This window comes from Prunus avium, chromosome 6 (genome assembly GCF_965620075.1).
Source record: "Prunus avium chromosome 6, drPruAviu1.hap1.1, whole genome shotgun sequence".
Taxonomy (NCBI): domain Eukaryota; kingdom Viridiplantae; phylum Streptophyta; class Magnoliopsida; order Rosales; family Rosaceae; genus Prunus; species Prunus avium.
The window spans coordinates 27,458,729-27,530,532 of record NC_142289.1 but is presented as its reverse complement, the minus strand read 5'-3'; the positions used below and the strand labels follow the sequence as shown (position 1 = coordinate 27,530,532).

Below are 71,804 nucleotides of genomic sequence, written 5' to 3'. Positions count from 1 at the left end.
GAATAAGAGGGACACCAAGGTACTTTCCAAGGTTAGAGCTGTAGGGGGAGCCACTTATGGTAGCAATAGAGTTGGCCAAGTCAGAGCAGATGTTTGGGGAGACACATATCCTAGATTTATCGAAGCTAACTTTTTGGCCAGAAAGTTGACAGAAATCATCCAGACAACGTTTCATCAAGTGAGCTTGATGGATGGACGCTTCCCCAAAAAGGATAAGGTCATCCGCAAAAAAGAGGTGGGAAATCTTTGGTCCTCCTTGGCAGATTTGGACCGGTTTCCAGGACCTATCATGAGTTTTTTGCTGAATGAGCCATAACTGTTTTAATAAGCGAGAATCAAATAATAGCGCTCATAATTATAATTTGAATAAATTATTTTTAAAATTATATGAAATAGCTCTTTTGAAAGGATACGAAACTAGTAATCAGGGCACACATAATAGAATCTTAAGATATTTAGTCAAATACCCATTCTTAGCACTAAAACTATAAATAAACCCTACACTATTTAATTTCTATAAACAAACCCAAAAAATGACGTTTGGCATTATTGAATTGAATTTTTATTATTAAATTACTTTGATGCCCTATTGAGTGTTTTGGGTCTTTTTATATGTTTTGGGATTGGGTTTGTTTTGAGAAATCAATAGCAGTTTTGTAATTTAAAAGAAGTTAAAAGTCTTTTTGTTATGTTGTAAATGGGCTTTGGGTGTGTTTCTAAAGTCCATTTCATATAGGGTATTTTTATAATTTAGGCTCCTATATTGGGTATAATAGTGAATCTCCCTAGAATCTTTGGGCTAATGCAATGTTGGAATAATGTCTTTAACATACATTGCAAAAGTCGTATAAAAGAAGCTCTTGCTTCGTAAACGATGCCTTTGAACGGAAAAGTTTGTCAGTCTTGTGACCTTCACTGAGGAGATAATTTCACCTAATTCTTAACGTGGTTAATGCTCGTATTATCTTTTGTGGTTAATTCTCCAAAACATTATTATCTTTTTATTATTTATGGAGGGAGGGAACCCAAATTTGGGACATTTTTCAACATTATAAAGAAAAGTATCAACAGATTAAGTACTCTTTAAAAATGCTTCTATTACTCTTTATTAAGAGTGTAGTCGCATCCATGCTTCCTAGGGCTGTCAATGGGTCGTGTCGTGTCGGGTTCGTGTCGTGTCAAACTTTTAAACGTGTCAAGAAACCCCAACCCAAACACGACCCATTTATTAATCGTGTCAGGAAATGCAAACCCAAACCCAACCTGTTTATAAACGGGTTGACACGACACGACCTGTTTATGACCTGTTTACTAAACAGGTTGGGTTAGGTCATAAACAAGTAACCTACCTGTTTAATAACCTGTTTATTAACTTGCTTGGGTTAGGTCATAAACAGGTAACCTACCTGTTTAATGACCTGTTTAAAAACCTGGTTGCTTCAAATTTAAATTCTAACAACCATCTCAAATATTCTGCCAAATCAAACATTCCAAAATGACAATAAAATTAAAAACTTCAAAGTCAGTCTAAAATCCAAATCAAACATAAACAAAAAAATCTTTGATTATATTACAACATAAAATACAACATCACATTCCCAACTCAAATATTCAGCCACCATTGTAATACGCAGACGGATAAGCATTCGGGAGATAGCATAGAGATGGATCCATGAAATCAGGTCACGGAGCGCTCTGATTGGATCTGACCATTTGCAGCATTTCCAGAATCAATAGACCCATATTGATTAACAGAAGGCTGCATTGAAAAAGCAACTAACCTTAGAACCACATATCAGATTAAATAATTGAATGTTTCAGTATGCTTTTCAAGTTCCACTTAAATTCAGCAAATAACCATATTTTCTTTGATTCCCAGAAAATTAGCAGTTTGAAATGTATGGTACCTTCTTAGTTGGCTCAGGAATTTCCAGGATCTTGGTTTGAGAATCTAATGACAACTTCTGTAGCAAATCTGCTGCTTCTAAAGAAAGCAAACGGTGAAGGAAATACATACTTTTGTAATAGACATATACAATCAACAAACAAAAACAACACGTGAATCCTTGTTTTAATTAATAACAACAGAATAAAAAGCCTTGATGATAGAACCCCCAATCGATTGATAAGCTAATAATAAATCGAAAAGTTTAAAGCCCAGAAAACTTCGGAACAAGAAAATAAAGAAATCTAAATGAACAGGAATTGAAAGACAAAGATCTTCCAAACATAGGGAAACGAAAGAAAAAGATAGGAAAAAAATACCCATAATTATTTCCCGAGAGGAAAGCAGTCTCAGGCTTAGCTCTTCTTCTCTGGGAGGCAGAGACGGAGACTGAGAGATGCAGAGGATGGGAGGCAGAGACGGAGACTGAGAGATGGGAGGCAGAGACGGAGAGAGAGAGAAAGGAGCTGACGGCTGTTAGGGTTAGGTTTTGGAATGTGAGAGAGAGAATGTTTACATTATATATTGTGCTGTAGGTTATTAGGGTTCAAAGTAAATGGGTTTTGTAATATACAGATTACCTTATTTTCATCTCCAACATTTAAGTAAATGTCTTTGTCATTTTACTTTCATTTATTTTTATATTACTCCATTTACTTAAGTTTACAATGTAAATAAGGAAGTACCCCCCATTTGGATTCAAATAAAAATACTAGAAAATCAAATTCCCACCAAATCAAAATATGAAAAATCGGTTTTAGTGCAAAATACGATTTAGGCTAAAAAAGATGGCTCATCAAGTCAATATATACTTCATACTTAAATCTCATAAAATCAAGTTTTCTTATTTGATGTGTAAGGAACAAAAACCGCCAAAAATTATCTCGAGAAAAATGATTATTCCGAAAAACCATTTTTCATACTTAGTCAATATTGCACCTCTGCTAAAAAAGTGACATGATACAAATTTTATAAGTTATACGAAATTTCTTTTGAGATTAGGATTTAGGGATTAGAGTTTAGAGTTTTGAGTTTATGGTTTAGGGTTTAGGGTTTAGGGTTTAGGGATTAGGGTTTAGAGTTTTGGGTTTAGGGTTTAGGGATTAAAGTTTAGTGTTTAGAGTTTAGGGTTTAGGGTTTAGGGTTTAGGGTTTAGGGATTAGAGTTTAGGGATTAGGGTTTAGGGATTAGAGTTTAGGGTTTAGGATTTAGAGTTTAGAGTTTAGGGTTTAGGGTTTAGGGTTTAGAGTTAGGGTTTAGGGTTTAGGGATTAAAACGTTAAACCCTAAACCCTAGATACATAATTAACTCAAATAATAATGAATAATTACTAACAAATATAATTTAGGGATAAAAATATAATAATTAAGTGCTCATCAATTTGTAAAGATATTATAAATATCAAATGTTGTAACATATAATCACAAAGTTATCCACACCAAGATGGATAAGGAGCAAGGAGAGGGGTGGAATTGGCTAGGGTTCGAAACCCATTGGGTGTGCTGAAGGTTCAATTTCTTTAATTTTTTTCGCGGGTTGGCAGGTAGTAAACGGGTTGACACGACCCATGACACGACCCATTTAATAAACGGGTTAAAACAGGTATTTAAACGGGTTGGCGGGTTGACCCGAAACCCACCCGTTTATAAATGGGTCAGTGGTGGGTTGACCCGAAAATTACCCATTTATTAATGGGTCGTGTTCGTGTCGTGTTTTTCCCGTGCGGGTTTCGAGTCGTGTAACGGGTCGAGTCGGAAATTGACACCCCTAATGCTTCCATGGATGTCACACTTTCTTATATATATAGATGGTTATTGATCCAACCCCATTGAAACATTCAACTCTGAGCATGGTGCAATCGGTCATTTCCTCAACAATTCCCTTTTTTGCATTATTGAGGGAAAATGTAAACAAAAGTCTCCCAACAAAATTGTTGTGCACGGAATTGGAAGTGTCAGATATGAGAAGACAAGATACGACATATGCAAATAAATCAAAATAACATAGAGATTTATACTGGTTCGGCTTATAGCCTACATCTAGTTCAAAGACAACAAGGAAATTCACTAATTACAAAAGGAGAATACAGTGGAGTTAAATTTAGAACAATTTTTATTTACTGGTCAAAAAAGTAAAATACCACTACAAAAAATTCAGTTATTCAAAATCCCATAAAATGCCCTTCAATTGATTAATATGCTAAAGAGATAATTATTTATCATATAAGGGTAAAAAATATATATTATAAAATAAATTTTTTATAAAGTATTATTCACCCATCAACTACAATATTCAGTAATCACTTAAGTTATTCACTTTTTTCATATTTTCCTTACACTTCCACTCAACTGTTCTTTGCAATTAAACTATGTGCCATAAGAGAAGTTTATGTTAAGTGATATTTGGGGAGTAGGATTACAAAAATAAATAAAAATAAAATAAAAGAACCTAAGTGTAAGAGTTAATGCTCTTAACAAATTGAACTATGAACCCTTAGTAAGAAAAGCCTATTCACAAGCGCATGAGTACATGTGGAGAGGTTAGCTAGTAATTTACTAAAATTTGTTAATTATGATAAATTATTGATAAGCTTTTTGGTTACATTAAAGGGAATTCTATCATAATCCTAATTATCCTAATTCATTTTGTTACTCCTCTACCTCACCACTTGCACTAACCCAAAAAAAAAAAAAAGTTAGGGTTAACCACATAAAAGTACCTAAATTTTGGGGGTCGTTTCAAATTAGTACTCAACCTTTAAACTTTTGCACGTAGATACCTGAACTCACGAAAAACTTACAAATTAAATACTTAGTTACCCAGGCCATCAAAAGAGGCGTTAAGTGATGATGTGGCTTGTTAGGTAAAAAATGTAATAACGTAATTAAAAATTCACCCAACATAATCTCACTCTTATTTACCAATAAGAGTTTTTGTTATTAATTGAGTGCGACCCATTCAAGATGAAAATATCTCTTAATTATAATCTCTTTGAAAAGAGAACACCCTTTGATTCTAATGTGAAGAATGAAATAAATAATGGAATTTGATTTGATGTTATGGCTGCATCCAGGGAACCCTAGACTGCCTACATACCCCCTTTGGGGGATCAAGCCTTTTGTAGTTCTTTGGAGAATTTGATTGGACTTTCAAGGAATGAATGACCCCTTGAAAGAATTTGTGGTGTGAGAAATATTTTATGGAATTTGGATGAATGTGGTTGGACCAAGGATTCAATTTGATTTTGTGGTTGGAAAAGTGTTTGGGGCGAATTTGGTTAAGGTAAACCAGGGATTCTGTTTGGACTTGCGGTTGTATCTGGATTGAATTTCCAAATTGCCTATGTATCCTTGGCGGAATCAAACCGAACGTAGTTCAGAATATTTGATTGAACTTTCAAGGAATGAATGACCCCTTGACAGAGTTTGTGGTTGAGAGATTTAAATTTGATCTCATTCAAATTTGTACGAGTAGATGACCCATGAGAAAATTTGGAATGGTTTTGTACCATATTTGTTTATTGTCAATGTACAAAGAAAATTAACAGGCATTTTAATGAGCCCATTAATTTACTCACATATGGTTTTGAGGATTTAAAAATTGATCCATTAACCACATAATTTATTTGGACCACCCATCAAATATTTTGGACTTTTGAGAATTAATGGGTAATTTGTTTTGGGGCGCTTCTCTAGCAAGAACCACTAAGTGAGAACTTTATGTGAGGAATTAATCTCAGCCACCAATCTGATCTGAACGGCTAGAGAGAAAGAAACAAGCTTACAATAGAATTGGGTACGCTGCAGTTCCCCTTAGCCCCACATGCCCTGGCGCGCCTTTTCCAGTCCCGCCTTTCTTCCTTCCAATCGCGCCTTTTGATTTTTTATTGATTTCATTTTTTTCAGACTCCCTCTTGTTCATCTCAAACATATTCTCCTCTTAGTACCATCTCCTAGTTTCTTTGGTCAGAATCGATACCTTTCTCTGGAACTCCCTCTCTCTTTCCCTGCCCCCTCTGTTTCCCTCCTCCTCTCTCTCTCTCTCCATCTCTGTCTTGCTCTCTCAGTTTCTCTGCCTCAATCTCCCTCACCGTCGTCCTCTCTCTCTCTCTCTCTCTCTCTCTCTCTCTCTCCATATCACAATTCAAATATCGAGATCTATTTGAGAGTCTATATTTTCAAACTTTGATATTATGTTTTGCATTTTCTATTGCATTCCTTAATGTTTAATTTCTGTTTAGGATTTTAGGGCTTTGATTTTCTGGGTTTACACATATGGGCTCCTCCTCCCTCTCTGTGTAGGTAAGATTACTCTTTCTCCGTACTAGTTGTGTTTGCAAAAATATAAATTGGCTTCAATTGCTTAATTTTCTGGTTTAATTTGTTGGTGGGTAGGCATTATGATTCTGCTTGGGGTTGAATTTTTTAAAATTTATGTTTCTCTGAAACCCAAAAGTTCAAGAAACTGCTCTTTCTGGGTCTTACCTCTCCTGGTTACTAGCTCCAAAGGCAAGGCAACGTCATATTTGGTTTATTTGTAAAGAAAATAAAAAAATTCTATTGGGTTTCCTAGAGAAATGATTTCTAGTATGAACTGAGGAAACTTGTGATTATTATTTGATTTATTTCCTTTAATGTTATAGTTTGTGGAATCATTGAAGAGTGACAGTATTGCCTGTTGTTTGGTCTTCGAGCCGATGAAGTGAGTGAAGAAAATTTCTATTTCCCCGTTGTTTTCATTAAATGTCCACTTTCCTTTTTATTTGCTGTTAAGATTTCATGATTTCGACTTTGGGAATATTTTGTGTCGACTCTGTGGGCATATGTTTTTCCCTTTTGTTTCAAGCAGAGATGTGAAGGAATTGTATTCTCCAGATTAGGTTCTTTGTTAAGCGGTACAGAATTCCTAAAATTGAAAAGGAAAAACAGAAATAATTCATGTTACAACATAAATGGTTACCACTTTGTTGTTAATTGAAAAGTTAAATAGATGATCTTCAAGGTTGGAAGCTATTGTTTTGAGTCCAAATAGAAGGGATATCAAGAGTTGGAGATTGGAACCTTCAGGACGTTTCTCTTGCAAGTCTTTCTCCAAGCATCTGATGGATATCAGGAGTTCATACTTTAGTTTTAAATAGTGCCTAAATAAGACCATGGATCGTAGCTTGGTTCTGCATATTCTGCATTGCTAAATTTGTATGTCTTTATTGTTACTCGTCTTTCATGTTGTTATACTTATTTGGAAGTTTGATTAATATGTTGTACTTTTCTTTGCTTTTTCTTTTTTTATGCAGGCAAGTTATCCAATTTCAAACATGCCATTTAGTTCAGCTGCCTTTGATGCATGTGCTCACAAAGATTTAACAGTTGATTATGTGTTTTGAGTTCATAAACTTCACCCTCTTTTTTTTGTCTTGCTTAAATGTGTTTCTCATAAACGCATCAAAATGATTCACTAGGGCTTCAACATCACTTGATTTGCTATTCACTAAAGCTTCGCAAATATTATTTTTATTTTTTGACTGAGAAGTCTTCATTAGTTTTATGAATTTTTTTAGATAAACTCAAAGTATGTTTCCTAAACGATTCAATAGAGCTTCAACATCGCTTGATTTACTATTCACTAAAGCTGCATAATTTTCTTTTCACTCGGAAGTCTTCATTAGTATTTTTATGAATATTTTCAAATAAATTCAAAATATGTTTCCTAAATGATTCAATAGAGCTTCAACATCGCTTGTTTTACTATTCACTAAAGCTTCATAATTTATTTTTATTTTTTTTACCAAGAAGTCTTCATTAGTATTTTTATGAATTTTTCCAGATAAACTCAAAAGATGGAAAGAACAGCAACAAGAGGACAAAACTAGTCAAATAGCAAGGACAAGAAAATTAACCAAAGCAACAAGAAGCTATGTTGAAATCAACCATGTCGTCTTGAGTCTCACGATTAAAGGATAAAGAAACCGAAACCAAGGACAAAGAAACCGAAACCAACCCCAAACCCACCACTGGGATACATGGGGAATCACTTTCAATATTCTGTTTGTAAATTGATCAAGAAATCGAAACCAAGGACAAAGAAACCGAAACCAATCCCAAACCCACCACTGGGATACATGGGGAATCACTTTCAATATTCTGTTTGTAAACTGATCAACTAGTAAGGGGTAAAACCCAAACGACTACTACATTTTGTTTTCACATATGTACATTGGGAAGTGCTTTCAGGTTATTGTATGACAATATGGCATAACATCCTTTTATCCACCCTTCTCATATTGTATCACGGTTATTGTATGACAATATTGTATGTACATATTTTCTTCGGCTTCTCAAGTTAAAAAAACAAAACCTTTCTAATTAAACTGATAAACAGAATATGCATAATGAGTCCTGATTATGTTTTGCACTATTATTCCTCTGTCATGATTATGCTTTGCACTATTAGTAAACTATTGGTGTATAGTTAGCTTTATTGGTGTATAGTTAGCTTTCTATAAACTATTATTGTATAGTCTGACAAACAGAATATTCCTGTCTCTTATAACCAATATTTATATGACAATCAATACACATGGCCTTGTATCTGAGGCTTTCAACTCATCTCAATATTATTCCTTCATAAACAACATGCACCTCTGTCTTCAGACTGAATTGCTAATATATTCACATCACCGTAATCAAAACAAAACAGTGTTGCATGTGTGTTCACACGATTGGTAATACCTCTCAAGTTCAAAACTGAGGCAGTTAAACATTCAGCCATAATCATACATCTATATATTGTAGCATTGATGTAAACACATTATGATACAAAACCACATTACAATAAACACATTATGATACTCATATAGATATGTGTTTATTGTATCATAATGTGATGTAACTCTCGACAAATAGCCACAAGACACCAATTAAAGCACTCAAGCACTCATTCCATCTTTGGCTCTGATTTGACCAGAAAATTCCTAGCTTCATCATCCCTAACTTCACTGCATTGGGAACATATAGGAACAAAAATTCAAATAAATGACTGCTGAAAGAAATGGGAAAGATACAAAAACTGTAATTGACTTGAAAACAAGCACTTGAATAACCGGAAAGAGCATAAAAGATACTCATATGATACCCAAATCCATACTATTCACACTGTTATCAAGACATTCAGATACACAATCGGATACCTCTTTCTTAAAAAAAAGATACAGAATTAGATACCCAAATCCATATTACCCACTTATTTGCAAGATACATAATAGAAATTCAATATGTCTTGTCAGATCACCCATATTCAAGACTAAAAGATAATCACTTAGCATTGACCCCTATGAAATAATCACCTAAATCATTCAAAATCAAATTTTTCGTCTTTGTTTTCTATACAACCAAAAACAATTAAATACTAAAGATATCATCATCAGCAACATCAGAATCATCCATACTTTCGTCCTAATCAAATTGGGGCAGCAACGTGAATTGCTATCTTTCAAGTTTCTCGATTCAAAGTATCTTCCACAGCAAAGAGTGAGGAAGAGAAAGAGGAAGAGAGAGAAACAGTACCTCTGGATCTTTCCTTTCTTGTATGACAATATGGTCTCAACCTCAAGAGTGATGGACTTTCCAGTTAGGGTTTTCACCCAAATAAAAAAGCGTCTTTCTGGTTTCTATCTGAGAGAGAGAGAGAGAGAGAGAGAGAGAGAGAGATGTTGTAAGTAATACAAAGGACACATAATTGAAACCAGAAACATTTCTTGTGATACTCTAAACCTTTCTTCTGATACTATGTTTAGTAAGTTTAAAAAAAATTAAAAAACCAAACAGATGAGCCAGCAACATAACACAAGCAAATGATACATTTCTGTGAAAACAGATGAGCCAGCAAAAAATTAAGAAAAACAGGGATGATGATTCTGTGATACTCTAAACCTTTCTTCTGATACTCTTCTCATACTCTGTTTAGCAAGTTTAAAAAAAAAAAATTAAAATACCACATGCATGCACCCTTCCCTTTTATAAACCATAAAAGAATGGCTGATTTTTCAACTCCAAAAAACAGCCCACGTGCATGCAAAGTAACCAGCCGCATGTCCAAGGAAACAATAATGTTGGTCAAAGAACCTCACCCATCATTGCACCTTATCTCCTACCAAAAGCATCATCATTAAGACAAAAACTATTCCTCCACTAAGGAGGGATTTCCAACAATAATTACCAAATTTGCAGGGCAACCAAAGCCATCAATGCATAGCTGGAAATGTATCATCTCAGTGCACGATTAATACCTATCACTGTCATAAAGAATGACAATATCTGCAATAGCAAGATTAATACCAAGTTCGGCAGCTCTGATAGAAACAGTAGAAGCAATGGCTTAAGTACTTTTGGTGAACAAAACATGAAATAACAGAACACGAAATGCAATATTATACGCTTGAAGTCAATAACAGAACATGAAATACTTGAAAAACAGGGATGGTGATTATGTGAAAACAGATTATGTGAAAACAGAAACTGAAAAGGGATATTTGATACATTTCTGAAACATAACCAAAGCTAATTAAACTCTACATGGTGCAAAAAGAGATGCAATCAAAGCTACTAAAAGATATGATCAATCAAAAACACTCTCTTGAAAGTTCCACCTGCTTTGGTGCAAACATAGATATTAAGCCATAAAATTTATCTCGAAGGCCTTAGACAATTGTGCAAGCATATGAGCAACACCATTTCAGCACCAAATCTCACCATTTGAAGTAACTCATCTTTATTAAGAGCTGCATCAAAGAATAAAATGTCAGGGAATAAGATATCAAATTAAAATTTCAAGCTAGAACTAAAATTCCAGCACACATGCCCAACCAGTACAAAACGATGATTGAAGTGCCCACCAAAGAAAATTAAGTTTGGAGTGTTGTATTCTTAAGCTACTGATAATAACCAAATAATAACCAGGATGAGAAATTTTCACAAAATCGTAATTACTCTCTGAAAATAAAACAAAAATAAAAATTCTAAATACTAACGCACAACTAGAACCCAAATTCAATCAAAGCAAGCTACAGACATCTAGAATTCAAATCAATCCTAAACTGATACCAAAACTTTGTATCAAGCATGGAGGTTAGAGCTTTACAAAATCGCACTTTAGGAATTGTCACGCAGCCTTCACCTTCGAAGCCATTGGCCTCGAGCAATTGTCTTGTAGCTGATGAGGAGTTGAAGCTCCTGAATGTTCCGGTGAGAGAGAAGCCATAGATTGTGAGAGAGGGAGACAGAGAAGAAGCCACAGAAAGAGGGGGAGGGTTTCGATGGGATTTGATGTGAGAGAGAGAGAGAGAGAGAGAGAGAGAGAGAGAAATTTGCAAAGTTTGAGAATGAAGAGATCTGAGAGAGCGAATTAGAGATTGGAGATAGAATATGACCCCAAAAAAAAGACGCACCAAACTTAAATTTGGTGAAAAAAGGGCGGCACGCGAAAAATTTGGGGGAAAAAATTATAAAGGTTTTTTTTATCACAAAAGGTCCCTGAGGTTTGCGAAATTATCACTTTGGTCCCTAACTTTTTTTTGTGACACAAATGATCCTTAGACCATCTCCAACCATATTGGGGCTAAACTCAAATTTTCACCTACCAAAATACAACTATTCATGTATTTTTAGGACTCAAAATTTTTTTTCCTCCAACCTTGCAGACTCATAATTTGAGTCCGCAACTTTATTAAATTGTTTAAGAATGATTAACCTTTAAATTTTTTTTCTTGTTAATTTTTCTTGACATTATTTTTGTTTCAATACTCGTGATTTAATTTTCTAAACATTTTAACCTAAAAAAATTAAAATTCCAAAACATAATAGAATTTCACTTTAAAATAAAAACAAGTACAACATATTTTTATAGCTGTTGGAATATTAAAAAAAAAGAAAAAGCATAACATATTTGTTGAAAAAGTAGCCGTTGGCTATTAATAAAGGAAAAGGAAATCAGATTTTCCCACTTGTCAGCGGGCCCAGCATGCATTGCCCATCACGTGGGCTTCCAGCAAAAATAAAAAAATTAAATTAAAGTAGATTTGGGGCCCACAAATTTATCAGTCCAGGCGGAAACCAGTCTGGAATTCCAGTCCAGTTTTGAGTTTTCTCAAATTTTCACCCTCCCAAATACATGGGTTGGAGAAGATTTTTAGAGGCTAAACTCAAAATTTGAGTTTCCACCCAATGGGTTGGAGATGGTCTTAAGGTTATCCTCTATGCATTAAAATGGTCCCTGCCCGTTAGCTTCCGTTATATTATTTCTCTATAATTTAATTTCTAAAATTCATAATAAATAAATTTAAAATCATAAAAATACCCAGAAAATTCTAATGAACATCTTGTGATATTATCTTCTCTTTAAAGCTCCAAAATGCTAATTCTAAATTATAAAAATATAAATCAATAATAAAAACTCAACTTTGTATATAGATAAATCAAAACATTCTATCACATACACTCTTGTTTCTTTGATCAAGTGATTCTCATTAATTTAAATATATGAAATCATGTTTAAGAATTGTTTAAGATAAAACACAATAAATTACAAAAACATGACACGTGTTACCATCTTATAAGGCCACACACGAGAACCGCTGATAGGGGTGCTCTTTAGAAGCTACCACATGTCAATCTATTTTATTTCATATTATTTCCCTACAATTTGACTTCTAAAATTCATAATTAAAAAATTAAAAATCAGAAAAATACACTGAAACATTCTATCACATACACTTATTTCTTTGATTATGTATTACAAAAATACAAGCACAATGATAAAAACTCAACTTTGTTAATAGACAAATCAAAACATTCTATCACATACACTCTTATTTCTTTGATTCAATGAGTTCCATTAATTCAAATATGTAGAATCATGATTTTTGGTGTATTTTTCTTATTTGTATTTAATTTCTTATGAGAAATGATACAACTAACAAGCCATAACAGATGGCAACTTTGAGAAATGATACAACTAACAACAACAACAGCATATCTTTAATGTCGTTTACTATATGGATTATGTGAACATATTTTGATCGTTCGAAATAGAGTTTTGAATTATGTTTTAGGGGGTTGTGAAAAGTAGGTGGTCAAATGCCGCTCCTAACCTTGCATGAGCGGGAAAGAAAGTTAGTGCAGGAAATATTTTTTTTTCCAACCACCTTGTAAACCCTAAACCCTAACACTTTGCAAATTATTATTGACCCTAATGGGTAATAAATTTTAAAGTGTAAAAATTAGAATTAGGGGTTTAGGGGCTCATCCCTAAATGTGAATGATGCAAATGAATATACTAGTAGACTTTGTAAACCCTAAAATGTGTTTGTTTGATCACATAAATTCCGCATCAAAATTTAAATGGAAATGTGAAATTTGAAGTACGTGATCGTAGGAAATGTCGTACCGAGGCCGGCAATTTTTTTTGGGATTTGTTTGAATTATTATTGATTTTGAAATAAAATTTTAAGTGTAAACAAATAAATAATTGAAGGAGATGCGAGGTGGCGGCGTCCCATGCTGAGCCGTGGAGGTGGATAGAAGGATACAGTTTTCATGCACTGACACGTGTCTCATTTGTTATAGTTTAATAATATTTTGTTGTAAAATCGTTCGAAAATGGAAATAAAAGGGAAAAATTCCTACCTATTTGTTACCCGAATACTTCGTATGCCAAGTCCAAAAAGTTGCTTACAATTTTCCATGTATACAATTAGGGACGGATCCAGAAATTTGCTCTCCGGGAGTCAACATATATAAGCTCACAATTTTTCACATATAGAAGACCCGTATAAATGAATGAAAATGCAATAAAAGTTACATACATGTTTATAAAAAAAAAAATTATGAGCAACATATTTATTAGATTGTTATATGCATATTTCGGGAATTAACAAAAACTTGTCCAAAAGGCCATGATAATAAATAATAAAAAAAGTTAAGCGACCTGGTCCTAGACGGTGTCGTTTTGAGATGAAACTACAGCAAAGAGGAGGAAATGAAACACAGCAGACCAAAGGGAATTTGATATGAAAAAAATACAGAAGAAAAAGTGGACCAGAAGCATCAACGAAGGAAAAAAAGGGCATAAAGAATAAATAAAAAAGTGGGAGACATCATGCCTGTGCGTGTCTTCAGCTATGGGAATAAAAAAGAAGAAAAGCTTTTGATTGGACCAGCAGATAGAGCAGCCTACCCATTTACTTAGTAAGCTTGCTTTTTCTCTACAGCCGTTGCGATCAGATCGGATGGCTGAAATGGATCCTCATATAGTGTGCTCATTTAGAAGTCCTCGTTAGAGCCCAGCCTTTTGTTTTGTCAACCCATCAATCTGTTTCCAGGCCTTGACAATTCTATTAATTGGCCCATAAACAAAATATCCATATCAGAAAGGCTTTGAGAGCCAGCTGCCATTTGAAACTGATATCTATTTGGAGTAGTAGAGATCAATCCAAACTGAGTCACTCCCCTCTTTATCTGGAGTAGTTCAAATTTAAACTCAAACTAGACCAAACTATATATCTCTTCAGCTATCCATTAGCCATAATCAATTCAGAGCTTTGAGTTTGAGAAAACCAAACAGAAGTCAAAGCAAGGTAAGTCTTCCTTCTGTCAGAGTAGACCGTATAGTTCACTAACTATTGAAAGTCATCCCAGGTTTCAACTCTTTTTTGGTCTTTGGCTGGTTACTTTTATTCATTTTGGTTTCCTTTCCTCTCCTTTGCTTTTCGTCACTTTCCTTCTCTGTGAGCTTCTACGTTTTATTTTTTCCTTCTTCTTTTTGCTAGTTTCTCCTTCAGCTCCCGGGGCTTCTTCTTCGACTTTTGGGCTTTTTTGTTTTGGCTTATGCTGCTCTTGGGTTCTTCAGCAGCAGCAACAGAGGAGGAGGCTTCTTAGCCTGAAATTGGTGAGCTATTTTTCCCTTTTGCTTTTTTTGCCTGAACCATTAATCTGCAGTCCCTGTGTACGACGGAGGCCGTGTGTCGTATACCTTTGTTTTTGGTGTCGAGAGAAAAGGAAGATAAACTCTTTTCTCTTTTGTGATCTCTGTGATTTTATTTTCATCATTTCCTTGAAGGCTTGACTGTATTTTTTTTTTTTTGGGCCAAAGAAAATTTTGAATTCTCTGCTCCCTTCTGGTCTCTTGGTAACGACGGTCTGATGCTTTGGTGCAATTTTTTTCTTCATTTGATTGCAGACAGAGATCTTTTGGGAGGGCTATCATACCGCCAGTAACAGAGCGAGAACCTTTTATGGGCCTAAACTAATTTAGAAATAAATCCACAAGACCATTTTAGCTATGAGCCCAACTTCTTTAAACTTGGGCCAGAATTTAGTTTGCTGATAATGAATTTTTTATTTCAACAGTGACTTGTCCAACTTGGCATTTTTGTGCTGAAGTGGACTACACATGGATTAAAAATTAATTAAAAAAATTATTTTTTAAATTAATTAAAAAATTAAAATTAAAAATCTAAAAGAATAAAAACATAAAAATTAAAACAGTAACAACAAAAAAACCCACCCACCATTAATCCCAACCCCACCTTCACCTCTAGCCATCACCAAACCCAGCCACCGGAGTCATTACAGGCGATGTATGAAGACAGAAGTCTCCTGAACAAAGAAAACACCACGAAGTCTTCTCCTATAATTCTGCCATCACCAGATATTTCTCCATCTATCAAAGGAGATTGCTCTTGACAGAAGCAAACTCATATTCTTTCCTATATGCAGACCACTGTATTTATTCTAGAGATATTTACTTACTGTTATTAGCTTTGTACAAAGTCAACTCTTGTAATTATAAATTTGTGATGAATACAGAACAAACCTCAACGGGGTCATTCTTCAATCTAGTCTTCCTCTCAATCCTATCTCATTTTCTACAACATAAACGTGGCAATGATGGTGGTGCATAGACGAACCCACATCCACCCCCGCAAGCGCAACCCCTGCTTTCCCGACCCTCTCTCTCTCTCACACACACACATAAACAAGTCATAGCACCCACAATCTGTTGGCGTGCCATGGGTCCAGCCCATGATGGAGTAGCTGTCCAAACTCCCAAGAGTTATTAGCAAATGCATTTAACTTGGAGAAATGCAAATTGGTGGCTGGTGCATTGAAGATAAAACTGGGTAATTAATATTCCACATTAACGTATTTTTGGTGGTTGATATGCTCAAATGAATGAAGAGCATTAACGATGTGTTTACTAGTCCGTAATCAGAATTGAATTCCAATTACAAATGATTCTTGCATTTACGTCACTCAAATAAGAAGTGGGGCTCACACAAAATCAGGAATTCAACTCCTGATTTTGGAGGAATTGGACTCTTGAGTAGGACGTTATATTCTGAATGTTAGAGAACCAACCCATTGAGAATTTATTTTTCTACCCATTATATCCGCACACACTTTTCAAAATTCCAAATTAAAACGAAAAAAGAAGAATAATTCCAAAGGTTGTAACCAACAAGAATCTATTAAAAAAGACTTTTACATTTTTTTCCATTTTTTTAATTAAAAAATTGTATATAAAATAATTTATTTTTAGTCATTAAATTGGTTTCAATTCTAATTCAGGGGAATTTAGTAAACAACTTATATGGAATCAGTACAATTCCAACCCCGAATCCAAATAATTTAGTAAACAACTTCAATGGAATTTGGATTCTGACTTCTCCTCAATTCAATTCATCATCAATATTCCTCATCATCTGATTACGGATTAGTAAAGTACGAAAATTTCAAAAGGTTTCTACCATAAAGCAAGGTGCATGTACATTTCCCAATGGTATCGACGGTAGAATTGAATTACTACATTAAAGGCCAGTTTGGCATTGTTGTGATGTGAAAATAATTACTGTCAAATTTGCTGTGAGAGAAATCAGCTGTGAGAGAAAATAGTTTGGCATTTGATAAATTTTTTGTTGAAAGTGTTGTTGGTACAAGAATCAGTTTATGAGTGTTTGGTAAATTTGGTGTAAAAGTGTTGTGAGTTGTGTCTAATGACTAAAAAGGGTATACATTGAAATTATTTTTGTATTCAAGTGTTTGGTAAAAAGAAAAGCAATTTCATTTTCACTTTCACTTATATAGTTCTTGTGTTTAATATGTTTTCTAACCTTCACACCTAAAAATTATTTTAATCATAAAATAAATAAAGTATTATGTTAAAATTGTTAAATCATTGCAATATTTAAGTGCTATCAAGAATAAATAGTACATAAAATATAACCATGAACGAAAATTTCATTTCTTATGAATAATGTTAGAAATACAAGACTTTATAAACTAAAAAAAGGTGTAGTTCACTAGTAAAAGCACTTCCAGCAGTTTGTTTTGTCATGGCAAAAGGCCTTTTGGGCTACAAAAACCCACTCCACCAAGCAAATCCAGCCTGTACAGGAGGTGGGCTCCACCAAGACTGGGTAGGCTCAAAGGCAAGATCAGCCCAAACTATTGCCTAATGGTGCTGATGTCATCAAAGAAAAAAATTGGAAAACATTTAGAATTTTTTATTAATCCCATATGAATAGTAATTGCCCTTGGGTTGCCATAGCAATGTGTGGAAAAGCAAAAAAATAATTGTTAGGACAGATACTATTCATGAAAACAGTAACCGCCCTTACTTACCATTTCCCTTTGTCATGACAAATGAATGGAAGTGTTCTAAAAGCTGTTGCAGGTGGGTGAGTTGGGCTAACAATGGAGGATGGGTCAAGGTGGGGCTGGAATACGGAGAGGTGGCTAGGGTTGAGGCTGAGATGTGGATGGGGGTCGTGTTGGAGGCACAATGGGCTATGTCTTTTTTTTTTTATTTACATTTTTATTTATTTTGTTTTAAATTTATAATATTTATAAATTGTACTTTTAAATTTTTTTTTAATTATTTTAAAATGTAATTTGGTTTTTATTAGCTTTTTAAGTCCACATCAACATAAATATTGGCCTACGTTTGCCACAGTCATTTAAAAGTTTGGTACTAATTTGAACCTACTCCTAAAGTTTGGGTATTTTTTGAAGAATATTTAAATAAATAAAATAAGTTATAGTCTAAATTGCTTAATCTAATTTACAAGAAGAGATACTCGAATTTAAGTGCAATGAGGTAGCACACTGCCTTTATCAACTTGCCTAACCCGCCCCTTGAAGAAAGTTATTGATAAGTTTGGGGTGTCAATTTCCGACTCGACCCGTTACACGACTCGAAACCCGCACGGGAAAAACACGACACGAACACGACCCATTAATAAATGGGTAATTTTCGGGTCAACCCACCACTGACCCATTTATAAACGGGTGGGTTTCGGGTCAACCCGCCAACCCGTTTAAATACCTGTTTTAACCCGTTTATTAAATGGGTCGTGTCATGGGTCGTGTCAACCCGTTTACTACCTGCCAACCCGCGAAAAAAATTAAAGAAATTGAACCTTCAGCACACCCAATGGGTTTCGAACCCTAGCCAATTCCACCCCTCTCCTTGCTCCTTATCCATCTTGGTGTGGATAACTTTGTGATTATATGTTACAACATTTGATATTTATAATATCTTTACAAATTGATGAGCACTTAATTATTATATTTTTATCCCTAAATTATATTTGTTAGTAATTATTCATTATTATTTGAGTTAATTATGTATCTAGGGTTTAGGGTTTAACGTTTTAATCCCTAAACCCTAAACCCTAACTCTAAACCCTAAACCCTAAACCCTAAACTCTAAACTCTAAATCCTAAACCCTAAACTCTAATCCCTAAACCCTAATCCCTAAACTCTAATCCCTAAACCCTAAACCCTAAACCCTAAACCCTAAACTCTAAACACTAAACTTTAATCCCTAAACCCTAAACCCAAAACTCTAAACCCTAATCCCTAAACCCTAAACCCTAAACCCTAAACCATAAACTCAAAACTCTAAACTCTAATCCCTAAATCCTAATCTCAAAAGAAATTTCGTATAACTTATAAAATTTGTATCATGTCACTTTTTTAGCAGAGGTGCAATATTGACTAAGTATGAAAAATGGTTTTTCGGAATAATCATTTTTCTCGAGATAATTTTTGGCGGTTTTTGTTCCTTACACATCAAATAAGAAAACTTGATTTTATGAGATTTAAGTATGAAGTATATATTGACTTGATGAGCCATCTTTTTTAGCCTAAATCGTATTTTGCACTAAAACCGATTTTTCATATTTTGATTTGGTGGGAATTTGATTTTCTAGTATTTTTATTTGAATCCAAATGGGGGGTACTTCCTTATTTACATTGTAAACTTAAGTAAATGGAGTAATATAAAAATAAATGAAAGTAAAATGACAAAGACATTTACTTAAATGTTGGAGATGAAAATAAGGTAATCTGTATATTACAAAACCCATTTACTTTGAACCCTAATAACCTACAGCACAATATATAATGTAAACATTCTCTCTCTCACATTCCAAAACCTAACCCTAACAGCCGTCAGCTCCTTTCTCTCTCTCTCCGTCTCTGCCTCCCATCTCTCAGTCTCCGTCTCTGCCTCCCATCCTCTGCATCTCTCAGTCTCCGTCTCTGCCTCCCAGAGAAGAAGAGCTAAGCCTGAGACTGCTTTCCTCTCGGGAAATAATTATGGGTATTTTTTTCCTATCTTTTTCTTTCGTTTCCCTATGTTTGGAAGATCTTTGTCTTTCAATTCCTGTTCATTTAGATTTCTTTATTTTCTTGTTCCGAAGTTTTCTGGGCTTTAAACTTTTCGATTTATTATTAGCTTATCAATCGATTGGGGGTTCTATCATCAAGGCTTTTTATTCTGTTGTTATTAATTAAAACAAGGATTCACGTGTTGTTTTTGTTTGTTGATTGTATATGTCTATTACAAAAGTATGTATTTCCTTCACCGTTTGCTTTCTTTAGAAGCAGCAGATTTGCTACAGAAGTTGTCATTAGATTCTCAAACCAAGATCCTGGAAATTCCTGAGCCAACTAAGAAGGTACCATACATTTCAAACTGCTAATTTTCTGGGAATCAAAGAAAATATGGTTATTTGCTGAATTTAAGTGGAACTTGAAAAGCATACTGAAACATTCAATTATTTAATCTGATATGTGGTTCTAAGGTTAGTTGCTTTTTCAATGCAGCCTTCTGTTAATCAATATGGGTCTATTGATTCTGGAAATGCTGCAAATGGTCAGATCCAATCAGAGCGCTCCGTGACCTGATTTCATGGATCCATCTCTATGCTATCTCCCGAATGCTTATCCGTCTGCGTATTACAATGGTGGCTGAATATTTGAGTTGGGAATGTGATGTTGTATTTTATGTTGTAATATAATCAAAGATTTTTTTGTTTATGTTTGATTTGGATTTTAGACTGACTTTGAAGTTTTTAATTTTATTGTCATTTTGGAATGTTTGATTTGGCAGAATATTTGAGATGGTTGTTAGAATTTAAATTTGAAGCAACCAGGTTTTTAAACAGGTCATTAAACAGGTAGGTTACCTGTTTATGACCTAACCCAAGCAAGTTAATAAACAGGTTATTAAACAGGTAGGTTACTTGTTTATGACCTAACCCAACCTGTTTAGTAAACAGGTCATAAACAGGTCGTGTCGTGTCAACCCGTTTATAAACAGGTTGGGTTTGGGTTTGCATTTCCTGACACGATTAATAAATGGGTCGTGTTTGGGTTGGGGTTTCTTGACACGTTTAAAAGTTTGACACGACACGAACCCGACACGACACGACCCATTGACAGCCCTAAGTTTGAGTAACATAAAATAAAACCAGAAAATTGCACAAGTGCTATAGTCAATCAATCAAATAGAACGTGGCACTACTACTGCTTCCAAGAAGTTATCATCTTAGAAAAACTAGTGAACGAGGACCCACCATTGTTCCAAGCAGCCAAAGCCATTGCTTTCATAGCTTGACTTCGTTCTCTCAGACTTTTCTCATCCATCAACAGCGACACCTTCTTCTCCACTTCCTCTGCACTCACAAACCCTTCTTTTGACTCAACTGGTATCCCTAGCTTCATCTCCTCCACCAAAACAACACCATTCACCACCTGCTCTGCATACAAAGGCCACGCCGCCATTGGCACCCCGTAGGTCACTGCTTCAACCACTGAATTCCACCCACAATGAGTCACAAACCCACCTACACATGCATGGCGCAAAATAGCAGCCTGTGGACCCCACGACTTCACTACTAGGCCTCTGTTTTTGGTCCTCTCCAAGAAATCTTTTGGTAGCAGAATCTCCAGATCCGGCTCTACTGAGCTCGAACCCGGAGGGCTTCTCACGACCCACAAGAATCTCTGTTTGCTTCTCTCCAAACCCATGGCAATCTCGCTTAATTGTGCTTCGGAGAACGCACCTCTGCTCCCGAAGCACAAGAAGACGACGCTCTGGCTCGGCTGCTCATCCAACCACATCAAACACTTGGTTGAAGTTGACCTGTCTTCGCAGGCACTTGAAGCCCGATTTTTAGCATCGAAATTCAACGGCCCAATGTGGAATATTGGCGGAGTTTGATGATTTGGAACGCAAGAACCATCGCTTATGGCTTTGATTGCAGATGGCTCGAGTGCTTGGAAGGTGTTTGTTATAATTCCCTGTGATTTTGGAAGACGAGCAGCGAAGTTGACAAAGTACTCGTACGCAAGGCCGCCGCCGTCGAGAAGAGGCAGGGGCATTTGGGAGGCTCGGAGAGGTGGCAATCAGGGGAAGTGGAGGACGGCGTCGTTTAGGTCTTTGAAGCTCTTTGATGTTTGGCTATGGATGGTGGGTAGGTAGAGAAGGACAGCAAGAGCAGAGGCGCAGGAGGTGAAGTAGAAGTAGGTTGGGATTTGAGGGTCATATGGGAGGTGGACAGAGGAGGTGATAAAGGCTAAGACTTTGGAACTTTGTGAAATGGTTTCGAGGGCTTGGAGGACATTGGGGATGCTGAGACGCATGATTTCGATTGCGGATTCTACAGGGTTTTCGATGTGGGATTGGTGAAGATGGAGGGAGGGGAGGGTGAAGAAGGAGATTGGGAGATTGGGGTTGGTTTGGTTTTGATCAGATGAGATGAGGTTGATGTAAGAGGAGGATGTGGCGGAGGTTTCAAAAGGTGTGGAAGTTGTGAGTAGAATTGTTATGGGCAAGTTGGGTTGGTGTTGGGAGATTAGCTTTGCTAATTCTACCATGGAGATGATTTGGTGAGAACCAGGGGCTGGGTACAAAACTATGCTTTCTTTCATTTTTTTTGGTCGATGAGAGAGAGAGGGGGGGTTGGTTTATTCTATAAGGCCAAGTCTTACTAAATATAAGATGATTATTTCCTAGGATAATCGTTTTCTTGTGATCAGAAGTCAAGCTATGCTTTCTTAAACTTTCATTTTTCTGTTGAAGAGAGAGAGAGATGGTTTCTTCCCAATTCTTCCTACACAAAAAAAAAAGGTGTATGTAAATGTTGTGCGCCTAAAGAAGACCAGTAAGCATAAAGACCATTATTTCCTAAAACAATTATCTTCTTGTGACCAGAAGCTCTTGCCTTTAATTTATTTGCTTTGTTGGTTTTGCCTTCTGCCTCATCACTCAGAAAATAACCATGTGACAATTAATTGTCCAAGACCCCATACATCATTCTCTTTAGCATATTTACCGGGAGCTAATGTCAGTAGATACTTTAGGAAATGCTAGACATCATTTAAATCCTTGTATTTGGTTATGTAATCTACCTTCTTCAATTGCTGTGAAAGTTATGTATGATGTGCAGAATCTTGTCCTCATACAAGGAGTCTCTTTATAAGCATGTGTGAGATGCTTTTCCTCATAAATGATTCTAGTCTTTTTAAAATTACTCACAAACGAGCCCTAAGACAAAGAATAAAAATCATCAAACCTCAATCCCAAACCAATCTCTTAATAGTATTTTCTTTCCGTGTGTTAGAAGAGTTCAAATCTACATCTTTTGTTGCTAAAAAAAATTGATAGAAGTCAGTGGGGGTATAGCTTTGTGCAGAGGTTCGAAACCTCCTGGCATCCAATGAATATTTTTTTGTGTAAAACCCCTCCCCAATTGCTTGTACAAATATATATATATATATATATATATATATATATATATATATATATATATATATATATATAAACTTCAATTCCAAATTTGTACTAAAAATTGTTGGGACTTATCCAACAAAGAAAAAACTAAAATGGTTGGGCCAAGCCAACAGGGTCTACCTCAGTGGAAAATGGCCTTGACTTGCAGATTAGAGGTCTCAAGTTTGAATCCTCACGAAATCATAGTGTTGTGTGTGAGAGAGAAATCTCCCTCCCCTATAGCTTTTTTGTTACATTGGAGGAAAGAAAACATCAATGGGGTTTGATGGTGGGTGCCATGGGGTTGGGGGAATCCACCACCACTGTGGTGGGAATCCACCTTCCTATAGCTTTAGACTATCGCTTGTACTCCAAAAAAACAAAAGAAGTTGGGCCATGACATTTTCAGTCCAGAAAAGGGCTAAATTGAATGATGAACAAAAAAGAGCCCAAAAGTAACTCTTGGCTGCCTTCTTACAGGTACGACTTGCTTCCGCCTGGCTCAGACTGCGAATAAGCTTGTAACCCTTTTGTAATTATATCACGAGAGAGGCTATAATGCGGGGTAAGTTGTGAGGGGTAGTCTGTGCGGGGTATCTAAAAGTCATCCAATTAAAATGAACGGTTCAGTTTTAAAATTGTAATTTTGTTCTATGCGACAGCCAACAACCTCACATACATGATCCAGTACCCTCCCTCTATCTCTTCTCCCACCATCCAACCCTTCTCTTTCTCTCTCTTTTTGACATCCACAAAACTCAAGTTCCATATATGGATTTTTTTCTTCTTCTTTTAACTGGACTGACATACACAAAATTGAATGTGATCTAGGTTGGGTTCCAGGTGGGTGTGGGGTGGGATGGTCGTGGTGGAGGGGTGGCTAGCAAGCTAGGGTGGTTAGAATCGAGGGAGAGGGAGGGGAGAAAGGAGCAGGGGATGGGGGATGGGCTAGGATGGATGAATTTTCTCCTCTTTTTTTCCTAATATTTCTTTTAATTTTGATTTTTCACCAAATTTTACAGAGAAATATTCATATACTATTTCATAACTTACGATACATTTTAGATTAATCATCATACCAACTTTCTGTATTCTGATTTTCTCCAATAATTCTATTTTTTTTAAATGGAATTTCAAAAAGCATTCTTTCTAGGTTTGGGACAAGGTAATATTCTATGGAGCCAATACAAGTTGCTCTGGAAGATCTCTGAAGGCATAAGAAGTAAGAGCAGAAGCATCATGTGATTCAATGTGGGGTGGGTGTACTAATAAGATTAGGGTTGGGGCACTGGGTTGGGGATGGGTGATTGTGGCGAGGTTTGGAAGATTTGGAAGATTGGTACATCGTTAAGGTTTCGGAATGGGTGTTCTTCTCGCATAGCGCCAAGTTTTTTCTTCTAAATTTTGTTTTTATTTTTTGAATGTTTTAAGGTAAACAAAAAAGTAATAGAAACTAAAGTTTTATAACATTAATTTGTTTATAAACAAACCAAAACCATACTTAATGTTTTATAACATCACACATTTGTTTCTTTGATCCAATGATTACCATGAATTCAAATATGTTGAATTATGATTTTTAGAACTCTAATATCGAAGACATTGTCGTAAGGAGCACGTAGCTTTTTTTGGGGTACATTTTTCATATTTTTAATTATAAGTGAAAATTATACTTTTAGAGCTCGAGGGTGCAGAGAATGTCACAAGGAGTTCCTAAGAATTTTGGGTGTATTTTTTGGATTTTTAATTAATTTATTATGAATTTTAGAAGTAAATTCAAGAAAAATAATATTAAATAGTATAGGGCAACACGTGGCAGCAGCTAAAGGTGGCGCCGTTAGTGTTTCCACCAGGTGGCGTACCACGATTGCTCCACATGTCATTTTGATTACTTTTTCCAATTTTATCTTTAAAAATTCTTTAAAAAATAACTAAAAATCAGAAAAATAAACCTAAAATTGCTACAAACTCCTCAAGACATCATCATCGATTATGGAGGTCTAAAATTATGATTTCACATATTTGAGTTTAAGGTAATCGTTGGATCAAAGAACATGAGTATTATGTTATAGGACATCAACTAGTGTTTTAGATTGCTTAGAAATAAAGCTGAGTTTTTATTATCAATTTACATTTGTATAACTCAAAATTATACTTTTAGAGCTTGAAGATGTAGAGAATGTCACAAGGAGTTTCTAGGAATTTTCGGTATATTTTTTGAAATTTTAATTAATTTTTTTATGAATTTTAGAAGTTAAATCAAGATAAATAATATTAAATCATACTCAGCGAAATGTGGCAGCAGCTGAAGTTGGTGCCGTCAGTGTTTCCCCCAACAGGTGGCGACCCACGATTGGTCTATACCTTTTAATATTATTTTTCTAGTATTTAACTTCTAAAATCCGTAATAAATCAATTAAAAATCACAAAAATACACCGAAAATTGCTACAAACTCCTCAAGACATCATCCTTGATTATGGAGGTCCAAAATCATGATTTAACATATTGAAGTTTCCGGTAATTGTTTGATCAAATAACTTGAGTGTTATGTTATGAAATATCAACTAGCGTTTTAGATTGTGTAGAAACAAAGTTGAGTTTTTGTTATCAATTTATATTTTTATAAGTGGAAGTTATATTTTCAGAGCTTGAGGGCATAGAGAATGCCACAAGGAGTTCATAGGACTTTTTTTTGACAGTTGGCGTCCCAGAAAGGAGGGATGTCAATTTTTTGACAGGTGGAGTCCTACGATTGCGCCACATTTCATTATTATTATATTGTTATTTATCCTAAATTATTATTATATTACTTTGGACCTTGAATTATTATTATATTATTATTAATCTAAATTATTATAATATTATTATTTACCCTAAATTATTATTATATTACATTTTATCCTAAATTATTATTATATTCCTTTTCAGCATGAACTATTATTATTTACCCTAGATTATTATTATATTAGGTTTTACCCTAAATTGTTATTATATTTCCTTTTACCCTAAATTGTTATTATATTTCCTTTTATCTTAAATTATTATTATATTTTGTTTTACCCTAAATTATTATTATATTGCCCTCCTCAGTACAAATTTTTATTTTATTATTATATCGCCTTTTATTTATTATTTTGCAATGTCACGTGGATTTAAATGAAAAAAAAAAACATTTTAAACATAATTTAAATTTAATAATTGTATTACAAGCTAAAATATTATTTTGAAAAATTAAAAATTAAAAGGAAAAAAAAACCCAACGACTCTCTCTCTCTGTCTCTCTCCCTCACCCTTCGCCCACCCCAACCGCCTCATGCTCGCTCTCTCTCCCTTTTCCAAGCCCTAGCGCCAACCACCCAAAAAAAAATTAAAAAACACAAAAAAGCCAGTGAACCCGCCCCATTCCTTTTTCTTTCTTCTTTTAAATCACGACCCCAGCCCCTCCCAAACCCCAACCCCAGACAGCCTTACTTCCACCCCTCACCTCGTCACAACCACCCATCCCTGCCCCTCACAACCTGCCCCGCATTATAGCCTCGCGGTTATATCACCAGATGGACAAGGTCCGGATAGAAGAGGTTCAGTCAACAACCAAGAAGCAGCGCATAGCCACTCATACCCACATCAAAGGCCTTGGTCTTGAGGTTTCTCTCTCTCTCTCTCTCTCTCTCTCTCTCTCTTTATTTTTGTTCTAAATACTGATTACCCATAAACATATGCCGTTTTGTAGTATATTTCAAAGCTATCTAAGGTTCTTCCTTTTTCCTGCTGTAAAGTAGTTTGCCTTTTTCGATTTGAGGGTTTAGGGTTTTAGGGTTTGTTTTGTGCACTACATTTTACTGGCATTCCTCTTTTATTTGCTGAAATGTGCGTATCAGAGTTAAACGGTTTGTTGCTAATGCTTCTTGTTTTACTCTTGCAAAAAAAAAAAAAAAAAAAAAAGCTGTTTGTTATAACACTCACACTCCATGTGGTTGTGTTAGAAATTAGAGTTCGATGCTTTATCTTCAGATGATGCTGTATTCATGGTAGTGTAGTAAGTAAATATACTTGTGGCGGCAAAGAAACCAACTAATGAAATGGAGAAGTTTAAAACGTCCGTTTTTCTGCCGTCTGGAGGCATAAAATGGTTCATCAATCTATTCTTTAAATTTCAAAATCAAGAGATTAATGTCAGCTTAACTCCAATTGTGTTAACCATGCTTGTAGTTTTTCAATTTGTTTTCTGGAGTGATCTCCATCTGAATGACAATATAAATTGGGTTTTTGGGTGTCATTCTATTCCAGGCCAATGGAAGAGCAATACCTTGGGCTGCTGGCTTTGTGGGTCAGGGGGAAGCGAGAGAAGCTGCTGGTCTTGTTGTTGATATGATACGACAGAAGAAGATGGCTGGTCGTGCACTTTTACTGGCTGGACCTCCTGGTACTGGAAAGACAGCGCTGGCTCTTGGAATATCCCAGGAGCTTGGGAGTAAGGTATTCCTCACATTTTTCATCTGTCAGCTGAAATGTAATGTTAATTAATAATCTGATGTTTCATGAGATTTCTTGATTCATATTCGAGTAGGGATAGTGTTTTTTTCTTAATGGTTAATGGTTCTTGTTTGCAGGTTCCATTCTGCCCAATGGTTGGATCAGAAGTATATTCATCAGAAGTAAAGAAAACAGAGGTTTTAATGGAAAATTTTAGACGGGCTATTGGTCTGCGTATCAAGGAAAATAAAGAGGTCTATGAAGGAGAGGCAAGTTTCTAATGATATCAAATATTTTGTAAATAATTTAGTGTGATAATGTTACTTTTATATTTGAGTTGGTTGGTTTCAGTTGATGATGTTTTGATAGTTTCATTTTAGGTGACGGAACTCACACCAGAAGAAACAGAGAGTGTTACAGGTGGTTATGGTAAAAGCATCAGCCACGTCATCATTGGATTAAAAACTGTTAAAGGAACCAAGCAACTGAAGTTGGATCCCACCATTTATGATGCATTGATTAAGGAAAAGGTAAGGTCCTCCTATTATTATTTATTTTTTGTGTATGCATGAAGAATAAAAAAAACTATTTGTTTCGCCTAGTTGATTATTTAAGGTTTTCATGTTGAAGTACACTTTATTTTCGGGCCATTTGTTCTTTTGATACCACTTTCCTGATACAACATGCAGGTAGCTGTTGGTGATGTTATATACATTGAAGCTAATAGTGGAGCAGTAAAAAGAGTAGGTAGAAGTGATGCTTTTGCTACAGAATTTGATCTGGAAGCAGAAGAGTATGTTCCACTTCCAAAAGGAGAGGTTCACAAAAAGAAGGAGATTGTGCAGGTTTGTTCTATGTGAAATGTGTGTTTCTTTGTAAATGTTCTCTGTGATGATGGTTGCACCCGTTTTATCATACTTAGTCTTGGATGGGTTTTTTCTATTGGCTAGTAGCCTTATTAGTAATTACTCAAGTTGATCGGTGGATAGTTCTTGCTGGCTCTGGGTACTACTTTCTTAAAGGAATGTGTATCATCCCTGCATGGTCCAGATATTTCCCAAAAAGTGCATTCCTACTTCTGTTTGTTTGATTAATATAGGAAACTGGATTCTCCAAACATGCTGAAAAGTTTAGTTGCCTGCAATTAAGTAGTTGGACTTGAGCACTGCAGTCCACCCATGAAACGATTATTAAGGGTTTTTGGCCTTATAACTTGGTACTAGTAGAAATGGACACTTAACATTTTCTTGGAATACCATCTGAACTACCATATACCCATCTGAACTACCATATATAGGCATATCTTAGTAAATCCTTAACACTGGTGTTTCTGACCTATTTTTCTTCATGTTTTCTTTAAGTTATTATTGTTTTCAATTTTTGTTGACAGATTCCAACTTTTATGCTCTACATATAATCTGCTCCTGTTGATGTTCAATTTCTGTTTGCTTATGTAACTCTTTAACAGGATGTAACACTACATGATCTGGATGCTGCAAATGCGCGACCTCAAGGTGGGCAAGACATATTATCTCTAATGGGTCAGATGATGAAGCCAAGGAAAACTGAAATTACTGACAAGTTGCGACAAGAAATAAATAAGGTACAATCTTATGAATATGTAGGAAATGTTGATCCAACTCAATGTATTTTCTGTCGTCGGAACCTAAGATATGGTTTCTTGGTGAAACATTTCCTTGCTTATTTCTTCAGTAAATTTGTAAAAGCCTGTTGACAAATTACTAATGTTTCTGAGAGGTCAACTAATAAAGAGTTTCCAAGACATTGACATACTTCAGATCAGATCAACGTCAGCTTTAAATTCCATCTAATTGGGCTTGATTACATTGATTCTGTTTTTCCCTTGCAACACAAACATAGCCTGTGAGAGTCATACCGCTGTGACAAATATGCCCGTTCTCACTTTTTTTACCCATATAATATCATGCTCCAGATAAATGTAGTTTCTTGTTGCATATCTAGGCTGCTTTTGGAAATATACTGATTTTAGAGCTTCATCTTTTAATTTCTGGTTATAACTTTTTTTCTTCTCTAATCTTTGGGTGGGGCATTTCTTATACTGTTGTGTACTCGTCTTGCAAATAAATTATTCTCTTTCTAACTAAATCCTAAACCCATTTCTCGCACCTCCTTAGCAGCTTCTTTCCCTTTAATAATATTTTCATTAGCTATAAAATAAAGGCGAAGGAAAGTGTTTAATTTACTTTATGATTGATGACAGGTTGTTAATCGGTACATTGATGAAGGTGTAGCGGAGCTTGTACCTGGAGTTTTGTTCATTGACGAGGTTCTTTTCTCTTTCAAGTCCTTTAGAACTATTTCGTCTGTCCAAATCACTTATAATTTTGAATCTTGACCAATAGGTACATATGCTGGATATGGAGTGTTTTTCATACTTGAATCGTGCTTTGGAGAGCTCGTTATCTCCAATAGTAATATTTGCCACCAATAGAGGAATTTGCAATGTAAGGTATGAAACTTGTAATCAGACAGGCTTTTGCACAATAACGAGGCCATGCCTTTTAGCATGCTTGCTGTTAGCATAAAAGCATAACTAGGCCATACCTATCTTTCCATGTTAATTGTGAAGGAATTTCCTAAAACCATCAGTGTGCTCACTAGAGTTTTGCTTTCTGAACATGGATATGTTACTGTGCAGAGGGACTGATATGGCTAGTCCTCATGGAATACCTGTTGACTTGTTGGACCGGTTGGTAATTATCCGAACACAGACTTATGATCTTGAAGAGATGATAAAGGTCTATATGAATTTCATTTGCTTGTTATCTATAAAATTTCTCTTTCTATGCCCGATCATCTTCTCAAGTACCAAACTACTGATTTTTTTATGTATCAAACTACTGATTATTCTATTGGTTGATGCTTGAACCAGATCTTAGTAATTCGTGCACAGGTGGAGGAACTGGGAATAGATGACGACAGCTTGGCTTACCTTGGAGAGATAGGACAACGAACATCTTTAAGGTGGCATAAATTTTTGATTTGTTAACTCTGATTCACTCGGAATGATGCTTATTGCTTACTTCATTATTTCCTCAGGCATGCTGTTCAGCTCTTATCGCCTGCAAGCATTGTGGCAAAAATGAATGGCAGAGACAAAATTTGCAAGGTAGTTACAAATTTGACAATGTTATATGTGCTTGAAGTGAATTGTTCAAGCCTTTTCACTGACAAAATAAGTGTGTTATTATCTTTATAATTTGTAGGCTGACCTAGAGGAAGTGGATACGCTATATCTGGATGCTAAGTCTTCAGCAAAGGTTCTCCAAGAGCAGCAGGAAAAATACATTTCATGAGAACTGAGAATTTCTCTGGAAGTTTAGTTTTGGGAGTAGCATTTAATTCTGTATTATTTTCATTGCCCATGGCTTTTGTATGAGTGGCACATCGGTTAAGTAAATGGCTTCAAGTTTCCTGAGCTCTGGGTAATCTGTATTTTCCAGCTGCGTCGTAGATGCTTCACAATTTTCAAATGTGATAACTTAATGAAGGTAATTCTAATCGTATTGTCACTTTTGCTCCCTTGTTCAGTAGTCATTATTGGCCATGAGATAGGGTTCTTTGACGCAATTAGGTGTGCCGATTATTCCCTCCATTCCATTTATGTGAAATATACAACCGCTGCATGAAAGAACTTTTCCCCATTTACACTTCCATGTATTCCATCCGAAGGTGAATGAGAATTCTGTTACCTGGGTCTGGAGTCGACTTACATCAGGTTTATTAGGGTGATCATGGATGTTGCCTTTCCCTATTTACTCCTGAAAAATAGAAACTAGGTATTTACTACAAACAGGAAAATTATGTATGCTGCCTTTCTTGAGTCCTTAAGGGGTCCCATCTCCGAACCTGACGTCTCGTCTTGTCTAGGGGCTGCTTGTGCTTCCCTCTTGGGACATAATTTTCTTCAGCTTTGTTTGACACCTAACAAACGCAGAACGGCAGGTGTTACCCCAGAAATTTGGTTCCCTTGGTTGGGTAAAGTAGTCATATTTATGCAAAATAATGCTCAAGCAATGCCAGCCTTATAGCTCAACTGGTGTAATTAGTTGGACTTGAGTAAAAATTATGAACGATGAATTGTGTCCTATATCTGTTCTTTAAAAAGTAGGACAGCGTCTTCATCTCATTATAACCATCACAGGTTTTCCAGATGTTAAATGAAGAAACACATGCCAACTTCCAAAATTTATCCAAATTGAAGATAGAAGATAGATTCATAGCAAAGGAAATTTATAATCCCCACAAAATGGTAGATATGAAACACTAATTTTTTTCTAGGGTTCGGTTTTTAAACCATTTGACTTTTTCTTTGTCAGAATTAAACGAAATCGGTAATTATAATTTAAATCGGCCAATTTCATTGGTTCGGCCGGATTGATGCCCACTCCTAACTCTTTCCTTCTAATCCCCATAAAATGAAAAAAATTCAACTCTACCTTCATTTTTTACTTCAACATACTTTGAATCTTGTGAGTTATTTAATTCAATCCTAGACACCAAATGTAGACTTCAGGCTAGAGCATAGGGAAGTGAGCAAGTTTGAGGCTCTGTAAAAAATTGGCATTTTGCTAAGTCTTCATCCTTGCAAATGTAATCCAAAGCAATAAAAGAACAAAAAAAAAAGAGCAAGAGACAATAGAGGGCCCAAGGAGAGAGCGGTCGAAAGCCCAGAACAAAATTGCAAAGACGAAATTCATCATCACACCAGTATTCCGAAACCCTAAACGCAGCTAACGCAAGCGATCCTCATTGAGCCCGAAACCGAAATGTGTTCTGCAGCATGAAGTTGCTTGTATTGCAAAAGCAAAAGCAAAGCTAGAGTTTCAGCGAAAGCACAGCACAAGGCAGAATCATGAACCGTCTGAGTTTGGAGCAGGTGCTCAAGGACAACAACACTCGCGACCCCAACTCCATTTCAAGTCTCAAGCTCAATCACAAGGCTCTTTCCGATGTACGACGTCGTTTTTCTGCTCTCCCCCTGTCCTTTTTTCTATTTTTTGGTTTATTATACAACTTCCTTTATAGATAATATTGATGTGTGTGTAAATGTGTAGGTGTCGTGCTTGAGCGAGTTCAAGAACTTGGAGAGGCTCGACCTCAGCTTCAACAATCTCACTTCTCTTGAGGTACTTGTCAAGTTGTCATCTTTCATTTGTGTGCTGTGATTTTTGTGAAGCTAACTTTGTGTGCTTGAAAATCAGGGGTTAAAGTCATGTGTCAATTTAAAATGGCTGTCAGTTGCAAACAATAAACTGCAAAGCCTCAAAGGTATTGAAGGACTTTCTAAGCTCACTGTAAGTACCAACCATTTCCTACAATTTTCTTTTGTTGCTTTTTATATTGGTGTTTGAAGCTGTTCATATTTTGAAGATACCCTTTTAGCTACTTGCATTTTTGGATGTGGAAGTTTGTGTAGGGACATCATGTAGTCTGGACTTGTTTCTAAAGCTCATTTAGTGGTAATTTTGAATTTTGAATTCTTGGTCAGTTGTTATTTTTTCTGCTACAGTACTCTTTCTTGTTATACCGTAAACTTGATAACCAATAGTTTATGGTGTTCAATTTTGCTGTTGCAGTTAGGATTTCTAACATAATTAGCTTCCTCCTGATGCACCTGGTTATGCTTTCTGAGCAACTTGTTCTCTAAACAACAGAGAGCAAGAAATCATGGCTACTGAGTGAGCCAGTGATGGATTTTCCCAGAACAATTAATTCAGATATATTAAGTTCTTATCCTGTTAAATTACATGCCATTTTGCATGTACAAGAATAAGAGCTTATACCCAGAGTCCTAGCTCACATGGGTTTTTCATTCAAAATTATATCTTGTAGTGGTTGGTATTATTGTTATCATGCTGATATGTTTTTGAATGGAAGGCCCATGTGTGCTGCGACCATGGAAATCTTTTAAGAAGAAAAATGTTGATATTAGGAAAATTGTATAATATTATGGTTATATCAAAGATGACATGAAAAATATATAATATAGAATAATATGTCAAACTCTATCCCAAGAAGCCATAGTTTGTGGCTTTGATTGGTTTAAGTTGACAAATTAATATGCAGGAAATTGGTGGATCAAGTGAATATTTTTATAAAAAATATATATAAAGATTCCAGTTGAGAGTGAAGTGAAATTTTCAAATAGTAAGAACTATGGACACCACAATCCTTGTGGCTGTGACTTGAAAATTTACAATTATATGAAATATTTAGATTTTGTACTTCCTTAAGAACGATTAATCATTATTGGGGAATACAACTACATATTCCGTTTTCTTGAGATTAGATGATTTGGAGACCTATATTCACTCTTTGTTTTACAAATATATTGAAAACATAATCTTTAGTGGAATTTTTTTCCAATGTGTTCCACCTGAATTGTATTCTCCCTGCTATCCTTATTGGCATGATGAAAATTCCTTTCAAACTTGTCCTGAAAGGAATTGTGCTAGGACTTAGTTCCCTTTTAATGTGGTGGTCGCCAAAAGTTTCATAAATCCTAGGCCTGCCTGTCAGCTACTTTTCTCCATAAGTAGGAGGGTCAGTTCCAGATGAGTAATTGAGTTGACAAACGAAACTTTAAAATGAGAGTGAATAAATATGAAATAATTATACTAAACAAAGAAATTTGGGACTAGATTGAACAAAGTAAAAGAAAAACATTTATATCTGTTGGAAGGATTGAAACTAACCTGACGGTGTGTTTTGAAATCATTGTTAGGACTTACGAGAGGAGAAATAATAGGAGAAAAGTTGAGGAATAAATCTCTAGTTTTCCCCTGCTTATTTCTTCTCTAGGGACAAACTCTCAGCTTCTCCAAATATTCCACCTTTGAGAGAAGTAAAAGGTATGCCCTAAGAAAAATTGCTGCTTCTTGCTTTCTTGTTTCTCCACTTCCTAGAAACAATTTTTTAGAAAGTTTACAACCAAGAGTGCTGATAGTTTAGTTTTAGACATTTGTTTATTTAAGTTCATTCTGTGTAATTAATTTGCTATAGATAGGCCAAGTCAAGATAATTCTATACTCAATAAATCCAATTTGGGTTCTAGAGTCACTTTGTTCAATCTTTGTAATCAGGTGTTAAATGCAGGCAAGAATAAGCTCAAGGTAATGGATGAGGTCATGTCTATTGTTAGCTTACGTGCAGTGATATTGAACGGTGAGTTTTTTTGTTTTTTGTTTTGTTTTAAATATTATGAGAATATCATTTAAGATCTTCTTCAAATAGTGTCTTTTTATTCTTATTTTTTTTTGGTTGTTTGTGAAAACAAGATCAAAATGGAAAGACCTAGACGAATGGGTAACCAAGCAAACTAAAATGGACACCAACAAAAATGAGACTAGTAGTATTACTGACACCATAATAGAATGCTCTTTTAATAGCACACTTTGTCATATTATGGTGGTAGGGCATATTATAGGACTGTAAGCACATTTTCTAGAAATGATAATAGCAAGAAAGCAATGGCTCCAAATCCTAGAAACCTTTATGATGTAAGAATGGAAATAGCCAAAATCATAATATCCTACATCAAGTGGACTACTTATAGTGAATAGTTTATGGGAGGATAAGTATTTGCCACACCCAGTACGGTATTTTAATATAGGTAGTAATTGTAATTGTTCGTTGCGGATCATGGGAATTCTCCACTGTGGGTATGTATTGAGCGATTCCCAAAGTAGGTTGCTTATCCTTGATTCTAGAAAATGTTATGAGGTGTTCACATTCTTGAGGCTGCAGTATTTGTTCTAAGACAGTTAGTAGTTCATTTCCTGTAGTTAATTCCTCCGAATGTTCCTATTTTGTGAATAAAGAAAAAGTTCTAGTTGCGTAGTGCTAATTTATCTGAAATTTTGAATTTCATCGTACTTTGAATTTCAGTACTATATCTATGCCTATATCACAGATAAATATGTCTCTTTTGGCCCAAAGTTGGTTTGTAGAATGAAATTCATAATTCCAAAACACACGAACCATTTAAAAAAAACATGTTTCCCATTTGGGTTAAAGCACCTACTGATCCCAAAAAATAAAGAATGTTTGTGCTCAACTTGACAAGTAAGGATTAGAAACTTTGCCTTACTTTAGGGGGCTAATATTTTATTATTGCTCATATTTTTGCAAACACAAAAGAGCTTCTCTCTCTCTTGTTCTCTCTATTTATCTCTATCTCTCTATGTCTACTGTTTCTCATTTTATCTCCTGGGTTGTGTAGATAATGAGATTGCTTCAGTTTGCAGACTTGAACCTCTGAGAGACCTGAACACTCTTGGTATGAGTTCTAGTTCATGATTCATATTTATCAAAGAAAAATGAAAAAAATAATAATTCCTTTTTCATGACTGATACAAAACAATAGAGTTCTGACTTGAGGAACATGAATTGTGCTCTCTTACTTTTGAAATTCTTCTGTAGTTCTTTCTAGAAATCCGATCCGTGACATTGGTGATTCTCTGATGAAGGTGAAATCTATCACAAAGGTAAACAGTTTTCTGGTCGTTGATTGTCCTTGGTGGTAACATCATTTACATTCAGCTAAAGCCCTTGGAATATGTTTTTTGGTTCCAGCTTTCTCTCTCCCACTGCCAACTTCAAACCATACAGTCTTCACTCAAGTCCTGTAGTGAACTGAAAGAGCTCCGTCTTGCTCATAACGATATTAAGGTTTGTTTACTGTTGATTGGTTTAAAAAACCTTTTGGAAAGTATGCTTTCTCTATGTAAACTTTTTAAGAACTGTTTTATTGCAATTATCTTTTTTTCCCTGCTCAGTTATAGTAACTGTTCTTTTCAAGTTATGCAGTCATCTCATGTTTATTTCTTCCCTTTAATGTTGAAAATAAATTGTGTTCATCAAGTAGCTAGTTTTGTTATGTGTGTGTTGTCAGGGTTTGCTCATTAGGTTGCTCTCTCTATCTCACTCACTTATTCACTATCTGTGTGCATGCTCAGGGTCTCCCAGCCGAGTTGGCTCTTAATAAGAAACTCCAGAATCTGGACTTGGGGAATAATGTGATCACAAGATGGTCCGATCTGAAGGTAAGATGCAAGGAGCAGAAACTTTTGTTTCTCTATCTTTCTTTCTATTTTTGTGAAAAAATGTTCCCTGAATCTTGGTCACATTCTGAAATAGGTGCTCGATTCATTGGTCAATCTGAAAAATCTCAATCTGCAAGGGAACCCTATTGTTGAAAAGGATAAATTAGCAAAGAAGGTATTGGTTACTGTCCTAGCCTTTTTCCTGTTTGGATCTCTATCTTGACTCCAGTTTTACCCTTGTTAAAAATTCTTATAGAAACAATGTTACTGTAGATTAAAAGAATATTGCCGAACCTGCACGTATTCAATGCAAGACCAATAGATAAATACACCAAGAATGAAAAGGATGCTGGAGTTGATGAAGTTGATGATTCTTCACTTAATGCTGCTAACAAGCAAGAAAGTCAAACAGAAAAGCGAAAAGATAGAGACTTCAAACATCTTATGATGGCTGGAACTAAGAGTGGTACTAAGGGTGGTATTGGTAAGCTTGAAAACTCTAGTGATTCTGATACGAAGAAATTGAAACCGAAAAGGCAGAAACCAGATGACAATGTCTCAAACCACGAAGTTTTGGTCCAGGGGGATGAAAAAAGTGATCATGTCAAGAAAAAGAGCTACAAACATCAGGTGTTAAATGAAAATGATCCTAGTAATCTTCAAAAAGCTGGGGATTTGGAGAAGGAATCACAGAAAAAGAAGCAGAAAAAGAATCCACTCCATACAGAAGATAATACCAAGGTTGGGAAAAAACTAGAGAAAGCAAAGGTGAAACAACAAGGTGAACTTGATGTTATTGATGATGCAGACACACCGTTTTTGGAGCTTTTTTCTGTTAATATGGGAGATGCTGAGGTTGGTGGTGAAAACAAAGTTAATGACAAGGTCAGTCAAGAGGCGAATTTGTTGGGTGGCTTAGTAACCTTCCCTTCTAAGAGGAAAAAAGCTAAAAATCGCGGCACTGGTTCTACACTACAGCCATTGCCTGTGGATGAAATTGGAACAGGCGGACCATCAACATGGGGTGATGACTAACATTGTGAAGGCAGATGTTTTGAGCCGATGAAATTTTGTGTTGAGGTAGCTTTCAGATTGTACCTCTTCTCCTCTTCTAGTCTTCCTCAAATTTGGCTAAAATCGTGCAAAACTAGTTGTAGATGTACTTGCTATGTCTAAAAATTTGGGTCAGGACACTTGAATCAAAGCAGTAAAGAAACGTTTTGTTTGACTTTTACTTTTCTTTTTCTAATGGAAGTTTTGGCCATTTACTTGAATTCCTTTTTGTCAAGTATGATTTTTCCCACTTTAAAGATGCAAACAAAATGGCTGAAAATGAAACATTGGCTTGGCTGCTATATTTTGGCTTGGTGGTTGGGGATTCATGGTTTAAATGTTATACCATAATATTATACCATCCAGTGCAAAATGGAAATGCACTTAAATCGTTCAATTCAGGCTCATTTTTAGCTTTAATCAGAAATATTGACTCCCATGCATGAGTGAATGTTCCTTAACTATATAAAATTATGAGCAAATTGGTTTTAGTGGGGGAGCAAGTATGTTCTGCCAACTTTACCATTTGCCATCTACGAAGGGTCTAGTGTATATTGATACTCGTGGAAGAGTTTCTCACCACACAGGCACATTGTTCTGGGATAACCGACAACTCTTGGCAACATTCTCCATACACTATCATACAAGACTTCAAATTGTCGCACAGCCTCAGGAGAAATATTCCGACCCCAAAAAAAAAAAAAAAAAGCCTCAGGAGAAATATCTCGCACTGGTGGATTTGCTGCAAATGGAACTGCTCACAATTTGGTTCTCCTCCACCATCAAAACCAATTGTGGTCATGGCAGCCTCGTAAGGAAAAATACTTATAATGAGAAAAATTATAAAAAGAACAAGGGTTTTGAAGCTTGTTAGTGAGGCTGTAAGCTTTGCCATTGTATTTGGGTCTTAAATTTTGTGGGTGAAATTATGGGAGGGGTGATGGGGTGTTTTATAGCCTATGTTGTGCATGCGGTGTAAGCGTAATTAGCTTATAAAACTTGGGGAATCAATTTGCTAATCAGGTCAACTGTTACAACCAAGGCTTGGCCTTTTAGAAGCTCGATGACACCACTAAATAATGCAAAAAATAAATGCCTTAAATATCCAAAGAAGGCATCCCCCAAATCAGCAAGGTAGCAACTAAATACGATGAGACAATTTCTTACGATCAAATACAAAATGAGCAATTGCAGAAGACATCTAGCAGCTTCTTGGAAAGTTTGATCAAGTGACTCTTAGCTACAAAGAGGTTAACAGGGTTGCTATTTGGGGGGTGGTGAAAATTCACCCAACCCGGGCACCTTTCGAAAACACAAGCTCCTGGCATGTAGAATTGCAGCCGGGTTCGAGAAGATTGCTGTTGCGTAGATACAGCTGCACCAAAATGGATTCAGTTGCATCCTCAACTTGTGATACTCGCAAGTGCACGAACCGTTGGTAGTATAGCATATGTAAGTGCGAGGTCGATTCCACAGGGATTGGTGATTGAATGATCCAATTTAGTTTCCCTACACAAAATAGAAACAAAAACAAAGAACATAAAACAAGGAAGAAAGAAATAAGTAACTCAAGCAAATAAGTTCCCAAGTTCAATTTAGATTAATGGATTGATTCTAGCTAAAGTATGATTAAGCCATGGTGTGTGGTCATAACCTTGTGTTCCTAATTCCCTAATTTGATCATTTGTTGTCTAACCTAAAATTAAGCATTAGGAACCCATTAAGCATAGAAGAACATTTTAAACAACCAAGTATGTATCTAATCCCTGTTGTCGAATGTCCATACATACTCTTCCTATGCATAGTTCAATTCGAATTAAAGCATGGTGTATACTCTTAATTCAAACCAAGATAGCTAACATGCAAGCCTAAATGGTGATCAATCTTTCAAACTAGCATATTAACTTATAAGCATAATGAATAAGAACAAAAACCATAATTGAAACTTGGAAACTAATTCAACTTGAAAACTTAAGAAAAGAATTTACATAACAAAGAAAAATAAATTACAACTAAGAAAACATTAAGGAAACTAAGAGAACTTTGAGGAAGAAAGGAAGTGTTTGAGAACTTTGAGGAGGGAGAAGAGAGTGTTTGAGAACTTGGAGGATTTGGAGAAGAAAGTAGAGAGGTGTTTTGAGAGCTTTGTGGATTTTGGAAGAGAGTGTTTAGGAACTTTGAGAATTTGGAAAAGAAAGTAGAGAGGTGTTTTGAGAGCTTTGTGGATTTTGGAAGAGAGTGTTTAGGAACTTTGAGAATTTGGAAGAGAGTGGTTGAGAACTTGGAGGATGTTTGTGAACTTGGAGAATTTGAGAACTTAGGGAAGGAAGAGAAATGTGTTTGTGAAGTGTTTGAGACATGGAGACTTTTGGAAGAGAAGGGAAGTAGAGAGATGTTTGAGAACTTTGAGGATTTTGGAAGAAAATGTGTTTGAAAGCTTTAGAGAATTTGATGAAGGAAATGGGAGAAGTGTTTGGGAAGTGTTTGGAGAAGAAAGTATTTGAAGAATTTAGAAGAAGAGAAAGGAAAAGTGTTTGATATTTAGTACAAAGAAAATTTAATAGAATGATCTTATTACAACAATTGAGAACTACAAAGGGAAACTAAGAGAATTTGAGGGAGAGAAGGGAAGGGAGCTCTAGAGAAGTGCTTGAGAGCTCCCCCCCTTGGGGTGTTATTACAAGCTTAGAGAACTTCCCTATTTATAGGCCTAGGGGAAGTGAAAATCAGAATTCAATAAGACAAATGCATACAACACTTGAATTATAAAATCTGAAATGGTTGATGCACTTGTATTAGAAAATCTTGAATTGGTTGATGCACTTCACCACTAAATCCCACCAGCAGCCCTAGCTCATCTTCATGTCACCATGACCAAGCTTCCAACCAGAAATGATAGCTCATACCTAGCTCACCATGACCAAGCATCCAACCAGCACATGCTGAGGTCAGCATGACCAGCAACTTCAAGGGCTTACAACTTGGGCTTCTCTTAATCAAATTAGGACTTTAAGCACTCTAAATTGAAGTTCAGAATGTCTTCTTTCCAGCCATATGTTATTTGGGCCAATCAAAGGTCGGAGGAAGAAGTTAAGGCCGAAACAAATTGCTAACTCATTTTCCGCGCTGATAAGATCCATCCTGAGCATGGTTCTGTGTTTGCTAGGTAACGGACTCCAGATTTATCCAATGGGGCTGAATTTTGGATATGTTATAGTACACACCAATTGGAGCAACCTTCATGAAGAATGTGGCCTCATCCGAGCTATGTAGGTTGCTGAAACAAAGCTTGCAATATGACCTACGGAACTGGACTGGCAGGGGGCTGTAGCCATAATGAATTTGTCTTTAAGCTCTTCATCAATTCATCCAAATTAGGCCTTAACATGCTTGAATTGCATGAATTATGTTCTCCAAAGCCATCATTGTTACCTAAAGCTCAATTAACTGAAAGATAAACACAAAAAGGATTAAAAGCACAAGTTTAACTCAAAAACATAACCAAATCATAAGCTAGAAGGGTAAGAAATAATATACAATTATGAACCGATCAAATACCCCCAAACCTAGATTTTGCTAGTCCTCGAGCAAAACAACACAAAACAAAGTTAAAAACAAAACTAGAAGTTAACTAAACCACTTTCGTAGGTAACTCGATTGCATTTAGCATATGCAACAAGCCTTTAAACCTCTAGGCATCCCTAGTAGGAGGAGTTGTGTCTCCTGAGGGTTTAACAGATACGATACCCACAAACGTTTTACGGACTCTGTAAAACAAAGTAATTAGAAAACTTAAAGATTGTTAGTCCTTAAACAAAACCAAAAACAAAAACAAACACAAAAACACAAAGAACTTAAAACAATTTTTCCGAACATTTTCTGAAGAGAAATGACTCATGCACATGACTTAAACGTTTTAACAATAAAAGCTCAATTTTTAGACATTATTTACAAAGCGGCAAAGTTCTAAACACAATATGCTCAAAGTGTAGTAGTGTGATAGCCAAATGCAACAAATTCCCCAATCTTAGTTTTCACACAATTTCAAAAATCATACAAAGCATAAGTTCAACTTCAAATCTCACCAAAGTTGTCCTCTCACAAATGAATCACTCAGAAGAGGGCTATAATGCACACTCAGTTATAAACATGAGAATAGAGTTAAACCATAAGGGACTTAACTCGCAATAGAAATATGAAGAACTTGCATTAATATGATCTCAAGAAGGATGTCAAACACTTAAAAGTAGAAAAATGAATGCAATTTAACCACATGACATTTAAGATCAATTTAGGTCTTTAACATGGGTTGTAATGGGGCCAAGGGTGTAAGGTGAGTAAGAAATGAAGGATATGGATAATACAAAGTCCAAGGAATTCGCAATGCAAGAGCATAAAATAATTGTTTACAAGACTTCGAATCATCACGATTAGATTTTTTTCTTTTACCTGATCAAAACTCCTTATACCCTTCATTTACATTGATTCACTCCTTTCCTGAACAACCACCAATTTATTTTGAAGGCCCAAAAATGAAATTTCATTCAACCACCACTTAATTACAACTTTTCTCTTTTCTTTCACCAATTGTGTGATTTTTTTTTTTTTTTTTCGAAATGTAACACCCATTCCCTATGAGTTCCTTAGAAAGGTAAATATTTGTTTTTCGGGCTAAGGCGAGGAAATAAAATTGGTAAATGAAAGAAAAGGTTTACATGTAGGCTCAAAATGGTTAACAATGGAAAATCATGCTTAAGCATGCATAAGGTTAGCTTGAAAGGCACAAACGATCCAAAGAGGGCCTTAATATCACTTCTTAAATGTCGTGAAGTCAAATTGCATAAGAATGAATGACTTTTAAGTGTTCAACCAAATCAATAAATAATGAGATCAAACAACAACTTTGATGACAAGAAAATAAGAGTATGTATATAACACTCATGAATTGAAGTACAAGGCTCAAAAGCTCACTTTATATGGTTATATAAGTCTAATTTATGCTTGATACAATTCTTTGGGTCATGCAAATCCTTTAATTGGAGAATTATGAAACAAATGGCAAGTGCAAAGAAGGTTTCGAACATATCATGCTAGAACAATGCCAAATTTTTTTTTTATTTTTTAATAAAGAAAAAAAAACACTAAAATAAAATGAAATCCAATTTTTATTTAAGTCATGCAAACATTTATCACTATCTCATCATAAGTGTTCGGAAAGTGACTCAAAACAAAAACAAAACAAAACAATACTTAAAATAAAAACAAGCAAAAAAAATAAATAATTTTTTTTTTTTTTCAATTATTTTTTTTTTTAATTTTAAGAAAAACCAAATTTACTTGCTAAACTCCAATACCCCCAAACCTAGAAATGAACATTGTCCTCAATGTTTAAAAATTAGCCACAACCAATGTCATAACAACAAATGAAGGGTATTAAAGCAAATAAAAATCACAAAACATACAAAAATAAAATAAAACAATTACAAAATAAAAATTACAAAACAAACAATCAAATAAAATAAAATAAAATAAATAAATAAAAAAACACGAAACAGTAAAACACTCAAAACAGTAAGCCCTAACAGATAGTCTTACACAAACTGAAACCCAAACAATTGAAAGCCCAACCCAAAATGAAATTAACCCAACAACGGTAAAACCCGACCCAACATGAAATCTGAAGCCCACACGTTTAAATTTAATTTTTTTCTTAAAAAGATAAAACGTGAATTATGAGCGCAAAGCGGGATTTCTAAAAAGAGGGAATGTGGTCCCTGATGTCGTTTCATGGATAGTCACGGGCAGAAAGCAGGAGCCACGTGTCGACGCATAGAGGCGCCGCAGATCCACAAGCGAAAATTACGGGCTCATGGAAAGGCGCGACAATTTTGCTGAACGCGTCCGTTCAGACAAAGCAAGTCGTGACAAATGTGTTGGAAACGGTTGGAAAGTGAGAAGGTTGTGGGACTCGAGGAACGCTGGATATTCAGAAAACGCTTAGACGCTGCAACGGCTAGGGTTTGTTTGTCAAAGACTACATCTATAAGAAGGAAAAAGAAGGGAAAAAAAACAAAAAACAAAAAACACACAAACTCAGAAACACAAAAGAGAAAAGAAGCAAGAAAAAAAAAAAAAGTGAGAAATCAAATGGCTTCTTCCTACCCCTTTTCGTTAGATCTCAACCTAGCTCCACCGACTCAGACACGAGGCCAAGCAGTAGCACCAGTATGGATGCCCTACTTTGCCTCCGCACGGGGGCCTGTGACTGTCAATGACTCAATACTCCTGGACAACGATGTTGCCATTGGAGTTTGCAGAAATTTAGTGACTCCCAAAGATATACGTGTGTTCGGGACAAGGGATGACAACCGGGTCACGAGTGATGCCCTGGCACTGAGCGTGCAGAGTACAGCATGTGTCGCAAGTTTGGGTCATCGCCTACTTGCGAAGTCCCATGAGGTAGAGGTGCTTAAAGCTCAGTTGGCGGCGGAGCGAAGTTTGGTTGAAGACTGTCAGAGTGCTATAAAAAGCTTGAAAAGGGAGAGGTCAAGGATTGTGGAGGTGAATCGACACCAGCTAGAAGTATTGCGAGACGAGAATAAAAATCTATCAAAGATGGTAGAGTTGTACTCTCGCGACATGAGAAAGCAATTGGAGGACCTAGACCGACCGGGTAAACGCAAGCAAGCGGATCGCGAGAGTAGTTACGCTCAAGCTAAGATTGCGATCTTTGGGAGCTCAAGTGATGAGCCCCAAGAGGCTGTGCGTGAAGCCCCGGAAGAGGACAGCCAGAGGGCCAAACTCAAAGCTCCTATGGTCGAGACACCGAGCGCCAAGAAGAAATGATTTCAGTTTTTATTTATTATTTAATTTTAAAGTGTATGTGTGTTTTTTTTTTCTTTAATTGGGAAATAAAAACGTTAGCTATCTCAAAGAAACGATTGACCCTAAATGTAAAGAACGACAATCAAACAAAAACACGAAGACCCAAACAAGATTTTTTTTTATTTTTATTTTTTATTTTTAGTTAAGTAAATACACAAATAACTGCTTCTTCTTTTAAGAGAAAAACTTAAGGATGACCAGTTAAGGGCCTCAGAAAACACAGCCAGGGGTTCCGGGAAGGTTGGAGGGGTCACAATGGTCCCGCTTAAAACCCTAACTTCTTAGACACCGAAGGTGTCGCCTTAAAGAACTCCTAGACACTGTATAGACTGCGGTTGCTCACTGGAGTTACCAAAACTTTAGCTCCTTCAAAGAATATCCTATGAGTTTTAAATTATACTACCTAATTAAATAAAAAACAAAATAAATAAATAAATAAATAAACTGAAATAAACACGCAATTCAAACAATAATTTAAAAGAAGAGTTGGGATTCTTGCACCAGGTGTCCAAGACGCATCTTTAATTTTGTCTCTTCTTCCAACTACATTATTAAGAAACCAGTCAAACAAGAAGAAAATAATTGAAAATAAAATAAAATAAAATAAAATAAAATAAAAACTGAAAAAGCAAAAACACAAACATCAGAAAACAGGGAGGCAAAAGTAAGTGAAAGTGTAGACATGCTCCCTTTTAAAAAAAAACGTGCTCGCAATTTGCGCCAGAAATGAAGGGATCCGAGAGAAAAGAGCACAGGATAGCACCCTCGAGATCCGAAGTGCATTCGGCTCCCTCATCTGCATAAGTCTATTTAAACTCATCTCGGTGAAGTAGAAGAGCACCCCGCATTTCTTCCTGCAAATTTAGAGAAAACATCAAAAAATCCAAAAACAAAACAATGACATCCTCATGCACTCACCTTGATGATCTTAGCCTTGAACTGTCCCTTGCACCACCGAATGCGCAGATAAGGGCTCCTCAAAACCATGTCTTCCCAAACTCCACATATCATCACGGTACGGCTTCAAACTTTGCTGAGGTAATACCGAACTTTTCTGAGGCAATGCCGAACAGAGCAGCGCTGCTTGGAGGCATGATTGGCAGCAAGCTCACACCGACAGATCATCTGCATGTGGCACAGAGGTCTGACAAAGCAGCGGTGGAGGAGTCCAATAATTTAACTGTTCTCCATGCGGTCTCGGCTACCAATTTGGGTATGCGATTGCTGGCGAGAACACGGGAGTGTGCCGCGATGAGCGAGGAAATAACTTCCTTGAAGGCTATGGTGGCGGACTTGCAGAAGCGGCTCTACTGTGCCAATCAGCACGCGGAAGCACTGCAGAGAAAAAATGAGGACCATGTGGAGCTGCTGCAGATTCTGCAAGTAAGAGACAATAGAGGCATGCCATGAAGATGAAGATGAAGATGAAGAAGTTGTTTTTATTTTTAATTTACTTGAATGTTTTTTTTGTTTTTTATTTTTTTTATTTTTTTTTGTTTTACTTTTTTGTTTTCTTTGTTTGTAATGTTTGAAATGAAATAAAAATGTGTTTTTAACACTCAGAAATAAACTAACTAACCACACCACGTAAATAAATAAACTAACCTAACAAAACAAAAAAAAGAACATAAAAGAAAACAAAGAACTTCCAAATTGATTTTTTTTTTAATTTATTATTATTTACAACTAACTGACCACACAAAGAAAAAAAAAAAAACAAAGAAGTTCCAAATTGCAATTTACAAGGAAAATTAAATAAAAACTCAAATTTCAATTTTTTTTTTTAACTTTTTAATTTTTTAATTTTTTAATTTTTGTTTTGTTTTGTTTTGTTTTTTTGAAAAAAAACACACAAATATACAAGCAACTCATGGATGACCAGTTAAGGGCCTCAGAAAACACAGCCAGGGGATCCGGGAAGGTTGGAGGGGTCACAAAGGTCCCACTTAAAACCCAAACTTCTTAGACACCGAAGGTGTCGCCTAAAGAACTCCTAGACACTGTATTGACGGAGACGCTCACTGGAGTTACCACGAGTCAGCTAATATAAAAAATCTTTTTTAATTTTTTTTTAAGATAAGAAACAAAAATAAATTAAGATAAAATGAAACAACAAACCATAAACGAAAATGAACTAAGTACTGTAAACAAATTCAAACAAACAACATAAATTGTTGTACTAAAAGAAACAAACCAAGAAACCAAAGAAAATCACAAACAGCACTTTCTATCACCCGTTTATCACCATTTGGACAGATTCGTTTCTATGTTTTTCAGCTTCGACCTATGTTCAGTTTTTAGCCTATAAATTTCCAACCGTAAGTCCAAATTTTACGTTCTTTATATGGTTGGATTCAGCATAGAAAAACAAAGAACTCAACGCAGACCAAAAGGCAAAAACAACTACGAAAATAAACAGAATTCAAAGAAGAGAAAGGATTGAAATGCTCCCCCTTGAAGCGATTAGGTCGAGCATGGATGCACTTGGAGGTCGCGACTTCTCCCATTGCTCCACACTTCCCATTCTTATGATTGAGGTTGTCATCTCTCTCCATTTTTATTAAGCTGGCATAAATTGCTAAAACAACCACACAAACTTGAAATGGAATTAAAATGATTAGGAAATAAAAACTAAAATGAAAAGGAAAATCAACACACATCCAATTCCATGCTTCAAAGCAACAAGCACCAATGGGTTGTGTAAGCTGGGACTTAAACCCAGTTCTCTTGCTTGTTGGGCAATTGTCCTTTTCTGTTGGACTACAAACACAACTGGTCCATTAACGTCATTAACTTTAAAACAAGAAATTGTCTAGAAAAACATGAAAATGAAAAATAAAAATAAAACAAGTAGGGAAAAGAAATAGAACCAAACTATGTTGCCAATCCCCGGCAACGGCGCCAAAAACTTGTTGCGTAGATTTAGCTCCACCAAAATGGATTAAGCTGCATCCTCAACTTGTGATACTCGCAAGTGCACGAACCGTTGGTAGTATAGCATATGTAAGTGCGAGGTCGATTCCACAGGGATTGGTGATTGAATGATCCAATTTAGTTTCCCTACACAAAATAGAAACAAAAACAAAGAACATAAAACAAGGAAGAAAGAAATAAGTAACTCAAGCAAATAAGTTCCCAAGTTCAATTTAGATTAATGGATTGATTCTAGCTAAAGTATGATTAAGCCATGGTGTGTGGTCATAACCTTGTGTTCCTAATTCCCTAATTTGATCATTTGTTGTCTAACCTAAAATTAAGCATTAGGAACCCATTAAGCATAGAAGAACATTTTAAACAACCAAGTATGTATCTAATCCCTGTTGTCGAATGTCCATACATACTCTTCCTATTCATAGTTCAATTCGAATTAAAGCATGGTGTATACTCTTAATTCAAACCAAGATAGCTAACATGCAAGCCTAAATGGTGATCAATCTTTCAAACTAGCATATTAACTTATAAGCATAATGAATAAGAACAAAAACCATAATTGAAACTTGGAAACTAATTCAACTTGAAAACTTAAGAAAAGAATTTACATAACAAAGAAAAATAAATTACAACTAAGAAAACATTAAGGAAACTAAAATTGAGAACTAGAAAGGAAAACTAAGAGAATTTGAGGGAGAGAAGGGAAGGGAGCTCTAGAGAAGTGTTTGAGAGCTCCCCCCCTTGGGGTGTGTTTACAAGCTTAGAGAACTTCCCTATTTATAGGCCTAGGGGAAGTGAAAATCTGAATTCAATATGGCTAATGCATACAACACTTGTTTTATAAAATCTGAAATGGTTGATGCACTTGTATTAGAAAATCTAAATTGGATGATGCACTTCACCAATAGATCCCACCAGCAGCCCTAGCTCATCTTCATGTCACCATGACCAAGCTTCCAACCAGAAATGATAGCTCATACCTAGCTCACCATGACCAAGCATCCAACCAGCACATGCTGAGGTCAGCATGACCAGCAACTTCAAGGGCTTACAACTTGGGCTTTCCTTAATCAAATTAGGACTTTAAGCACTCTAAATTGAATTTCAGAATGTCTTCGTTCCAGCCATATGTTATTTGGGCCAATCCAAGGTCGGAGGAAGAAGTTAAGGCCGAAACAAATTGCTAACTCATTTTCCGCGCTGATAAGATCCATCCTGAGCATGGTTCTGTGTTTGCTAGGTAACGGACTCTAGATTTATCCAATGGGGCTGAATTTTGGATATGTTATAGGACACACCAATTGGAACAACTTTCATGAAGAATGTGGCCTCATTCGAGCTATGTAGGTTGTTGAAACAAAGCTTGCAATATGACCTACGGAACTGGACTGGCAGGGGGCTGTAGCCAAAATGAGTTTGTCTTTAAGCTCTTCATCCATTCATCCAAATTAGGCCTTAACATGCTTGAATTGCATGAATTATGCTCTCTAAAGCCATCATTATTACCTAAAGCTCAATGAACTGAAAGATAAACACAAAAAGGATTAAAAGCACAAGTTTAACTAAAAAACATAACCAAATCATAAGCTAGAAGGGTACAAAATGATATACAATTATGAACCGATCAATTGCCATGTGTGAGAATTGACTCCGGGTGTGAAGAATGGCTGCAGAGCTTATGAAGAATGACGGTCGGCGATCAGTTCATAATTGTATATCATTTTGTACCCCTCTAGCTTATGATTTGGTTATGTTATTGAGTTAAACTTGTGCTTTTAATCCATTTTCTGTTTATCATTCAGTTCATTGGGCCTTAGGTAGCAATGGTGGCTTTGGATAGGAAAAGATGCAAAATGGTGCAAAAACGAGCAGACTGAGTTAGCAATTTGTTTCGGCCTTAACTTCCTCCTCCCAACTTGTATTGGCCCAATTAATATGTGGTTGGAAAGAGGAGATTCTAAACTGCAAGATGGACTGCTCAAACGTATCAATTGATGAAGCCAAGCCCAATCTGTGGGCCCATCAAAATGCACACCATGCTCAAGATTGCAGCTGCCAGCTGTTGAGCCTTGTCACCTCCTTTAAGCCATGTGCCTCACCCCAGCAACCAAAAGAAAACCACATGGGTTGGCAGCAAAAGGCAGCCACAATTGAACACATTTGAAAACCCATGTGAAGAAAGCTTGAGGTGCAGCAGCAAAATAAGTATGGGATGGAATTGATTCCAACCACACTAACATAGACAAGATGAAGTGAGAGTTATGGATTGTATTAAAAGAGGAATGGTGGTGTTGGAATTCATCATGATGTTCCTCCCTCTTAGCCCTATAAATAGAGAAGACTCCAACCATTCTCCAGACTTGCATGATTCCATCAACACATCCAGAAATCATCCTCAAACATTCCCACAACCCCAAACACTCCAGCAATCAACCCAATACTCTAAACTGCCCCAAATCACCAAAACAGTTCCAGAAAGCCTCCCTTCCATTTCCCTACGAATTTCCTCTTTCTCAGCCATCACCACTCACCCAAACTCATCCCAAATCACCTACTAGCTGTCATACATCATTCTAGACGTGGGGAAACTCTTGGAGAAGCATTAGACGTGGGGAAGCTCTTTGAGAAGCATTAGACGTGGAGAAGCACTTGAAGAAGTCTTGGACACCACAAGAACTTCAGAAAATGGGTTTTTCTACTCTTATTGCATTCCTTATGTTTTCTCATTTCTATCTAAGTTTCTTTTCCATTATGAGCAGCTAATTTCATAACTAGGGCTTCGATGTAACCTAACATGAATATTCTGGGTTCATAAGTTTGAAGTTTGGAGTTTCAAGTTGGATTCATGATTCATGTTCTTATTCGTTATGCTTATCAGTTAATATGCTTGTTTGAATGATTTATCACCATTAGAACTTGTATGGTTTGAATTAAGAGTAGACACCATGCTTTAATTCGAATTGAACTATGAATAGGAAGAGTATGTATGGACGTTCGACAACAGGGATTAGATACATGCTTGGTTGTTTAAATTGTTCTTCTATGTTTAATGGGTTCCTAATGCTTAATTTTAGGTTAGACAACAGATGATCAAATTAGGGAATTAGGAACACAAGGTTAGAACCAGACACCATGGCCTAATCATACTTTAGCTAGAATCAATCTTTGAATATGAATTAGACTTGTTACTTGACTCCTTATAACCCAGAATTGAATTGTTATGGTGATTCGAATGCTCTAGTCTCCAAATCTGTTTTCCAGCTCTTAAAACCACTCTTTGTTACACTTACTTACTTTGCTTTTGTTTGCAATTTCATTTTGCTTCTTTTGTTCAACAATCACAACCACTCTTGCTTTAAATTCTGTTTTAGACATAACCTCCTACTTTCTTGAATTTGGTAATTTAAGTACATAACTAGTTTTAACTTCTCAGTCTTCGTGGGTACGACCTCGTACTTGTCTTGCTATACTACTAATTGCCCCGTACAATTGCGAGTTAACATAATTCTAACAACAGTCGGGCTTATGAAGAATGGCTGCCGGGTGTTGGAGTTTTGGAGAAATAGCGACCGGGCTTGAGTAATGGCTGGGCTTGAGGAGTTGCGATCGGGCTTGAGGAGTAGCGACAGGGCTGGAGGAGCGGACGGGCTTGAGTAACGGCCGAGCTTAAAGAGTTGTGGCTGGGCTTTAATAGCGGTCAGGCTTGAGGAGTAGCGGCCGGGCTTGAGGAGTTGCGGTCGTGCCTGAGTAGCGACCGGACTTGAGGAGCGACTGGGCTTAAGTAACATCTTGGCTTGAGGAGTTGCGGCCGAGCTTGAGTTGGGGTCGGGCTTGAGTAGCTGCCTGGCTTGAGGAGAGGCCGGCCTTAAGGATTTGCGGCAGGGCTTGAGGAGTAGCGGCCAGGCTAGAGAAGTATCGGGGTCGGGCAGGAGAAGGTCAGCCCCATAGAATTCCAAGGAGCCCAAAGGGCGAAGCCTAAGCCATGGATTCGTGCCCAGGATTTCCGGAAGAATATATGCACGCGGAGAATGCCTCACAAGGAAAGAAATGAAGGAGATTGATGATAGTTCAGAATATTCCAAAACAAGAGAGAATCAAGAAATCAGAGTATCTCTACCATTGAAATCCCATGGATTTAGGGGGCCTCGAAAGGAAAGAATTTTACAAGAGTTGACATTTGGCCATTCAATGGCCAGCCTATGGGCCAACAAACGCTCTATATAAACCTCACCAAACGAAGGTAGAAGACACACAACATCAGACAGACAAACCTATTTTTCGCCTAACACTTTTCTTTTCCTAGATTTAGGACTTTACTTTTCAAGCACCTAGTGTAGAGAGTTCTTCCTTTCCTAGTGTAAGTTTAAATTATTGCAATTTACATTACCTCATCTTTTAAATTCAAGTCTATTTCAATTGCTTTACTTTTCATTATTATCGCATTTTAATTAAGTTTAATTTCAAGTTTAATTTAGTTTATTGTTCTTATCGTTCTTATCGCTTTTATTTCATTCTTGCTTTATTTATCGATTTGATCTATTTTATCGCACTTTAATTCTCGTCTTTACGTTTAAATGCACATTTAATTTAATCGCATGTTTTTCACCTAAAAACCTAAAAATCACAAAAACATCCATACGAAGCTTAACCATCCTCGAGCTCGAGGAAGTGAAAGAACCTAGGCCAAGAGGAGGTTCCTTGCTTTGCCGATCAATCACTTGATCATAAGTTAGAAGCGCAACATATCCATCTACTCACATTCCATTTAAGCCCAAATTTGTGGCTTGGTGGTGGCACGCCCTGCACTCAAAAGAAGAATGACCAAAAGTTCCTTCCGTCAGCCGCCTCGACTGAAAAGAGGGAAACATAATTTGGCACGCCCAGTGAGACTCACACTATATGAGCGACCGAAAGGAATGGCAACATTCCTATCAGCCGATGAACTACAACAGTTATGATTCTTGTTGCTCGAATAGCCAATCCATTGGCCAACATGGTGACCACAACCACTATGGCCAACATGGGATCCCTCGACACAACACACAACTTGTCATTTTACATTCTCTTCAATTTCTATCATAGGAGTAGCATAATGTAGCCATAGCCTAGTTCTTATTTTTTCCGCTCTAGTTTCCGTAGATTTCAATTATGCCTTTACATTATTGTTCTTGTTTTTCAATTCTATTTTAATTACAATAACTTTAGTTCATGTTATCTTTACTGTTCTTCGTAATCTAGTTTACTTTCTGCCCTTTACTTTACACACTCGCATGTCAATTATTTAATTTATGCAATTTACATTACGCACTCATCTTTACATTCTTTATTTTACGCACTTTAAATTACATACTCGTCTTTAAATTATTTATTTTACGCACTTTACTTTCCGCACTTATCTTTCAATTATATTTAAATTCAAGCACCTTTTACTTTACGCACATGTTTTTCGTTTCATTACATTTCACCTTCAATCTTCATCTCCACCCACTCCACATCATTTGGTTGCTCACATAAAGCCTTGACTCCAAAGTAGTGAAAGAACCTAAGTCGTGAAGAGGTTCCTTGCTCCGCGAACAATCGTTTGATTAAAGTCAGATTTCGGACGCATCATCTACTCACATTCCATTCAAACCTAATTTGTGGCTTGGTGGTGGCACACCTCGCACTCAATTAAAGAAGGACCAAAAACTCCTTCAATCGGTCTACCCGGCCGAAAAGAGGGAAACATAATTTGGCACACTTAGTGAGACTCGTACTATATGAGCTACCGAAAGGAATGGCAACATTCCTATCAGCCAAGGAACTACAACGGCTATGATTCTTATGGCTCAAATAGCCAATCCATCGGTCAACATGGTGACCACAACCACTATGGCCAATACAATTTTACCCATCAAGGTGGGTATAACAACCAATATAACTCAAGTAGTCAAGTTGGTGGCCAATATGGTGGGCGCAACTATATTGGCAGGTATGATCTTATGAACCAAAATGGTTCGAATGATCAAAATGGCTTTGGTGGCCAAACTAATCAAGTGACATGGGGGCAATACACTTACCCATATGGTCAAAATAATCCGGCCAATATTTATGATCAACCGAGTTATGGCTCCCACCAAATGTATCATTCTAATGACTATAATGGCCAAAATGTTCTTAGCATAGGTGAAAGGCCATATGTTGACCGCACGGACAAAGAATATCAAGGTTTGATAAAGGGAACATCTAAAGTCAATGATGTATTTATGGAGATGGCAAATAGTTTTTATGTTTCCAACGAACTTTTGATCCAACATTTGCGTGAAATCTCCTCGCAACTTGCGATCGAAGAGCAAAATCTTAGCCAACAAGCCGAGGGGCAAACTCTCAACCTCAGGGGAAAACTCTCAACCTCAACCTTGATTCTCAGTCACAAGAGAAAAATTCTCATGTGGTGGCAATTCGACCACCTGTTCCACCTACTCCTCTAGAGGAAAATGAGGTTGGTAGAGAATGTGAGAGTGAGAAAGAGGTGGGCGAGACGACCTTAAAATCGAATATTCAAGGCCACCTTCCTTTTGAGAACTTGACATTGGTTGAGGAAAATGAGTCCACCTAAGGGGATGAGACCCAAAAGGTGGTCACCAATGAAAATTGCAATATGGTCCAACCCAAGGCAACCATCCTGGGATGTAATGACTTACAATCTAGTGAAAAAGAAAGTCGGAGCATAACCCGAGATGCAATAATGATAGACATGATTGTAAGAGAAAAGCTCGACATTGTGAGACCATAATTGCAAGTGGTCATGTTTATCGAGCCCCAGCCAAAGTCTAAGATTGGCCAACCAAGTGGACTTGGGGGGCATGAAGGGTCGGCCAAAGTGATCCTAAGGGGATCTAAATTTTAATGTATTTTAGTTTTCAAAAAAAGAGACATTTTTTTATGTAGACTTATGTAGACTTCAACCACATGTTGCAACCATGCATAAATTAGTCTTTGATTTTATATTAAGGAAAATACTTGGCTCTTAGGAATCATTTCTCCTTGCACTCAAACCACATTTTTATATGTGTGTATAAACTTTTCTTTTCTTATTTTAATGGGTTAGTTTTGCATGTGTCATATTGTGATTTATCTCTTACACGCAAGGAACATTTTATACAAGGACTTCTTCAAAATTTTAGAGGATTTGTGCAAAATGAGCAATAAGGCCTTAGTTTTTTATTTATTTATATACAAGTAATATTGATGGAGGGGGGAATCGAACCTAGGAAATTGAGTGCAGGGTGCAAGGATAAATGCTCTTAACCACTTGAGTTACAAGCCCTTTGCCGTAAACAAAGCTTTCAAACGAAAATGTTGTAAAAGAAATTGGGTCATATACAATAGAGAGCGAACTAGGGCTTAAGATTTACAGTAATAAGGCCTTCTAAAACAAAGCTTTCAAACGAAAATACTATAAAAAGAATTGGGTCATATACAGAAAGCGAACTAGGGCCTAAGATTTACAAAACAAAACCTTATAAATACTAAAGGTCCGTTTGGTATCCTATTCAAATAAAGTGAACTGAAAAACCATGATTCATTTTAAAAACATGAGTTTTCAAATACTTATTTTAAGATATAAAAACTTGTTTAGTATTGAACTCCAAACTATTTTTAAGATCTAAAGAAAAATTAAATATCATAAAATCAGAAATCCTAGATTCCCAAATTGAAATTAACAAAAGCAAAGGAAAAATCGAAGCCAATCCGATTTGAAATATGTGAGATGGAGAGAGAGGGAGAGAAGGAGGAGGAGAGAGGAAGAAGAGAGGCACGCTGGGTGTTGGAGAAGAAAAAAAGCTGATAAAACGTAGTCTTTAAAATTGGGGTATTTTTGAGTTTGGGGTTTCAAAAATGGACCTACCAAACAAGTTTTTATGGTTTTGAACTCCTATTTTTTGAGTTTAAAATGTTGAATTCAAGTCAAATACCAAATGCCCCAAAACCTTTGGGTTTTTTTTTTTTTTTTTTTTTTTCGATAGGATGGGGGAGGAGGAAGTAATGCATATGGGGTTTCTCTTGATGTCTCCTCTATGGTTCCAACCCGTGCCATAGGGGGGAGTGGGTAAGCACCTCAGCTAGGGCTGTCAATGGGTCGTGTCGTGTCGGGTTCGTGTCGTGTCAAACTTTTAAACGTGTCAAGAAACCCCAACCCAAACACGACCCATTTATTAATCGTGTCAGGAAATGCAAACCCAAACCCAACCTGTTTATAAACGGGTTGACACGACACGACCTGTTTATGACCTGTTTACTAAACAGGTTGGGTTAGGTCATAAACAAGTAACCTACCTGTTTAATAACCTGTTTATTAACTTGCTTGGGTTAGGTCATAAACAGGTAACCTACCTGTTTAATGACCTGTTTAAAAACCTGGTTGCTTCAAATTTAAATTCTAACAACCATCTCAAATATTCTGCCAAATCAAACATTCCAAAATGACAATAAAATTAAAAACTTCAAAGTCAGTCTAAAATCCAAATCAAACATAAACAAAAAAATCTTTGATTATATTACAACATAAAATACAACATCACATTCCCAACTCAAATATTCAGCCACCATTGTAATACGCAGACGGATAAGCATTCGGGAGATAGCATAGAGATGGATCCATGAAATCAGGTCACGGAGCGCTCTGATTGGATCTGACCATTTGCAGCATTTCCAGAATCAATAGACCCATATTGATTAACAGAAGGCTGCATTGAAAAAGCAACTAACCTTAGAACCACATATCAGATTAAATAATTGAATGTTTCAGTATGCTTTTCAAGTTCCACTTAAATTCAGCAAATAACCATATTTTCTTTGATTCCCAGAAAATTAGCAGTTTGAAATGTATGGTACCTTCTTAGTTGGCTCAGGAATTTCCAGGATCTTGGTTTGAGAATCTAATGACAACTTCTGTAGCAAATCTGCTGCTTCTAAAGAAAGCAAACGGTGAAGGAAATACATACTTTTGTAATAGACATATACAATCAACAAACAAAAACAACACGTGAATCCTTGTTTTAATTAATAACAACAGAATAAAAAGCCTTGATGATAGAACCCCCAATCGATTGATAAGCTAATAATAAATCGAAAAGTTTAAAGCCCAGAAAACTTCGGAACAAGAAAATAAAGAAATCTAAATGAACAGGAATTGAAAGACAAAGATCTTCCAAACATAGGGAAACGAAAGAAAAAGATAGGAAAAAAATACCCATAATTATTTCCCGAGAGGAAAGCAGTCTCAGGCTTAGCTCTTCTTCTCTGGGAGGCAGAGACGGAGACTGAGAGATGCAGAGGATGGGAGGCAGAGACGGAGACTGAGAGATGGGAGGCAGAGACGGAGAGAGAGAGAAAGGAGCTGACGGCTGTTAGGGTTAGGTTTTGGAATGTGAGAGAGAGAATGTTTACATTATATATTGTGCTGTAGGTTATTAGGGTTCAAAGTAAATGGGTTTTGTAATATACAGATTACCTTATTTTCATCTCCAACATTTAAGTAAATGTCTTTGTCATTTTACTTTCATTTATTTTTATATTACTCCATTTACTTAAGTTTACAATGTAAATAAGGAAGTACCCCCCATTTGGATTCAAATAAAAATACTAGAAAATCAAATTCCCACCAAATCAAAATATGAAAAATCGGTTTTAGTGCAAAATACGATTTAGGCTAAAAAAGATGGCTCATCAAGTCAATATATACTTCATACTTAAATCTCATAAAATCAAGTTTTCTTATTTGATGTGTAAGGAACAAAAACCGCCAAAAATTATCTCGAGAAAAATGATTATTCCGAAAAACCATTTTTCATACTTAGTCAATATTGCACCTCTGCTAAAAAAGTGACATGATACAAATTTTATAAGTTATACGAAATTTCTTTTGAGATTAGGATTTAGGGATTAGAGTTTAGAGTTTTGAGTTTATGGTTTAGGGTTTAGGGTTTAGGGTTTAGGGATTAGGGTTTAGAGTTTTGGGTTTAGGGTTTAGGGATTAAAGTTTAGTGTTTAGAGTTTAGGGTTTAGGGTTTAGGGTTTAGGGTTTAGGGATTAGAGTTTAGGGATTAGGGTTTAGGGATTAGAGTTTAGGGTTTAGGATTTAGAGTTTAGAGTTTAGGGTTTAGGGTTTAGGGTTTAGAGTTAGGGTTTAGGGTTTAGGGATTAAAACGTTAAACCCTAAACCCTAGATACATAATTAACTCAAATAATAATGAATAATTACTAACAAATATAATTTAGGGATAAAAATATAATAATTAAGTGCTCATCAATTTGTAAAGATATTATAAATATCAAATGTTGTAACATATAATCACAAAGTTATCCACACCAAGATGGATAAGGAGCAAGGAGAGGGGTGGAATTGGCTAGGGTTCGAAACCCATTGGGTGTGCTGAAGGTTCAATTTCTTTAATTTTTTTCGCGGGTTGGCAGGTAGTAAACGGGTTGACACGACCCATGACACGACCCATTTAATAAACGGGTTAAAACAGGTATTTAAACGGGTTGGCGGGTTGACCCGAAACCCACCCGTTTATAAATGGGTCAGTGGTGGGTTGACCCGAAAATTACCCATTTATTAATGGGTCGTGTTCGTGTCGTGTTTTTCCCGTGCGGGTTTCGAGTCGTGTAACGGGTCGAGTCGGAAATTGACACCCCTACTCAAACTTATCAATAACTTTCTTCAAGGGGCGGGTTAGGCAAGTTGATAAAGGCAGTGTGCTACCTCATTGCACTTAAATTCGAGTATCTCTTCTTGTAAATTAGATTAAGCAATTTAGACTATAACTTATTTTATTTATTTAAATATTCTTCAAAAAATACCCAAACTTTAGGAGTAGGTTCAAATTAGTACCAAACTTTTAAATGACTGTGGCAAACGTAGGCCAATATTTATGTTGATGTGGACTTAAAAAGCTAATAAAAACCAAATTACATTTTAAAATAATTAAAAAAAAATTTAAAAGTACAATTTATAAATATTATAAATTTAAAACAAAATAAATAAAAATGTAAATAAAAAAAAAAAGACATAGCCCATTGTGCCTCCAACACGACCCCCATCCACATCTCAGCCTCAACCCTAGCCACCTCTCCGTATTCCAGCCCCACCTTGACCCATCCTCCATTGTTAGCCCAACTCACCCACCTGCAACAGCTTTTAGAACACTTCCATTCATTTGTCATGACAAAGGGAAATGGTAAGTAAGGGCGGTTACTGTTTTCATGAATAGTATCTGTCCTAACAATTATTTTTTTGCTTTTCCACACATTGCTATGGCAACCCAAGGGCAATTACTATTCATATGGGATTAATAAAAAATTCTAAATGTTTTCCAATTTTTTTCTTTGATGACATCAGCACCATTAGGCAATAGTTTGGGCTGATCTTGCCTTTGAGCCTACCCAGTCTTGGTGGAGCCCACCTCCTGTACAGGCTGGATTTGCTTGGTGGAGTGGGTTTTTGTAGCCCAAAAGGCCTTTTGCCATGACAAAACAAACTGCTGGAAGTGCTTTTACTAGTGAACTACACCTTTTTTTAGTTTATAAAGTCTTGTATTTCTAACATTATTCATAAGAAATGAAATTTTCGTTCATGGTTATATTTTATGTACTATTTATTCTTGATAGCACTTAAATATTGCAATGATTTAACAATTTTAACATAATACTTTATTTATTTTATGATTAAAATAATTTTTAGGTGTGAAGGTTAGAAAACATATTAAACACAAGAACTATATAAGTGAAAGTGAAAATGAAATTGCTTTTCTTTTTACCAAACACTTGAATACAAAAATAATTTCAATGTATACCCTTTTTAGTCATTAGACACAACTCACAACACTTTTACACCAAATTTACCAAACACTCATAAACTGATTCTTGTACCAACAACACTTTCAACAAAAAATTTATCAAATGCCAAACTATTTTCTCTCACAGCTGATTTCTCTCACAGCAAATTTGACAGTAATTATTTTCACATCACAACAATGCCAAACTGGCCTTTAATGTAGTAATTCAATTCTACCGTCGATACCATTGGGAAATGTACATGCACCTTGCTTTATGGTAGAAACCTTTTGAAATTTTCGTACTTTACTAATCCGTAATCAGATGATGAGGAATATTGATGATGAATTGAATTGAGGAGAAGTCAGAATCCAAATTCCATTGAAGTTGTTTACTAAATTATTTGGATTCGGGGTTGGAATTGTACTGATTCCATATAAGTTGTTTACTAAATTCCCCTGAATTAGAATTGAAACCAATTTAATGACTAAAAATAAATTATTTTATATACAATTTTTTAATTAAAAAAATGGAAAAAAATGTAAAAGTCTTTTTTAATAGATTCTTGTTGGTTACAACCTTTGGAATTATTCTTCTTTTTTCGTTTTAATTTGGAATTTTGAAAAGTGTGTGCGGATATAATGGGTAGAAAAATAAATTCTCAATGGGTTGGTTCTCTAACATTCAGAATATAACGTCCTACTCAAGAGTCCAATTCCTCCAAAATCAGGAGTTGAATTCCTGATTTTGTGTGAGCCCCACTTCTTATTTGAGTGACGTAAATGCAAGAATCATTTGTAATTGGAATTCAATTCTGATTACGGACTAGTAAACACATCGTTAATGCTCTTCATTCATTTGAGCATATCAACCACCAAAAATACGTTAATGTGGAATATTAATTACCCAGTTTTATCTTCAATGCACCAGCCACCAATTTGCATTTCTCCAAGTTAAATGCATTTGCTAATAACTCTTGGGAGTTTGGACAGCTACTCCATCATGGGCTGGACCCATGGCACGCCAACAGATTGTGGGTGCTATGACTTGTTTATGTGTGTGTGTGAGAGAGAGAGAGGGTCGGGAAAGCAGGGGTTGCGCTTGCGGGGGTGGATGTGGGTTCGTCTATGCACCACCATCATTGCCACGTTTATGTTGTAGAAAATGAGATAGGATTGAGAGGAAGACTAGATTGAAGAATGACCCCGTTGAGGTTTGTTCTGTATTCATCACAAATTTATAATTACAAGAGTTGACTTTGTACAAAGCTAATAACAGTAAGTAAATATCTCTAGAATAAATACAGTGGTCTGCATATAGGAAAGAATATGAGTTTGCTTCTGTCAAGAGCAATCTCCTTTGATAGATGGAGAAATATCTGGTGATGGCAGAATTATAGGAGAAGACTTCGTGGTGTTTTCTTTGTTCAGGAGACTTCTGTCTTCATACATCGCCTGTAATGACTCCGGTGGCTGGGTTTGGTGATGGCTAGAGGTGAAGGTGGGGTTGGGATTAATGGTGGGTGGGTTTTTTTGTTGTTACTGTTTTAATTTTTATGTTTTTATTCTTTTAGATTTTTAATTTTAATTTTTTAATTAATTTAAAAAATAATTTTTTTAATTAATTTTTAATCCATGTGTAGTCCACTTCAGCACAAAAATGCCAAGTTGGACAAGTCACTGTTGAAATAAAAAATTCATTATCAGCAAACTAAATTCTGGCCCAAGTTTAAAGAAGTTGGGCTCATAGCTAAAATGGTCTTGTGGATTTATTTCTAAATTAGTTTAGGCCCATAAAAGGTTCTCGCTCTGTTACTGGCGGTATGATAGCCCTCCCAAAAGATCTCTGTCTGCAATCAAATGAAGAAAAAAATTGCACCAAAGCATCAGACCGTCGTTACCAAGAGACCAGAAGGGAGCAGAGAATTCAAAATTTTCTTTGGCCCAAAAAAAAAAAAATACAGTCAAGCCTTCAAGGAAATGATGAAAATAAAATCACAGAGATCACAAAAGAGAAAAGAGTTTATCTTCCTTTTCTCTCGACACCAAAAACAAAGGTATACGACACACGGCCTCCGTCGTACACAGGGACTGCAGATTAATGGTTCAGGCAAAAAAAGCAAAAGGGAAAAATAGCTCACCAATTTCAGGCTAAGAAGCCTCCTCCTCTGTTGCTGCTGCTGAAGAACCCAAGAGCAGCATAAGCCAAAACAAAAAAGCCCAAAAGTCGAAGAAGAAGCCCCGGGAGCTGAAGGAGAAACTAGCAAAAAGAAGAAGGAAAAAATAAAACGTAGAAGCTCACAGAGAAGGAAAGTGACGAAAAGCAAAGGAGAGGAAAGGAAACCAAAATGAATAAAAGTAACCAGCCAAAGACCAAAAAAGAGTTGAAACCTGGGATGACTTTCAATAGTTAGTGAACTATACGGTCTACTCTGACAGAAGGAAGACTTACCTTGCTTTGACTTCTGTTTGGTTTTCTCAAACTCAAAGCTCTGAATTGATTATGGCTAATGGATAGCTGAAGAGATATATAGTTTGGTCTAGTTTGAGTTTAAATTTGAACTACTCCAGATAAAGAGGGGAGTGACTCAGTTTGGATTGATCTCTACTACTCCAAATAGATATCAGTTTCAAATGGCAGCTGGCTCTCAAAGCCTTTCTGATATGGATATTTTGTTTATGGGCCAATTAATAGAATTGTCAAGGCCTGGAAACAGATTGATGGGTTGACAAAACAAAAGGCTGGGCTCTAACGAGGACTTCTAAATGAGCACACTATATGAGGATCCATTTCAGCCATCCGATCTGATCGCAACGGCTGTAGAGAAAAAGCAAGCTTACTAAGTAAATGGGTAGGCTGCTCTATCTGCTGGTCCAATCAAAAGCTTTTCTTCTTTTTTATTCCCATAGCTGAAGACACGCACAGGTTGGACCCTACAGGCGGTTGGACCTTTTGGCTTGAAGTATTATTAATTATATTAACTATATGCTATTAACATATTAATATATTATGACGTATCATAAGTTGAAAAATGTTTCGTGGTACATTTTTTTGTTTGGAGGTGGATTTGTTAAATTAAAACGAATATAGAATATAGAATAAAATAATAATTTGGTGGACCTCTTAAAATTGGGGACCTGTGCACACCCCTAGCGCCGCCCATGGCTGTATGCTTATATCAATAGCTCACGATTTGGTTGACGGCAGCCTTGTAAGGACAAATGCTAATGAAAATAAAAAGAGAGTAGGGGCTCAAAGCTTACCAAAGCACTTCCATTTATTTGCCATGATAAAAAGCAAAGAGAGACAAGGCCAATTACTTTTTATGTGAATAGTGACTGTTTTAGCAATTTTTTTGATGCATTCCCACCCATTGCCATGGCAACATTAGGTCAACCACTATTTACATGAGATATGATGAGAGGAATTTGTATGGAGTTTTAGTATGAGAAGTGAAGAATATGGGTAGATATTTATAGAAAAAAAATTCTAGAATTTTTATCTTTTTCTATTTTTTTATTTAAATTGACTGCTGACGTCAACGTAAAGTCAGCTTACCCAGGCAGTAACCCAGATAAGTCTTGCCTTTAGGCTTGTCCAGACTTAGGTATGGCTCACATTTTCCTGGGCAGTTTTGCAACTCTAGGATGGGTTTTAGAAGCCAAGGGCCTTTTGCCTAGGCAACCCTTAGCGCTAGAAGCGCTCTTAGTGAGGTTGTAAGCTTTACCATTGTGGTGTGATCTTAATTCAAAAGCTAGTAAGCATATTTTTATTTAGTTATAAATTACAATCGGCTTGTGTGTAGATATGCACGTGCAAATAGGTGTGTAAGTTTAGATTGGCTATGGGGTCTACGATTTGAGGTTGGTGTCGATAATTACAAACTATATTGTACAATGAATTGTTGGGCTGTTAAAACTAGGCTACCCCAATGAAAATAATAATTATATCCATATTTATGGTATGTTTACTTATCAGAAATAGGGAATTGGGGAATTTTAGGAATGGAGGAGCTAAGAAATTGGTATGGGAAGAATCACTTCCATTAAAATATTTACTAATCATATGAAATCAGCAGATGATCGGAGATGAATTAGAATCTAAACTAATTTGATTACTAAATGTCTTGCACATATAAATTATATATTTTCTTCACCAACTTAAATACTAAAAAATTAATTGACAATACCTTATTTTACAACGAGTCACTACACCAGAACACATCTATTACAGCGCACAAAGTACATCGTGAATTATCATTCACAACGTGAAACACGCAAGCAGTAAAAGCCCTTGTCGTAAATAGTGTTCCTCAATCACAGTGTGCATGAACGTCGTTATAAAAACTTAAGACGACGTTTCCTAGTTGAAGCAATTACGACACGCTTTGCGCACCTTAAAAGAATAATTATGGCGTGTTCCGCGCTCTTTCTTAAATGACTAATTATGGCATAGAATGCATGCCGTAAAAGAGTAATTAATTCTCATTTAAGACGTTCAATGCACGCCGTATTTAATTACGAAGAGTAGTATTGCAACCAAACTTGAAAGAAAGAACCATTTCATTGAAAACTATACCAATCATAATCAATTCCAAATACAAACTCTATAAAGTATTAAAAAAACACATAATAGTGCTGCCAAATTTACAATTAACTTGTACACAGCCTCCAATTCATTCACTCATAATAGTGCTGCCAAACCTACAACGTAACCTATGCAAAAACCTCTTGATAGCACTGGCAGTAGACATCATCTAACAAATGTCAAACTCACAAATGATCTGCCAACTGCGTTTTGTTTGAAAACTCATTTTAGCAACTTAACCGTTGTAATTTGCCAAAGGAAAAACCTCAGAATAGAAGGGCAAAACTAAGCCTGAATGTTATGATTGAAGTGTGCATCATTAAGGAAAGAATTTGCCAAAGTAAAGAATAAAAACAAAACAAAACATGAATATTAGAAGACAAGATGTTATGATTGAAGTGTGCCTTATTAGGGAAAATGGTGGAACAAAATGTGTCTCCTATTTATCCAGAAAATCATTTGTATACCTTTTCATCAACACAACAAAAATGGACAGAGGCATAACTTGTTGTTCTTCACTTTAGATCAATTCAATTTGTTATTGCATTTGGTCACTTGAGACGTTGTATCCATATTCGACACCTTAGGTACTTTGTACTTGTTTTTGTTTATCTTATCAATAAAATACTATCACTCTTCTATAAAAAGTAAAAATTAAAACTAAAAATTAAAATTAAAATGGTTATCAAACGGGCCTTAAAATTGTTAAAACTAAAATGAAGAGGACCAAAATAAAAAATAATCAAACTACGAGAATTAAAAATGTAATTGACAATTTTAGTCGGTAGCTACCACATGTGTGGCTTATAATTAGAACTTCACACTCAATAATTGTGGGAAAACCAAAATGTTGTGGGCAAGACATCCGATTATCCCATCAAGGGATGAATGACATTTTGTTTAATTGACTGATTAATTAATGAACGAAAAACATGGTCTAACTTTCTAGGAACATACTTGGGTTAAAAGATTAAGCCTATATCTTGTCTTTAAATTCTAAATCACAAGAAAATGACTTACTGATTAGTTGTTTGATTGATTGATTGTTTATAAAATTATTGCCCCAGGGTTGTTAACGATTTTTTCAACAGTAATGTCATGGACACCAACTTATATATCAACTTAGTGATACCAACTAATGTAGTATACGACATGTCAATCCATCTCACGTACCACATTATCTATTTTAATTTAATTAGTTTTTATTTTATTTTAGGGTTTTCAATATATTTGATTAAGTAATTCAACAACCAAACCCTCCATTGCCACACCAGTTTACAGACGCAATATCTCATCTCCGTAGTATTGGAACCGCCGATGTACCGTCATCGTCACAGGACTATACAACTGTCCTGGCTTTTCTATTTTGATGGTTGCCCACTTCCTAGCAATCCCAATGAAGCCACGATGTGTTGGATTCTGATTTAGAGACTCAACCCATTAGAAAACCGATTCTTCATCCCCAAAGCAATTGCAAGTTCCAGATGAAGCCAAAATGAATTGGAAATATAAATGCTAAATCCCAAAAGTAATTCAATTAGGCAAACCGACAATATAAATTAAACAATCCTTAAGAAATTGGCCATTAGTTTTGTGGATATCATATTAGAGAAGAATTTAAAGCTTTTCTTGGCAGTATTCCATGAGACCTCTTGCTGCCTTTGAAAGTCTGCATATTTTATGGATGTGGAGTCAATCATGGGAGAAGCTTGCTTAGTAATTAGAGTAGGCCTTGTTTACTTAGAGTTCTCAATCTGATGATGGTCCGGCCGGAGTGACTGTGAGTGGCTGCAACAGCGATCCGAAAGTTAAAGGTTGGGTGGTACGGAGGTGTGTTATTTTGACTATAGTACCTAGATCTGAAAGTTAGGTTCGAAACTTTTTCAATGGTTAAATGTTAAAACTCGGGAAATTAAATTATGACATGGAAAATGACATGAATTGTCCACGTCAGTTGGTATCGTTAAGTTGGCGTCCGTAACATTATTGTTTTTTCAATATCCTAAGTCAACTTCATGCAATCTGGTGGACTGGCAAATCCATCGTTGCCTTTAAAACCAAGTATGCAATCTTTCTATTGATCTTCTTCTATGTTAAAAAAAAAAAAAATAATGCCTAGCTAGTAGCAATTAGGTGGTGAATGAGATTGGCTATACACACATGGAGCTGGTGCGTGGAAACAAGCAAGTTCACACATTGAAGTCCACTCAAGCCAACCCAGAGAAAGTCAAGACAGACTCTACTCTAAAAACGTGTTAGGCGTTTTATTAATATTTTTTTTTATTTGATCAGCTTTAGCATCACTTTCTTGGATCGTTAATTTCTTATTTTAATCGAATATAGAAAGCTTATAGCCCAACCCAAGAATCAAACAAATAAAGTATTGGATTCTTATACGACTTTGGACGCAATGGTACCATGCCAACCTTTTTTTTTTTCTTTTCTTTATTAGGTTTAGCATGATCACTTTCTTGGTCTAAATTTTGGGTTCGTTAGTGATGTCACATTGGTTCACTTTAGGAGGAATGGAGACATTAACTAAATAAAATAATAACAGATATAATGTTTTTAGTGAATTATGTCAAATCATAGAAATGTTTATGAGATTAGGAACTAAATGAGGAGCCAATTCAAGAGAAGAAGTGGCAATATGAAATCCATGAATCTTCAAGACTAGCTAATTTGTATCAAGAGGGTAGAATTTAAAGAACACAAAACCTACAGTTATATTATAAGTTTTTTGATAGGGTTACCATGCATACTACGTGGCAAGATAGTTGCGGTGCAGCAGTAAGAATGTCTCACAACACATGGATTATTTCATCAGAAAGTCAAAAGAAATAGCAAATTGTTGTTAATTTGAATAACGAAACGGCATCTATTTCCTTACATTATATTTGTCGAGAAAGAAACATGGTAGTTGATAGCTTAATTTTTTGAGGATATTTACTTTTTTTTTAAAACAAAAGGCAAAATTGCATCACTTTCTTCATCGCTATTATGTATTAGAATTTAGAGACCATGACTAAGATGTGATACCAATAAATTTATTAATATCTTTGCCTCCATGTATATTAGGGCTGTCAATGGGTCGTGTCGTGTCGGGTTCGTGTCGTGTCAAACTTTTAAACGTGTCAAGAAACCCCAACCCAAACACGACCCATTTATTAATCGTGTCAGGAAATGCAAACCCAAACCCAACCTGTTTATAAACGGGTTGACACGACACGACCTGTTTATGACCTGTTTACTAAACAGGTTGGGTTAGGTCATAAACAAGTAACCTACCTGTTTAATAACCTGTTTATTAACTTGCTTGGGTTAGGTCATAAACAGGTAACCTACCTGTTTAATGACCTGTTTAAAAACCTGGTTGCTTCAAATTTAAATTCTAACAACCATCTCAAATATTCTGCCAAATCAAACATTCCAAAATGACAATAAAATTAAAAACTTCAAAGTCAGTCTAAAATCCAAATCAAACATAAACAAAAAAATCTTTGATTATATTACAACATAAAATACAACATCACATTCCCAACTCAAATATTCAGCCACCATTGTAATACGCAGACGGATAAGCATTCGGGAGATAGCATAGAGATGGATCCATGAAATCAGGTCACGGAGCGCTCTGATTGGATCTGACCATTTGCAGCATTTCCAGAATCAATAGACCCATATTGATTAACAGAAGGCTGCATTGAAAAAGCAACTAACCTTAGAACCACATATCAGATTAAATAATTGAATGTTTCAGTATGCTTTTCAAGTTCCACTTAAATTCAGCAAATAACCATATTTTCTTTGATTCCCAGAAAATTAGCAGTTTGAAATGTATGGTACCTTCTTAGTTGGCTCAGGAATTTCCAGGATCTTGGTTTGAGAATCTAATGACAACTTCTGTAGCAAATCTGCTGCTTCTAAAGAAAGCAAACGGTGAAGGAAATACATACTTTTGTAATAGACATATACAATCAACAAACAAAAACAACACGTGAATCCTTGTTTTAATTAATAACAACAGAATAAAAAGCCTTGATGATAGAACCCCCAATCGATTGATAAGCTAATAATAAATCGAAAAGTTTAAAGCCCAGAAAACTTCGGAACAAGAAAATAAAGAAATCTAAATGAACAGGAATTGAAAGACAAAGATCTTCCAAACATAGGGAAACGAAAGAAAAAGATAGGAAAAAAATACCCATAATTATTTCCCGAGAGGAAAGCAGTCTCAGGCTTAGCTCTTCTTCTCTGGGAGGCAGAGACGGAGACTGAGAGATGCAGAGGATGGGAGGCAGAGACGGAGACTGAGAGATGGGAGGCAGAGACGGAGAGAGAGAGAAAGGAGCTGACGGCTGTTAGGGTTAGGTTTTGGAATGTGAGAGAGAGAATGTTTACATTATATATTGTGCTGTAGGTTATTAGGGTTCAAAGTAAATGGGTTTTGTAATATACAGATTACCTTATTTTCATCTCCAACATTTAAGTAAATGTCTTTGTCATTTTACTTTCATTTATTTTTATATTACTCCATTTACTTAAGTTTACAATGTAAATAAGGAAGTACCCCCCATTTGGATTCAAATAAAAATACTAGAAAATCAAATTCCCACCAAATCAAAATATGAAAAATCGGTTTTAGTGCAAAATACGATTTAGGCTAAAAAAGATGGCTCATCAAGTCAATATATACTTCATACTTAAATCTCATAAAATCAAGTTTTCTTATTTGATGTGTAAGGAACAAAAACCGCCAAAAATTATCTCGAGAAAAATGATTATTCCGAAAAACCATTTTTCATACTTAGTCAATATTGCACCTCTGCTAAAAAAGTGACATGATACAAATTTTATAAGTTATACGAAATTTCTTTTGAGATTAGGATTTAGGGATTAGAGTTTAGAGTTTTGAGTTTATGGTTTAGGGTTTAGGGTTTAGGGTTTAGGGATTAGGGTTTAGAGTTTTGGGTTTAGGGTTTAGGGATTAAAGTTTAGTGTTTAGAGTTTAGGGTTTAGGGTTTAGGGTTTAGGGTTTAGGGATTAGAGTTTAGGGATTAGGGTTTAGGGATTAGAGTTTAGGGTTTAGGATTTAGAGTTTAGAGTTTAGGGTTTAGGGTTTAGGGTTTAGAGTTAGGGTTTAGGGTTTAGGGATTAAAACGTTAAACCCTAAACCCTAGATACATAATTAACTCAAATAATAATGAATAATTACTAACAAATATAATTTAGGGATAAAAATATAATAATTAAGTGCTCATCAATTTGTAAAGATATTATAAATATCAAATGTTGTAACATATAATCACAAAGTTATCCACACCAAGATGGATAAGGAGCAAGGAGAGGGGTGGAATTGGCTAGGGTTCGAAACCCATTGGGTGTGCTGAAGGTTCAATTTCTTTAATTTTTTTCGCGGGTTGGCAGGTAGTAAACGGGTTGACACGACCCATGACACGACCCATTTAATAAACGGGTTAAAACAGGTATTTAAACGGGTTGGCGGGTTGACCCGAAACCCACCCGTTTATAAATGGGTCAGTGGTGGGTTGACCCGAAAATTACCCATTTATTAATGGGTCGTGTTCGTGTCGTGTTTTTCCCGTGCGGGTTTCGAGTCGTGTAACGGGTCGAGTCGGAAATTGACACCCCTAATGTATATCCATAAAAAAGGCATTTGCACGATAAGCAATGTGTCCACGTAGATTAAGTGACAGTTTTTTTGTTTTTTGTTTTTTTGGGTATGAAGATTAAGGAATAGTAAACACGTAGTTTCACTTGTCAATTTTCCAAAATGGCAGGCGTCCAACCTCAGAAGCAGCCGCCATTACTTATCAACCAACTTATCCATGTTGGAAATTCCAAGTCCGCTGACGAGGACCCACGGCATCACACAAAAATTTCAAAGTATACTCATAGGGTTTGAAATCCTTATCACTTATGTGAGATTCGATTGGAGAAAGATAGATGTATGATTTAGTGATGGAGTCCTTTATAGACTTCTAATAGTCTTTGAAAACAGATGAGAGGCTATGATAATTGGTTAGGGCAATATGTTCCTCATTTTTTATTCAAGTTCGAATATCCTTTTTTCAGTATATTAGAATAAAGCACGCCATTTCAGAAGCTTAGATTTTCTTACATAAGAAACATCAGTTTGCCAGTGAAGTAAAACTCAGTTTATTGAGTTCTTCTATCTCCACTTATAGGGACATCTTGCTCAAGTGACGGGAAATAGCCAACCTATAAGCAATCTTATCGCATTTGGTGTGTAATACAACTATACTATATTCCTAAGGATAAGATTTACATTAACGTAAAAAAAAGGATAAGATTTATGTAGCAAGTTGAAGATAACACTAAGTGGAAACCATGCACACATGCATCATATATCGTAATCATGTGGAAAATATGTCAATAATTTTTATGGAGAAACACTAATATTATCTCTAAACTATTCCGCCTAAATTCTTTCAACTTGGCATATCTGCTTGTCACTGGTAGGAACACAACAGGAGAGTAAGTAGCTTTCTCTTTCTGCCATCCAACGTATTTAATAAATTAGGTATTTATAAATAACTCCATTTATTCACTTTCAAAACTTAAAAGCGGACTGAAACATTTAACTTATCTCTAATTTGGATTAACTACCGGCCTAAGCCGGATTGTTTAAATTTGTGAATGACATAGACTATAAGTCAGATTAAAACGACAACTTGGCTAAGCGTATGTCTGTGAAGCTTTTATGTTTTTTTTTTGTTTTTTTGAGTAATTGAGAAATTAGTTTTACAATGCACAAAAATGGTCTTGTTCAGACCGATCGAAAGTGAAAATAAAGACGGTTCTTGTTTGCTCTAACCGCGTTGACAAATATATTAACCAGTCCGGTGGAAGTCGATTTTCCAGCTGTTGCACGCCAAAAAAATTTGTAGTTTTTTAGCTTGGCTGACTCTGACAAACAATAAATTAACGACCACTTCTCTAATTCGTGATTGGATCCCTGAGAAAAGTACACACATCTTTCTTAGCGCAACCTATCAATGTATTTTAACTATATTTTATGTTAATTCTTCAAGGACTTTCTTTGTTGAAAAATAAATAAAATAACATTCATATCTGAAACTGAAATTTCATTTTTCTTCACAAACGAAGGGAAGATTTTATTATAATCAAACTTAGTAAACATATATATGGACACAAAAACTTTGTCAAATTCATGGTGAGAGTTGGATTCTCATCTTCTTTTTGGCAAATAAAATAAAACAAAAGAATCACAGTTTCAAATTTGGTCACTGATGTAAAAATAAAAAAGGACGAAGATTAAAATTTTAATAGGAGTCTCATGTCTTATGTGATTAGTAAATTTGGAGTTTAATACCAAACAAGTTTTTATATCTTAAAATCAGTATTTACAAACTCATATTTTAAAAATAAAAATAATAAATTTCAAGTAAGATACCAAACATGCCCTAAAATTTCAATCGAAATCTCACGTTTTATGTGATTTATGTGATTAGTAAGATTTACAGTACCTATTTTATGAAAAGAAAAAGAGAAGAAGAAGTTTTTGTTGACATAGCAAGCTTCACAGAAAGTCAGAAAGGCATCGATCACCGCCGTCCACTTGCATGCGCATTATAGTTAGAGCATATGCCAAAACAGTGTTAATTAATTGAGTTTGACTGTTTAATTTATAGTCAAGTCAAGTAAAGACAACCAAAATAGACACATCAGCTAGCCCCGATTATCGCTTATGTCATCAAGATTCTGATAACGGTCTAATTAATCTTTAAACAATGTATATGGCCTCATCCTATTTCCTCACCAAATGTATTTATTATTAATTAATTATATTTATACCATACCTAAATTCTTTCAATGGTGTTTGGCAAAATAACTGAGAAT

The 71,804-nt window shown here is 35.8% G+C and overlaps 2 protein-coding genes, 4 long non-coding RNA genes and 1 pseudogene across 9 annotated transcripts; 2 read left to right on the top strand and 5 right to left on the bottom strand.

Annotated features, from left to right (window-relative positions):
- Positions 1-1,488: 1,488 nt before the first annotated feature.
- Positions 1,489-3,022, bottom strand: LOC148293965 (uncharacterized). The gene is made up of 3 exons (XR_015836245.1): positions 2,266-3,022; positions 1,908-1,984; positions 1,489-1,759 (listed from the first exon to the last, which is right to left on the bottom strand). It is a non-coding gene; the product is annotated as an uncharacterized LOC148293965 (long non-coding RNA).
- Positions 3,023-8,598: 5,576 nt separating this feature from the next.
- LOC110771945 (uncharacterized) lies at positions 8,599-11,342 on the bottom strand. The gene is made up of 3 exons (XR_015836730.1): positions 11,081-11,342; positions 9,508-10,721; positions 8,599-8,939 (listed from the first exon to the last, which is right to left on the bottom strand). It is a non-coding gene; the product is annotated as an uncharacterized LOC110771945 (long non-coding RNA).
- Positions 11,343-19,488: 8,146 nt separating this feature from the next.
- Positions 19,489-22,364, bottom strand: LOC110771938 (anthocyanidin 5,3-O-glucosyltransferase pseudogene; annotated as a pseudogene).
- Positions 22,365-26,332: 3,968 nt separating this feature from the next.
- RIN1 (P-loop containing nucleoside triphosphate hydrolases superfamily protein) lies at positions 26,333-31,098 on the top strand. Its single transcript, XM_021973068.2, has 12 exons — positions 26,333-26,705; positions 27,349-27,537; positions 27,672-27,803; positions 27,915-28,064; positions 28,224-28,379; positions 29,003-29,137; positions 29,777-29,842; positions 29,919-30,025; positions 30,215-30,314; positions 30,449-30,540; positions 30,616-30,685; positions 30,783-31,098. Exons 1-12 carry the CDS (start codon positions 26,616-26,618, stop codon positions 30,870-30,872), a joined length of 1,377 nt encoding a protein of 458 aa, XP_021828760.1. The 5' UTR covers positions 26,333-26,615; the 3' UTR covers positions 30,873-31,098.
- A 1,001-nt stretch (positions 31,099-32,099) lies between these two features.
- Positions 32,100-37,897, top strand: LOC110769150 (Leucine-rich repeat (LRR) family protein). 4 transcript variants are annotated; one of them, XM_021973069.2, is made up of 10 exons: positions 32,100-32,530; positions 32,634-32,705; positions 32,781-32,873; positions 34,662-34,743; positions 35,801-35,857; positions 36,001-36,065; positions 36,154-36,249; positions 36,537-36,623; positions 36,718-36,798; positions 36,897-37,897. In XM_021973069.2, exons 1-10 carry the CDS (start codon positions 32,432-32,434, stop codon positions 37,656-37,658), a joined length of 1,494 nt encoding a protein of 497 aa, XP_021828761.2. In that variant the 5' UTR covers positions 32,100-32,431; the 3' UTR covers positions 37,659-37,897. The 4 variants fall into 4 exon arrangements, with proteins under 4 accessions (XP_021828761.2, XP_088111534.1, XP_088111533.1 ...); XM_088255408.1 differs by lacking the exon at positions 32,100-32,530 and adding an exon at positions 34,304-34,430 and having other exon boundaries at positions 32,689-32,705; positions 34,675-34,743; XM_088255407.1 differs by lacking the exon at positions 32,100-32,530 and adding an exon at positions 34,304-34,430 and having other exon boundaries at positions 32,689-32,705.
- An 18,053-nt stretch (positions 37,898-55,950) lies between these two features.
- Positions 55,951-57,482, bottom strand: LOC148293964 (uncharacterized). Its single transcript, XR_015836232.1, has 3 exons — positions 56,728-57,482; positions 56,370-56,446; positions 55,951-56,221 (listed from the first exon to the last, which is right to left on the bottom strand). It is a non-coding gene; the product is annotated as an uncharacterized LOC148293964 (long non-coding RNA).
- A 9,844-nt stretch (positions 57,483-67,326) lies between these two features.
- LOC148293963 (uncharacterized) lies at positions 67,327-68,859 on the bottom strand. Its single transcript, XR_015836244.1, has 3 exons — positions 68,104-68,859; positions 67,746-67,822; positions 67,327-67,597 (listed from the first exon to the last, which is right to left on the bottom strand). It is a non-coding gene; the product is annotated as an uncharacterized LOC148293963 (long non-coding RNA).
- Between the last annotated feature and the right edge of the window lie 2,945 nt (positions 68,860-71,804).

What these genes read in the sequence shown, in the direction of transcription:
- LOC110769150 (XM_021973069.2), top strand. Translation starts at nt 32,432, where the DNA reads ATGAACCGTCTGAGTTTGGAGCAGGTGCTCAAGGACAACAACACTCGC. An exon ending in ACAATCTCACTTCTCTTGAG is followed by an intron (nt 32,706 to 32,780) that starts GTACTTGTCAAG and finishes CTTGAAAATCAG; the next exon opens with GGGTTAAAGTCATGTGTCAA. An exon ending in AAGGACTTTCTAAGCTCACT is followed by an intron (nt 32,874 to 34,661) that starts GTAAGTACCAAC and finishes CTTTGTAATCAG; the next exon opens with GTGTTAAATGCAGGCAAGAA.
- RIN1 (XM_021973068.2), top strand. Translation starts at nt 26,616, where the DNA reads ATGGACAAGGTCCGGATAGAAGAGGTTCAGTCAACAACCAAGAAGCAG. An exon ending in TCAAAGGCCTTGGTCTTGAG is followed by an intron (nt 26,706 to 27,348) that starts GTTTCTCTCTCT and finishes ATTCTATTCCAG; the next exon opens with GCCAATGGAAGAGCAATACC. An exon ending in AGAGGAATTTGCAATGTAAG is followed by an intron (nt 30,026 to 30,214) that starts GTATGAAACTTG and finishes GTTACTGTGCAG; the next exon opens with AGGGACTGATATGGCTAGTC.